The sequence below is a fragment of the Rhinoderma darwinii genome, unplaced genomic scaffold, assembly GCF_050947455.1.
Source record: "Rhinoderma darwinii isolate aRhiDar2 unplaced genomic scaffold, aRhiDar2.hap1 Scaffold_3320, whole genome shotgun sequence".
Lineage (NCBI taxonomy): Eukaryota > Metazoa > Chordata > Amphibia > Anura > Rhinodermatidae > Rhinoderma > Rhinoderma darwinii.
This window is the reverse complement of record NW_027463400.1, coordinates 1958-74046: the sequence shown is the minus strand read 5'-3', so window position 1 is coordinate 74046 and position 72089 is coordinate 1958. Positions and strand designations below refer to the sequence as shown.

At 46.6% G+C, this 72089-nt stretch overlaps 1 pseudogene; it reads right to left on the bottom strand.

Moving 5' to 3' along the window:
• Positions 1-25362: 25362 nt before the first annotated feature.
• On the bottom strand, positions 25363-62353 carry LOC142704461 (uncharacterized; annotated as a pseudogene).
• Positions 62354-72089: the final 9736 nt, after the last annotated feature.

The following is a 72089-nucleotide window of genomic DNA, read 5'->3' as shown; positions in this document are numbered from 1 at the left end:
TTTACGGCATTCACTGCGCTGGATAAATAACATAATATATTTATAGTTTAGGTCATTACGGTCGCAGCGATACCAAATATGTATGGTTTATTTATTTTTTTCAATAATAAATGACTTGATAAGGGAAAAAGGGGGAGATTGTGTTTTATTTTATTACTTGAAACTTTTATTGTATTTTTTACAACTTTTATTTTTACTTTTTTTTGTTACACTTTTCTTTAGTCCCACTAGGGGACTTGAAGGTCCAACTGTTTGTTTGATGTTCTAATACATTGCACTACCTATGTAGTGCAATGTATTGGAACTGTCAGTTGTTCACTGACAGCAAGCCAATCAGGCTCCGCCTCTGGGCGGGGCCTAATCAGCTTCCGTAATGGTAGACAGGAGGCCATTGTTACGGCTCCTGTTGCCATAGTAGCAGTCGCCAGCCTTGCGATCGCATGGCAAGGCTGCCGATTTGTTACAAATCCCTAGGATGCAACGATCACAATGGATTGCTGCATCGAAGGGGTTAATGCCAGGAATCGGAGCTATCTCTAAGGGTCTAAGAGTATTCAGCCTGAATATCCATTCGAGTTCCCTTTTTTTTTTAAAAAAAAGCCACTTTGTCACCACCTCAACCTAGGGGTGGGATGTGGTCAATTATCCTGAATTTTAACTGTTTCTCCGTATGGTTCATTTCAGCGAAGTGCTTGGAAACAGGTAAGTCTAACTGTCACGAAGGGTTTGTGAACCCACTCGGCCGTACCGCCTTGGCAGTAAGGCAGCTGGCCAACAGAGAGCAGGTGAGAGTCTATAGGTCTATAGGTACCTGTGGCAGCTCAAACAGCAGCAGGGCAGGCTTGGCTGGGACTTAGGTAGCAGGCAGACGTCAGGCAAGGTGGAGCAGGTCAGACGTGGATGTAGCGCAGCACGACTTTGGCACGGCTCGGTGCTAAACCAGGAATGTATGGATTGCTAGGTACAGGAACTGGAAACAAGTATAGATACAGGGACTGTTTAAGAGCGGGCACGAGCGTGCGCGCGCACCCTACGGGGTTCGGCAGATGTGAGTGGATGCGAGCACTGGCGTCTCCTGAGGAGGCTGGGGCCAGCACTTGCCGACTCGTGGCTGCGGCTGTCAAGGGGATGTTGGAGCTGACAGCCCACAGCCACGGACATAACAGTATCCCCCCTCTTATTGGGACCAGAGCGAGAGAGAAACTTCAGAAGAGTAGGGGCATTGAGGTTCTCCTCTGGCTCCCAGGACCTCTCTTCAGGACCAAACCCCCTCCAATCCACCAAATAAAAAGGGGAGTCTTGGAATAGCGGTTCAGGATCACAGGTTTCAGGAGGGAGATATGGAAGGAGTTGGGAATCCTGAGGGTAGGAGGCAGCCGGAGCTTGTAGGCGACAGGATTGATCTGCTGCAGAACCTCGAATGGTCCGAGGAACCTGGGGCAAATTTACATGACGGCACCCTCAGTCGGATATTCCTGGATGACAGCCAGACCTTAGTGCCAGGAAGAAACCGAGGAGGCTCTCTTCGCCTTGTGTCAGCCTTCTGTTTCATGCGGTTCCACTGCCATTAGGATGGAGGATCGAGTCTGCTGCCAGATCTTCAAAAAGTCTCTAAACGTGGAATCAGCTGCAGGTACCTTGGAAGTATCAGGCACCGAGAGAGGAAATCGTGGGTGTTGGTCGTAGACAATGCAGAACGGTGTATTCCTAGTAGACTCGCTGGTGTGGTTATTGTAGGAGAACTCCGCCCACGGGAGCAGCTGCACCCAGTCATCATGCTACTTGGAGATGAAGTGGTGTATGTAGTTCTCCAAAATCTGGTTGATCCTCTCGACCTGACAATTAGACTGAGGATGGTAGGCAGAAGAAAAGTCCAACTTCACGCCAAGAAGTCCGCAGAGGGCTCTCCAGAACCTCGAGATGAACTGAACCCCCCGATCAGACACAATATGCTGCGGCAAGCCGTGCAGGCGGAAGATGTGTTGGATAAATAACTTGGCCAACTGAGGAGCAGAAGGAAGACCGGTAAGAGGAACGAAGTGGGCCATCTTCGAAAATCGGTCCACCACCAGCAGAGAGAGGCAGGTCCGTGATAAAGTCCATCGCTATATGCTGCCAGGGAGCATTGGGCACGGGCAATGGCTGGAGCAGGCCAGCAGCTCTGGAGTGGGTGGCCTTGTTGGCTGCACATACAGCACAGGAAGAAACGAAGTCCACAATATCCTTGGGCAGAGTGGACCACCAGAAATGACGAGCAATCAAATCCCGGGTCTTACGTAACCCCGCGTGACCTGCCAGTCTAGAGTGACCCCAGCGGAGGATTCTTCCACGATTAGCCAGGTGCACAAAAGTCCTCCTAGGAGGAATGTCCCCAATTTGCAGGGGGTTGACCGAGACAATGCAAGATGGATCGATAATGTTCTGTGGACTCTCAATGGTGTCTTCTGTCTCGAAAGACCTGGACAAGGCATCGGCCATCACATTATTGTCGGCCGGGCGATAATGAAGCTCAAACTGGAACCTTGCAAAGAACAGTGACCACCTGGCCTGACGAGGGTTCAACCGTTGGGCCGTCTGGAGGTAGGTCAGATTCTTGTGGTCCGTAAAAATCAAGATTGGATGAGCTGTGCCCTCTAGTAGATGTCTCCACTCCTCCAGGGCCAAATTGATGCGAGTAGTTGCGTTCTGCGGAAGAGAAGAGCTTGGAAAAGTAACCACATACCATTTACTTGCCCTTGGGACCTCTCTGGAACAGGAGTGCACCAGCGCCTCTGCAATATGAGCAGTGTCTGAAACCATTCCCCCTGTCTCTTTTTAATCTTTGGGATAAAAGTCTTCGCTTGTTGTTTGCGAATTAAGGCCGTCATCATTTTATTCCCCTTGTCACCATGAGCATATTGCTTATATTTTGAAATTTGGATGAGGTGGGCGGATTTAACATTAAGAATGTCTTTCACCTTATCTCTAAGACTAGTCAATTCCGCTAATGAAGAGATGGCTACTGTCTTCTTGTGTACTCCCTCCAAAAGGGCAATCTGAGAAAATAAAGAATTTAGTACAGCATTGGTCTTTTTCTTTACATGCGTTCCCAGGGAAATAAGCTCACCTCTGATCACCGATTTATGAGCCTCCCACACAATCGGATTCGAAATAGAATCTGAAACATTATGAGTGAAATATTGAGATAAATGGTTCTCAATAATCTGGGCATTAGTCTTATCCACTCTAAGAGTGTCATTAAGTCTCCAACACCAATCTCCCTTAGGAATACCTACTAAACTTATAGACACTAAAATCGGGGCAAGGTCTCATAATAAAATATGGCCTATATCCGCAGAACGGACTAGTGAAGTATACTGCTGCGAAAGAAAAATATAATCTAATCTGTGATATGTATTGTGGGTGGGTGAGAAATAAGAATAATCCTTATCTAACGGATGCAGCAGTCTCCAGACATCTGTCAAGTGCAGGGAATTCAAAGCCTTGTTCAAGTGTGCTAGCGTCTTATACAAGGCATGCTGTGATCCCGTGGTGTCTAAAATCAGATTAAGGGGTAAATTCAGGTCTCCCCCACCACCAAAATCCCTTCAGAAAAATCACGTAACATGTTCAGAGTCCGAATAAGCCAACATTAGGAGAATATAGATTAGCGAAGGTATACATCACTGTATTTTAACGATATATATTGTGCTCCCACAAATATGAACATTTGAAAATTCACTGAAGTGATAAATGAGTAAAATGTATAATTGCGGACTTGGCGGATCAGATAACACAATGGCCTTCAGTCACGTTCCGTAGAGGTAAAAACATCAGGGATAGGGTGATGCAGAGTTGTTTTGATCCAATAATCCAAAAGGGTACTTGGTTAGACAGGCAGATACCGGGTACAGACAGATGTGGTAGTTGTAGAGCCTGTGATTTCATTCAAAGTGGAAAAAAATTCAAAAGTGTTACCACCAAGGTTGAGTATGATATCCGAGATTTTGTGAACTGCAAAACGGCTGGAGTTGTCTATTTAATCACATGTCCATGACCACTGAATTACGTGGGCAAGACAATACGGCAGTTTCGGCGCCGGATTAGGGAACATGTTGGAGATGTCACAAATGAAAGAGATACTTCCATATCAAAACATGTGCATGCAAAACATCAAGGCAGGGCAGAATGATTAAAATTTCAGGCAATTGAATTGGTACGTCCTCCTAAACGGGGAGGGGATTGGGATAACCTCATTCTGCGTAAAGAGGCCCAATGGATCTACAGACTGGCTTGCGTACATCCTGAAGGTTTAAACGAGCAAACAAATTATACCTGTTTTATTTAATACACAATCCATATCAAGTCATAGGGCTTTTTTGGTCCTCTGGGTGGGGGTATGGTAATGCATTCCTAGTCCCAGTGTAGTCACTTGAAATATATCAATCAATAAGTAGCAGGTATGGCAATTGAGTCCAGGAGTGTGTCAAATGTTTTAAGTGAGGTTTACAATTACGTCGTTCTTCTATCCATATATTATGTATTTTCAGGGTAGGTGCTCCTATCGTGGTAGTCCAATTGTGGCCCTGAGCTGATCCGCAACATATATCCAACCTTATAGTGTTATACTCCATCCTTGAATAGCATGAGGCTTTGTGTAGTAAATAGATACTTCTACAGCCTCCCATTGAGTCCGCATGCTCTGTGTTGTTTACATTGTTACTTCCGGGTATGTCAGCTGACAGCCGGGAGTCACATGGTTGAGCATCATGGATGTGCTGGGCGAGTGTGATTGGCTGTTTGATGTATGCTGCTGGAGCCAGGCGGCGGAGCATTCAGTTCATAGTGACTCAAAGTCCCAGAGTGAAGCATGCCGCTGACATCTATGCGTGCATGCTTCCGTGTTGTGCAGTAGAATATCTGCAGCTGAAGATATATCGCTGGCATCCTGGCCAGACTGACAGACCCCTGATGATAAGTATAGAAACGCGTAGGGTCGGGTGAAGTGAGGGAATTTTGCGTAGGGGGCAGTGGCATTGTTGTGCATCTGTACATTGGGAGAATCTGGTGCGGTTAACGCAGGCTCCTGTGTGAACGAGGGTCCAAACCACTGCTTTACCAATGTTATACGCTGATTCCATATTTTGATATCTCTGTTTACATACCCAGTCATTAAGGGTTCGCAAACGAACTAGGACTGGGAGTATTCTGTTTAATACGTTTTTAAATACACGGTTGGGCTTTTCACAGTGGTGATTGTACCCCTGTTTTTAGATAGCTATGAAATAAAAATTATACGAAGGTATACATCATTACATATTTTCCCTTTTATAAATAAGTATCTAACATCCGAGTCTTCCAATTGCGTTAACAACGAAAATGGAATGCATTTATGTATAGCTATGCTAACACCTCGAGCTGCAGACTGATAAGGGCAATGGAACCATAAATTAAAATCTCTGGTAGAAAGAGTAGGGAGTTTTGTACGATTGAAATGGGTTTCTTGTAAGGGGACCACGTGTGCAGTCTGCTTTTTCAACATTCTAATAACTTGACTATGCTTCTGTGTATAACGGTTCTCACCTGTTTGTTCGTGGATCCTCTGTGTCGTCTGGGAGATGGTGCTTGGAACCCAGGCAACACTTGGCACAGCGGGTAGAGGCGGATGGATAGGCAGAAGTCAGGACAGGCAGCAGACGTCATAACGGGTATGGCAGCAATAGGTCAAGGCAGGCGTCGTAACACGTATGGAGAGCAATAGGTCAAGGCAGGCGGCAGACAAGGATGGTGAAGTTCAGGCAGAGGTCAGTAACGGGAAATCCAGACAAAAAGGCAGAAGGGACGGAAACAGGGAACCAGGGCACAGGGAAAATCATGGGGAACTTCGTTCAACAAGCATGGATTCAGGGAAGGAGGAACCTTAAATAGGAAGTCTTAGGAATTAAGGCGCGCGCTGGCCCTTTAAGACAGGACGAGTCAGCGCGCGCGCCCTCTAGTGACTGCAGCCGCTCATTGAGGGTGACTGCAGCCGCTCATTTAGGATGACGGCCGCAGAGGGAGGTAAGGGATGCACTTACCTGACGCCATCCAGAGCCAGCAGAGCGTTTGGATCGGGTAAGTGGAGCTCGGGATGAGCATGTGGTAATGGAGGACGCCGGAGCAGAGGCCGTTGGGAAGGTGGGGAACGGTGCGGCAGCCGTTACAGTACCCCCCATTTACGCCCCCTCTTTTTAGGCTTGCTTGGAAACCTTCGCTCAAAGACCTTGATAAGAGCTTGGGCGTTGATATTCTCCACGGGCTCCCATGACCTCTCCTCAGGGCCATAATCTTTCCAGTGCACTAGGTACCATAATCTCCCCCGTGAACTTTTGACATCCAGGATCTCTTGAATTTCAAATTTGGCATTATCCTGATGGACAGGAATTTTCTTTGAAAAATGGTTGAGTATAGTGGGTTTCAGCAGAGAAATATGGAAGGAATTAGGGATTTTCAGAGACTGAGGAAGGCGAAGTCTGAAAGTTACTGGATTGATTTGTTTTGTTATTTCATAGGGGCCCAGAAACCGAGGAGCTAGATTGTAACAAGGGGTCTTCAGACGTATGTACCGGGTGGACAGCCAGACTTTATCCCCAGGAAGGAGCTGCGTCGGTATCCTGCGTCTTTTATCCGTGTCTCTCTAAAACCTGGCTACGGCTTTGTGGATGGAGTCCTTGGCCTTTTGCCATATACGTACAAAGTCGCGGTGGACCGTGTTAGCAGCTGGAACCTCAGAAGGCGCAGAGACTGGTAGGGGAATTCCTGGATGCTGGCCAAACACCAAGAAGAAGGGAGAAGAGCGGATAGATTCCCCCGTATGGTTGTTGTAGGCAAATTCGGCCCATGGAAGCAGACTTGCCCAGTCGTCTTGTCGCGGAAACACGAAATTCCTGAGGAAACGTTCAAGTATTTGGTTTATCTGCTCTACTTGACCATTGGATTGAGGATGGTACGCGGAAGAGAAGTCTAGTTTGACCTCCAGCAGTTTTCACAAGGCTATCCAGAACTTTGATGTGAACTGAACTCCTCTGGCAGAAACAATATGCTTAGGAAGACCATGCAGGCGAAAGATGTGCTTGATAAACAGCGTTGCCAGTCGGGAAGATGACGGAAGGCCTGAGAGAGGTACGAAGTACGCCATCTTAGAAAAGCGATCCACTACAAACCAGATCACTGTACACCCAGCAGAACTAGGCAGATCAGTGATGAAGTCCATGGCAATGTGCGACCAGGGAGAGTCAGGCACGGGCAGAGGGTGCAAAAGGCCAGCAGGTCTTGAATGGGAGACTTTATTTTGAGAGCAGGTGGAGCAGGCTGAAACAAAGTCTTTAGTGTCTTGGGACATGGAAGGCCACCAGTACTGACGGCCAATCAAATTGAGGCATGACCCCAATGAAGAACACAATCCCTTTGTTTAGGGGGTACGTAGGTCTTTAATCGAGGAATGTGTACCACTTCAGCTGGAGCAGCATTCACAATACGTTTAGGATCTATAATAAACTGTGGGCTGGGCTATTGGTCTGTGGGGTCAAAACATCGAGATAAAGCGTCAGCCTTGGTATTCTTTCCAGCGGGTCTGTAGTGAAGCTGAAAATCGAATCTAGAGAAGAATAATGCCAACCAAGCTTGACGAGAGTTTAGGCGTTGAGCAGTCTGTAAGTATAGGAGGTTCTTATGATCTGTGTAAATGATGATGGGATGCCGTGCACCCTCAAGCAAATGTCTCCATTCCTCCAGGGCCAATTTAATAGCTAAAAGTTCTTTATCTCCAATTCCATAATTTTTTTCAGCGGATGTGAACGATTTGGAGAAAAACGCAGGCCACCAGTCTCCCTCTACAAGTCTTTTGTGAAAGGATAGCTCCGACTCCCACAGATGAAGCATCGACCTTTAGAACAAAGGGTTTGGTGGAATCCGGTCTATGTAGGACTGAAGCAGAAGAGAAGGCAACTTTAAGAGCTTGGAATGCAGATTTAGCCTCCGTGGTCCAGTCTTTAGCATTAACCCCTTTTTTGGTCAGAGCAGAAATAGGAGCTATCATAGAGGAGAAATGAGGAATAATCTGGTGGGGTAATAATTTGCAAATCCCAGCAGGCGTTGGACCGCTTTGAGTCCTTGTGGACGAGGCCAGTTGAGAATAGAAGATAGCTTGGCTGGATCCATTTGAAGTCCCTGGTCAGAAATGACATACCCCAAGAAAGGCAGGCTGGTTCTCTCGAAGAGGCATTTCTCTAGCTTGGCAAACAGAGTGTTCTCACGCAGCCGCTGTAACACTTGGCGCACATGCACACGATAAGTTTGAATATTGGGAGAAAATATTAAAATGTCATCTAGGTATACCACCACACAGCTGTACAACAGATCTCGAAATATGTCATTAACAAAAGCCTGGAAAACTACAGGAGCATTACAAAGTCCAAAGGGCATGACAAGGTATTCAAAATGCCCATCACAAGTGTTGAAGGCGGTTTTCCATTCGTCTCCCTCGCGGATGCGGATGAGGTTATAAGCTCCACAAAGGTCTAGTTTGGTGAAGATTTTCGCCCTCTGTAGGCGGTCAAAGAGTGCAGAGATCAATGGTAACGGGTACTTGTTCTTCAACGTGATATTATTCAATCCTCGGTAATCAATACAAGGACGCAAGGAGCCGTCTTTTTTTCCCTCAAAGGAAAACCCTGCGCCAGCAGGAGAGGAGGACTTACGGATGAATCCTCTCTCCAGATTTTCTTGGATATACCGAGACATGGTCTCCGTCTCGGGCAAAGACAGAGGGTGGACTCTGCCTCTGGGAGGCGTCGCGTTGGGGACCAGGTATATGGCCTGTGAGGAGGCAGCGATTTAGCTTGTTGTTTACAGAAAACATCCGAGAAGCTTTTGTATGGAGTAGGAAGTCCTGCTGAGTTAGGTTCTGTAGACTGAGGCATGGGTGGGCGAATAGATTGTAGACAATGTTGGTGATAGAAGTCACTCCAGCGGGTAATTTGACCTCCAGTCCAGTCAATAACAGGAGAGTGCTTCTGCAACCACGGTAGACCTAGTAGCAAAGAGTTCAGAGAGTTCTTTAAAACATAGAAGGAGATACGTTCCTGGTGCAGTGCCCCAGTTAACAGGAGAATGGGCTCGGTGACGAGATAGTTTCCTGTAGAAGCCTCCCATCTACAGAAGCAATGGACAACGGTTTTGTTAGTTTTTGCACTGGGATTTGGTAGCGATTTACCAAGGACTGGCACAGAAAATTCCCAGCGGATCCGGAATCTAGGAAGGCTTGAATGCAGAAAGTGGTTTCTGCAAAGGACCGCTTCGCTGGTATGGTCATCTTCTGAGAGGAAGGTTTTCCACCTAGTGTAGCCTCTCCTACTTGCCCTAGGCATTGGAGTTTTCCGGCCTCACTGGACAGTCTCTAAGGAAGTGCGTTTTACCACCACAATACAAACATAAATTCAACTTGCGTCTATTCTGACGCTCCTCATGCTTGAGTCTTGTTCTCTCCACCTGCATGGGTTTGTCCGACCGATATGAAGATGAGGCCAGAAAAGGTCTTTGGAAGGTTGGTGCCAACCGTGATGTCCGATTGCTTCGAGCAGATTCTTGTTGTCTCTCACGGAAACGTATATCTATACGATTGGCAAGAGTAATCAAGTCATCCAAGGACAGTGGAAGGTCTCGGCCAGCAAGTTCATCCTCGATTCGGCCCGCCAGACCCTCCCAGAAGGTAGATACCAAAGCCTCATTATTCCACTGGAGTTCAGTAGCCAGGGTGCGAAACTGAATGGTGTATTAGCCTACAGTGGAGGTTCCTTGCCGGAGCTTGAGTAGAGAGGAAGCTGCAGAAGAGGCTCGACCTGGTTCTTCAAACACCCTTTTAAACGTGGAGAGAAAGTTCTGAATGTTGTACATGATGGGGTCGTTTCTCTCCCACAAGGGAAATGCCCAAGCCAGCGCTTCACCTTACAGCAGGGACAGGATGTAGGCCACCTTAGCCTGGTCTGAGGAAAAATGATGCGCCATGACTTCAAAGTGGATGGTGCACTGGTTAAAAAATCCCCTGCAGGTCTTAGGGTCTCCCTCATAGCGGGCAGGCGTAGGTAAATGTAGTCCCGGACTGTAGACAGTAGCTTGCGGTGGTGGTATCGGAGGCGCTAGTTCGTTCAAGCAGTAGCTGAAACAGCTGATCTTGGCGGACTCGTTGTCTGGAAAGCTCCTGAGCCATATCAGCCGTGTCAATCAGGGCTGTGTCAAGGGGATCCATGGCTTGTTCAACCTATAGCGGTTCTCACCGGGTTGTTCGTGGATCCTCGGTGTCGCCTGGGAGATGGTGCTTGGAACCCAGGCAACACTTGACACAGTGGGTAGAGGCGGTCGGATGGATAGGCAGAAGTTAGGACAGGCAGCAGACGTCGTAACGGGTATGGCAGCAATAGGTCAAGGCAGGCAGCAGACGTCGTAACGGGTATGGAAGCAATAGGTCAAGGCAGGCGGCAGGCATCGTAACCGGTATGGATAGCAATAGGTCAAGGCAGGCGGCAGACAAGGATGGTCAAGTTCAGGCAGAGGTCAGTAACGGGAAATCCAGACAAAAGGCAGAAGGGATGGAAACAGGGAACCAGGGCACAGGGAAACTCACGGGGAACTTGGTTGAACAAGCATGGATGCAGGGAAGGAGGAACCTTAAATAGGAAGTCTTATCAATTAAGGCGCGCGCTGAACCTTTATGACAGGACGAGTCAGCGCGCGCGCCCTCTAGTGACTGCAGCCGCACATCGAGGATGACGGCCGCGGAGGGAGGTAAGGGATGCACTTACCTGACGCTGTCCAGAGCCAGCAGAGCGTCCGGATCGGGTAAGTGGAGCTCGGGATGAGCATGTGGTAATCGAGGACGCCGGAACCGGAGCAGAGGCCGTGGGGAAGGCGGGGAACGGCTCAGCTGCCGTTACACTGTGGCACATTCAGACCCCTCACATTATGCGATACAATCTTAAGTTCCGCCATAGCCCCCAAAAATCCACCTCAATATCTTTTCAGACCACATGACATTACAAAAATAACAAAAAAGTAATAGAATAGTAAATAACCGTATTCCATAAAGGAATAAAACAAAAGCTATGGAAAAGGGTGTAATTCCAGCATCTAGAGGAACAAGCAGCATCACCCTAAAGAAAGGAGAAATACACATACAAGTTGGGGGGTCACTATAGAATACATGAGATTAACCTCAAGGCATAACAACCCAAACCCCACCCAAGCAGCTTTTTATATTTCAAGTGTAATACCAATAAGACACTTCAAGTACACTTATAATACATTATACAATCAAATGTGAGGACCATAAAACAATCAGTAGTCAACTTATAACAATGCAGTTATGACTATAAATCTCCCCAAAGCCCATACAGGAGTAAGGAAACTGAACGGGAAGTCATCAATTAGTGCAAGGAGTTATGCAGATATATATTTACTACGGAGCGACCAAGAGTCCTCAGGTCGAATCCACTCTTTGGGTCATGGGAGTGCTTTTCTTTCCTCACGGCGAGCGATGTCCAGACACCCTTGTCCAGGGATCAGTCTCACGTAGAGCAGGTATCCTCAGAGGTTGAGCTAAAGGAAGCCACGATGGAATGTCTATAGGTTGTAATCCAAGTAAATGCCAAGCAGCACGAAGATCCTCTGGTTTCCTAATCACAATTTGCTTATCCTGCTTAATGTTTGCCACTCCAAAAGGATACAGCCAATGTACGGGATGTTGTTAGCCCGCAACATATCTAACAGCGGCTTCAATATGCTACGTTTGGCAAGAGTTGAGGACACCAAATCTTGGAAAAGAAGAATAGGGGTTCCCTCATAACGAACTCCTTCTGAAGCCCTTGCTTGCTTCAGAAGTGCAGCTGTATCCACATAGCTAAGTAGACCACAGATTACATCTCGAGGTGGATCTTGCAAACGTGGTTTAGCTCTCAAGGCCCGATGTATATGTTCAATGTGAATTGACGCAGCTCTATCCTCTCCCAATATAGAAACAAAAATCTCCCGAGCAACTTTAGGCAAAACCTCATGTGAAATGGATTCCGGAAGGCCGCGAATCCTAATATTCTTGCGGCAACTTCTGTTTTCCCGATCTTCAGCTTGCAATAAAGCAAAGAAAACCATGTTAATGTGGTCATGTTGTATATGTATAAGTCTTTTGTACAGCCTCTCCAAATTTGACCTCCTCCGTATGTGTGGACTCAAGCATGTGCACCCTGTCCCCTATATGTCGCAAGACTGCTTTTATATCTGCCAAATCTAAGGCTAAGGGGCCGAGGGCTTTAAAAATAACTCTTTTAATGAATCCTCTTGACACAGGGACATAAGTAGACTCACCCCCAGCCTCCGATTGATGTCCTGTGCTTCCGGCGCCATCTTGGATGTACGCGTCGGAGAGCGCTCTAGAGTTTTCTTCAAAAACTTGTCTAAATTGGCTTGGTTTTTCCCCGGTTTCGGGGTGATTGAGGGGTCTTTGCCCTTATCTTTGATGGTCCTCACCATACGGCCGTGTCCTATCTCGCTATGAGCTCGGGTGAGTCGGGTTGCAGCGGTAGCTCCAGATCAAGCCACCTTCTCTGCTCACTGTCAAGCTCTGCCCCCTTTTCTTTAAATAAGTGTAACCACCCTACCATCAGCACGTTTTTTAACCCTACAATTGTTTTTGTGTCTTGTACTAAACAATATTTTTTTATTAGGTATCTGATGTACCATCTCTCTTCAGTCTGAGTGCCTGTATATAGGAAATATGAGCTTTGGACCCAGATGAACCCCTATAATACGGACTGAGAAAATGCCAATAAATGTCGTGTACAGTGACGTAGCTCAATATTGATACCCTGCTATTTCTTCCTCTTTTTTTAGTTTCCTTTTGAGAAGTGTTTTATGTCACATGTTGTTGTTTTTTATGAAATGACCCTAACTGTGGTCTCTTTTGCATATTTCTTTGCCGTGGGATATATGTGTGATGTGTAATCACATCCACATCTATATTCCCCTAAATTTTACACAGTGACCTCACTAATTAGTGTAACAAAACTTGTCTCACGAGGTCTAATATAATTAATGTTGTATTATGTTCACTATATTTTCCCACTAGTCATCGAGTTGTATATAAGCATTCTCTGGGAGATTATTTCTCTCCCCCTCTTTTGAATGTCAACATTCACGCATCTATCACAATCCTTGGCAATACACGCAATACTCATTGGCTATCATTTGGTCCTTGGGGATATATTGAATGGGTGGGGTTTGCTACGTCATTAGTTTAGCAACATGTTACTTGCGATTCTCCTTGTCCCAGTTGTCCTATGAGGTGCGTACTCCAAGTGCACGTGACCGGGTGTGTTGCTTGATCCGTTTCCACCTCCCATAGCGCAATGTGCATGTCTGGTATTCCTGGTACACGTCAGGAACCCGGATGTGCGCTACGGCGCTGGAGGCCGGAAGTGGGGCATGCCTCACTTCCGGTTGCGTCGGTGGACATGCGCCGCTATTCTATGGACGCTGAATAAACAGAAAACACCTGGGCATTGCACTATTTAAAGCCAAGACTGCAACAAGACACTATACATCCCCTGAGGAAGCAGACATCGCGAAACGCGTGTTGGGTTTAATACTTGCTATCCAGCCTTCCAGGAATACTGACATGGGTAAGGTTCTCCATACCTATTTATGATATTCAAGCTCTCCCTTCTGAAAAACTGCCCCTAGGACTATTATGTATATTACTTTATGGGTGTTCACATGAGGGATTAGCTGTTTATAGGACAACACACCTCCCATCTCATATATCCTCAGTGTAAGGAATACAGTGCAATATTTATTGCTATATACACGTGGATAGCCTGTTTACTTGTATTATACAATATTATAGAGTCTCTCCATTTCATTATGTACCTTTTTAAATGTTTGTTTTATATGTGTAAATAATACAATTTGTTATATTTTATATATACCTGGCTTCGTACTCTGATTTTTCTATATATAAATATCTATTATGGAGTTGCCTTTGCATTAAAAGTGGGAGGGTGTCCCATAGTGACATTACCTAGCCCATTGCTATCATGCATTAGGAGTTTATAGAATTACAATCTTATAACGCGCTTGAAATTTTGAGAAACTGTTGGGGCATCCTCGGCTTAGACCCAGATGTCAGTGAAAAAGTTATGAAATATCCTTCTGTCACATATCGTCGGGGGATGGATTTTAAGGGACAGGCTAGTTAAAAGTCATCTTTCAACACCTGCCGCATCAAACACATGGCTGGGTAAAACTAACATTCTTGGGTCTTTTAAATGTGGAGGATGTAAAGCCTGCGAGTATCTCCACCCTAGCAAAAACTTCAATGGTGCAACCACAGTAACCTCATATGCGAATAGACTTTATTAATTGTATTGTATTAATATGGTATTGTATATGGCTGTCCTTGTCCTCTCAATTACGTAGGTAAGAACATACGCCAGTTTCGAAGACGAATTTCGTAACATGTGGGAAATGTTTTGAGGGAGGAGGATACCCCAGTAGCTAAACATGTCCTACAACAACATGGAGGTGATCCGAAATGATTAAGATTTCAAGGGGTTGAGATAGTACGTCCTAGTATCAGAAGGGGAGATTTTGATAACAAACTATTACAGGAAGAATCTCAATGGATATTTAGGCTTAAATCTACAAAACCTGGAGGTCTGAATGATTCGATATCCCTTGTGCCGTTTATTTAATTATTTCGCACTTTTTAGTGTGTAATAGGTTAATTCTCCATAGGTCAGGAGATAATGAGAATATATATCTGCAGCAGCGGCCATGCAGGGGAGCAGGTTATTGTGACGGAGTAGTGTTATGGCCGCGGTCACGGACTGCAACCTCCTCTTACCTCACGCCCGCAGACCTCCCTCTTTGCGTGCTGGTTCTCAGCCTTAAAGGACTAGCGCGCGCATATGTAATTAATTAATCTCCAGATCACTTGAACTATAAAAAGGGCCCTGCTCTTCCGTTCCATGCCTGAGCGTTTTTGTAGTCTTCCCATGTCTGTATCACAAATGGTTCCTTAGTGTTATCCTGTTCCCATGCTCTGCTACCTGCATCCTGTGATGTATTTTGTTCCTGAGCCTGTCTAGTGTTGGATTCGTGTCATGCCGCCTGCTGTCCTCAACCACGTCTGGCGTAACCTGCTACACCTGTCATCCGCCACGTCTGGCGCAACCTGCTACACCTACTGCTATACGCCACGTCTGGTGTCATCTGCTAGTCCTGGTATCATCCGCCACGTGTGGCGCAACCTGTCACATCCAGCCCCATCCATGCTAAAGCCTCTGCCATTATCTGAACTATCTCAGGTACCCTTCTGCTACGAACTCCTTGTATAGACTTTTGCATTGACTGTGACTTGGCCAGCTGCCTCTCCCCTACGGCGGAGCGGCCTAGCAGGTCCACATAGCCCTAGCTAGTGGCAAAATCCATATGCATCTTCAGAAGTGATTTTATGGATGTTATCGTTACTTTACATGGAAAATAGTATATAGGGGGCAAGGTATATAAGAGCAGAAGGATATATAGGCGACAGCAGGATATATAGGGGCAGGATATATATATAGGCAGCAGGGTATATAGGGGCAGCAGGGCATATATGGGGCAGCACAGATATGTTCAATTCATCTGTTCTACTTTAATATTGAACACACTTTTACAAAGAGAAAAACATGCACACACACACACACACACACACACACACTAACATATACACATACAAACACAGTAACACATACTGCATACAGAGACATACTGTATACACAAAGGCACATACTGTATACACACAGAGACACACTGTAACATATACACATACAAACTGTGTATACAGTATGTGTCTCTGAGACACATACTATATACACACAGAGACACACATTGTATATACACACATAGATACTCACCATCTCTCCTTGCTGACAGGATCACAGGCTTCGGACAGGATGGGCTCTGGGCGGAGCATCCTCTGCTTCTTGGCTCTTATTTACGTGTATGTAACTAAGAGCAGAGCACAGAGTAGAGGCAGAGCCCAGTGGCACCCCCTACATGCTGGGAGGGTGCAGCGCCCTGTGCGCTCGCACATCCCTAAGGCCGGCCCTGCCTGCTGCCTATAGTATACATTTGTATGTGCGTCCTGAGGACGCACATACAAGTGAATGTGTCTGTCACTAGCACCGGTGCCCCCTCCGGTGCTCGCAATGTCACTGCATCGGCCCACCACCCGTGAGGCGGGCTTTAAAGTTTAGTGAGCGTGCAGATTGTGGAATGTGGGCAGCCGCGCACCTTATAGGGAACACTGGACCTGAGTCATCTGACCTCGTGTCACTGTGAGGTCAGGTGACTGGAGCGGTCCACTCCCGGGCCATCACAGACCACAGAACGGTGCCGCAGGAACTCCTAGCTCTTCCTAATGCTGATCGCTGCTGCAGGTGTGAGACATACAGGGCACATATCAAAGCAATTTCTCCAGAGTACGGAAATACCCCATATGTGGTCTTAAACTGCTTTTTGGACACAGGGCGGGGCTCAGAAAGGCAGGAGCGCTATTTGGCATGCAGATTTTTGCTGGATTGGTTTTTGGGTGCCATGCTGCATTTGCAAAACCCTAAGGTACCAGAGTACAGTGGAAGCCCCCAAGAAGTGACCCCATTTTGGAAACTACACCCCTCAAGGCATTAAACATTTGCCTGGACATATGACAGAGCTCAGAAGTGAAGAGCAACATGCGCATTTGAGGTCCATTGTGGTGATTTTCACAGCATTGGCCCACAATTGCAGGGCTCTGAGGTCAAATAGTAAAACAAACGCCCAAGTAGTGACCCATATTTTGGAAACTGCACCCTTTAAGGCATTTTAAGGGGTGTAGTGAGCATTTTGCCCCCACAGGTGTTTTTCCATTAGTAATTAATGTGCAGCGGATGGTGCAAAGTGAAAATTGCAATTTTCCGCTGATATGCCATTTTAGTGAACAATATGTTGTGCCCAGTTTGTGCCACAGAAGACACACATCTCATAAACTGCTAAGCTGGTTACCCCGGGTATGGCGATGCCATATATGGCATGGGGCCTAAGTGGAACGTGCTTATGCGGCCGCAATGCCCCCGAAAATCCACGGGAGTCTTGCGGCACCATTAATTTCTATGGGCCCGTGCACATGACCGTGTTTTCCACGGTCCGTGCATGGCCCAGGAGACTGGACCGCAGAACACGGCTGTAATAAGACATGTCCGTTCTTTCTGCGGTCCAGGCTCCATGTCTTATTACAGCCGTGTTCTGCGGTCGAGGGTCATAGAAAATAATGGACGCCACCACGTACATGGCCACGATTTCCGGGCGGCTCGCGGGTGACAATATGCGGCCCAACGACCCGAAAATCATGGCCGTGCAAATGGCTACGGGCGTGTGCATAAGGGCCTTAGTCGAGGATGATAAAAATAAGCAGATGAGCAGGCCCGAGGGGAACTTTCCTTCTAATATTTGGGAACCAGGAAGAGAAGGGCCCAAACATATCTGCTGGAAGTGAGGTCGCCCGTATTATACCAGGACAACACTTTCCCAGCAAAATTCCCCAAACTACAGAGGTGCAGAGTGTGGACCAAAAGGGTGATCAGAAAGGACATTATTTATTAGTGTAAAACTGGCCTTTTCAGAAAGGATTGTTTTACAGCATAACACACATGTATGGATATGTATTATTTACCCCATTATTATACCCTCTTATTATACTACCCTGATGTACTCCGCACAGATTACATGTACCCTAATGTACTCCGCACAGATTACATATACCCTAATGTTCTCCGCACAGTTTACATATACCCTGATGTACTCCTCACAGATTATATATATCCTGATGTACTCCTCACAGATTACATATATCCTGATGTTTCCTCACACATTACATATACCCTAATGTACTCCTCACAGATTACCTATACCCTGATGTACTCCTCACAGATTACATATATCCTGATGTACTCCTCACAGATTACATATACCCTGATGTACTCCTCACATATTACACATACCCTGATGTACTACTCACATATTACATATACCCTGATGTACTCCTCACAGATTACATATATCCTGATGTACTCCTCACATATTTCATATACCCTGATGTACTCCTCACAGAATACATATATCCTGATGTACTCCTCACAGATTACATATACCCTGATGTACTGCTCACATATTACATATACCCTGATGTACTCCGCACATTTTACATATACCCTGATGTACTCCTCACATATTACATATACCCTGATATACTCCTCAGATTACATATACCATGATGTACTACTCACATATTACATATACCCTGATGTACGCCTCACAGATTACATATATCCTGATGTACTCCTCACATATTACATATACCCTGATGTACTCCTCACAGATTACATATACCCTGATGTACTCCTCACATATTACATATATCCTGATGTACTCCTCACATATTTCATATACCCTGATGTACTCCTCACAGAATACATATATCCTGATGTACTCCTCACAGATTACATATACCCTGATGTACTCCTCACATATTACATATACCCTGATGTACTCCGCACATTTTACATATACCCTGATGTACTCCTCACATATTACATATACCCTGATGTACTCCTCAGATTACATATACCCTGATGTACTACTCACATATTACATATACCCTGATGTACGCCTCACAGATTACATATATCCTGATGTACTCCTCACAGATTACATATATCCTGATGTACTCCTCACAGATTACATATACCCTGATGTACTCCTCACATATTACATATACCCTGATGTACTCCGCACATTTTACATATACCCTGATGTATTCCTCACATTTTACATATACCCTGATGTACTCCTCACAGATTACATATACCCTGATGTACCCCTCACATATTACATATACCCTGATGTACTCCTCTCAGAATACATATATCCTGATGTACTCCTCACAGATTACATATACCCTGATGTACTCCTCACATATTACATATACCCTGATGTACTCCGCACATTTTACATATACCCTGATGTACTCCTCACATATTACATATACCCTGATGTACTCCTCAGATTACATATACCCTGATGTACTACTCACAGATTACATATATCCTGATGTACTACTCACAGATTACATATACCCTGATGTACTCCTCACATATTACATATACCCTGATGTACTCCTCACATATTACATATACCCTGATGTACTCCTCACAGATTACATATATCCTGATGTACTCCTCACAGATTACATATACCCTGATGTACTCCTCACATTTTACATATACCCTGATGTACTCCTCACAGATTACATATATCCTGATGTACTCCTCACATATTACATATACCCTGATGTACTCTTCACAGATTACATATATCCTGATGTAATCCTCACATATTACATATACCCTGATGTACTCCTCACAGATTACATATATCCTGATGTACTCCTCACATCTTACATATACCCTGATGTACTCCTCACATCTTACATATACCCTGATGTACTCCTCACATATTACATATACCCTGATGTACTCCTCAGATTACATATACCCTGATGTACTCCTCACATATTACATATACCCTGATGTACTCCTCACAGATTACATATACCCTGATGTACTCCTCACAGATTACATATACCCTGATGTTCTCCGCACAGATTACATATACCCTGATGTACTCCTCACAGATTACATATACCCTGATGTACTCCTCACATATTACATATACCCTGATGTACTCCTCACAGATTACATATACCCTGATGTACTCCTCACATATTACGTATACCCTGATGTACTCCTCACATATTACACATACCCTGATGTACTCTTCACAGATTACATATACCCTGATGTACTCCTCACATATTACATATAACCTTATGTACTCCTCACATATTACATATACCCTGATGTACTCCTCACAGATTACATATACCCTGATGTACTCCTCACAGTTTACATATACCCTGATGTACTCCTCACAGATTACATATACCCTGATGTACTCTTCACAGATTACATATATCCTGATGTACTCCTCACATATTACATATAACCTTATGTACTCCTCACATATTACATATACCCTGATGTACTCCTCACAGATTACATATACCCTGATGTACTCTTCACAGATTACATATATCCTGATGTACTCCTCACAGATTATATATATCCTGATGTACTCCTCACAGATTACATATATCCTGATGTTTCCTCACACATTACATATACCCTGATGTACTCCTCACAGATTACATATACCCTGATGTACTCCTCAGATTACATATACCCTGATATACTCCTCACAGATTACATATATCCTGATGTACTCCTCACATCTTACATATACCCTGATGTACTCCTCACATATTACATATACCCGGATGTACTCCTCACATATTACATATACCCTGATGTACTCCTCACAGATTACATATATCCTGATGTACTCCTCACATATTACATATACCCTGATGTACTCCTCACAGATTACATATACCCTGATGTACTCCTCATCTTACATATACCCTGATGTACTCCTCATCTTACATATACCCTGATATACTCCTCACAGATTACATATATCCTGATGTACTCCTCACAGATTACATATATCCTGATATACTCCTACATATTACATATACCCTGATGTACTCTTCACTGTGTAATAAAAATGGTTGCAATTCCTAAACGTTTCACAGGATATTTTTGTTCAACCCCTTGAATTAAACCTGAAAGTCTACAGTTCAATTGCATCTCAGTTGTTTCATTTCAAATCCAATGTGGTGGCATATAGAGCCCAAATTATGAGGATTGTGTCACTGGCCAAATAATTCTGGACCTAACTGTATGTCATCTGGGCCAAGGTAAAATCAGTTCTTCTCATTTGTCCATCTAAAAGGATCAGAAAACATGGTTGCAGACTTCCTCAGATGGAAACATCCAGATTTGAGTATCTGAGGATCTAGTATATGCCCATGCACAGCCACTTCTCCAATAATTCTCCGCCATGATGCAGCAGTCGACTCATCAGGCAGGTCAGGGGACCCCTATTTTCCACATAGGTGCGGGTACCACCTCCATCTACCAGCAATTTATGGCACATCCTGCGTTGGAAATACTCCTTTATTCTGCTCTATTCGCACATTGCAGCTTCCTGCTTCCCTATGATTATGAGGCGTGATGGCACCATGTCTTGTCTCCAAGGCAGCCAATCTTCACCATGTGATGTGACATCATTGCTTTGTAAACAGAGACAGACAGACAACCCTTTTTAGGTACATTGATGAAACCTAATTCAACAAACACGGAGAATAAAACAAGCACTTTATTAAAAAAAAAAAATTCTAACAACACGTTACACATAAGGTTTAGTGTAAAATGATGGGAGATCATTGCGGCTGTGTCAGAATAGGAACGGTAGTTCATGTAAAAACCTGCTCTGTGGATGGTAACACAACTACAAAGTTTTTTCAAGTGTAAGGTAAAACGCTAATGTCGTTTTGGGCTTACTCACAATCATCATACCCTTCAAAAGTACACGTGTACGGAGCCTGCAGTGTCTCCGACTTCAGTCACGTAAGGACACCCCATGTAATCTTTTTTTCTTTACATATTTTGACATGTGCATCATGACATGTGTTCATTCATACAGTATAAAAAGATTTAAAAAAATACCTCACAGATATGCCACTTCCTTCTATGGCTCAATTACCTGGTTCTGCCCCTTTATAAGGCCTCATTCACACTGTATTTTGGATACCATTTGGCATCAGTATTTGTAAGCCAAAACTGGGGACGGAACTTAAGCAGAGAAAAGTATAATGGAAAGATTTGCATGTCTTCCATGCTTTGGACCTAGTACTAGTTATGCCTTACAAATACTGATGCAAAATACTGACCAAAATATGCAAATGAGGCTTTACGGTTTAGTAGTCTCTTATATGGGAGATTTTGTTTCCTACTCTTTCATGGGGAGCATGCAAAACTAGTTTTCACCCCCCCAGCATCTTGCTAACATTTAGAACTAGGCATTCACTTGGCCATTCAAGAATCCTCCATTTCTTTTTTTTTTTTTTTTGGCCATTCCTTGGTGGGTTTACTTGTATTGCCATGATCCAAAGCCTACTTTAAAGGGTAACTAAACGTTCAACAAACTTCTGACATGTCATAAGTTTTGATAGGGGGGTCCGAGCACTTAGACCCCCACCAATCGCTAAAATGAAGTGGCAGAAGCGCTCGTGTGAGCGCTCAGCCGCTGCATTTCTGTTCCTCTTTTTCCGGAAAACAATGTATCTGAGTACGGGCTCAATAGAAAGTCTATGAGCTCGTACTCCGATACATCAGCTTTCCGGAAAAAGCCAAACAGAAACGAAGCAGCTGAGCGCTCACACGAGCACTTCTGCCGCTTCGTTTTAAAGATTGGTAGGGGTCTCTATGCTCGGACCCCCACCAATAAAAACTTATGACATGTCATTATGACATGTTATAGGTTAAGTATCTGCATTTGACCGGATACGTGGTTCAACAGTGTTCACTAAGCTCGATCTGCGAGGCGCTTACAATCTCATCCGCATCAAGCCTGGCGATGAATGGAAGATGGCCTTTAACACCAGGAATGGCCATTACGAGTACTTAGTCATGCCCTTCGGCCTGAGTAATGCACCCGCAGTGTTCCAGAGTTTAATAAATAAGATTTTCTGTGACATGCTGTACCACTTCATTGTCCTTTATCTGGACGACATCTTGATCTTTTCCCGTTCACTTTCGGATCACCGCAACCACGTTTGCCATGTCCTAACCCAACTGAGAGACAATCCGCTTTATTGTAAACTGGAGAAGTGTCTCTTCGAGCAATCCTCTGTTCCATTTCTGGGATACATTTAGTCGGGCACCAGACTCAAGATGGATCCAGTCAAGGTAGAGGCTATTCAAGACTGGCCGCAACCCAGTAGGCTAAAGGCCGTTCAGAGGTTGGCCAACTATTACCGGCAATTTATTCAGGGATTCTCCTCCTTGATAGCCCCGATTGCAGCCCTCACCCGTAAGTCGGCCGATCCCAAACTGTGGACTCCAGAGGCCAATCAAGGATTAAATCAGTTGACAGCAGAGTTCCTCTCTGCTCCAATCCTCAACCAGCCTGATTTGTCTCTTCCCTTCTTCCTGGAAGTGGATGCCTCCTCCTTCGCTGTGGGAGGTGTTCTGTCCCAACGGCAGGTCTCGGAAAGAATGCACTCCTGTGGGTTCTTTTCCAGAAGTTTCTCTCCCACGGAGAAGAATTATGGGATCGGGAACAAAGAACTCCTAGCCATCAAGCTTGTTTTAGAGGAATGGAGGCACCTACTGGAAGGAGCCTCACATCCTGTTACGAATTATACCGATCATAAGCATCTCCTGTACCTACACTCTAATCGACATCTGAACCCTCGTCAAGCCAGATGGTCGTGGTTATTCTCACAGTTCAATCTACCCATCACTTATTGCGCAGGTTCCAAGAACGTCAATGGATGTACATTATGAGCCGGAGTTTATAGTTGACCCCAAAAGGATTGTCCTGGCAGCTACATCAGGGATGCTGCCAAATCCTCCTCCTGGTAATGCCATGGTGCCTTCTAAGCCCAGACTTTTCTCTTGGGCCCGCAGTTCCCAATTCATGACGCCTAACTATAGGACAGCCCATATATGCCTCTCTCTGAGCACCAACAGGTGCCAGAGTATCAGGTCATTTCTACCTAGCTCCAGCATTGTACTATACCTGATCTAACTTCCTGTGTTACGACTCTGCTTGTATCTCTGACCTCTGCATCTGTACCTGTGATCCTGACCACGCTATTATATCCTGATCATGAGCTGCATCTGTGGTAACATCTGCACGATTCAAGGCTACTTCTTTTAAGGCACCCAATTTGCAGATTCCCCGCAGAGAAGTCCAAACAGCCTTGCGTCGGTCCCTGATGAAAACCGGGGGGTCTGTTAGTATCGACGCCTCGGTGCTTTTAAGCGCTACTAGAAGCTGACAAAATGGAATCCCATCCTCCCAGCCAGGTTCGTGGCACTTTGCCAATGTAGAATTCATAGTGGATTCTAGGATGAGGAGCTGCCCAGGTCCTGATACGGTTAAGCAGTCCCAAACCATAAAAAGTTGTATGTTATTTTGTTATTTTTCTGGTGAAATGCGGTCTATAATTTATGCCAAACATGTCTTCTGATACAGGGGACAAATACATTTTTGATTCTTCTTTCCATAGCAGACAGTTGCATGCTTTTTTCCAAGGGGTTCATGAGCAAACTTCACTCTTTCCCTGATGTTTTTTTCTGGATAGCTAAGGTTTTCTTTTGGCACACCCACATGTAGTTTTGATTTTTGCAATTGTAGACATCAAGAGTGGCAAAATCTTCATGTAGATCTTTAAAGAAATTATGGGGTTCTCAGAAACTTATTTCAGCATCTTGTGTTCTGCTCTCAGGCTGATCTTACGGAGACAGACTGGCCTGGACCAATTGGCAGTTGTCTGAAATCTCCACATGTAGATGGTTTTCTGGACAGTGGAATGATTGACATCTAATATTTTGGCCATCTTCCCGTTCCTGAATTATAGACATCCATAACCTTTCTGAAGGCCTCAGAGCATTCTGGCATGGTGATACCACACATTTCAATAACAAAGGGCAAACCAAATGTCAAAGGTTTAAATGAGACACATTCCTCCTAGATCCTCTCTAAGGCTGGAATCACACTTGCAGCTTTTTTAGCCAAATCCAAGAGTGTATTAAAAAGACATGTAAAATATAAATGAAGGAATGAGTCAAACTCCAGGTCACAAATAGCAGTGTTTCAGAAATGTCTGCTGCTGTCCCATTTATTTGAATGGGGCTTTCTAGTATCCATGTGCATGCTGCAGAAACAACCCTGTATGGAATGGTTTTCAGTTTCACAAATTTCTGCTACAAAGCTTTCCCAGAAGTGAATCTTACCTGAGGGTAAGAACAAATGAAATCGCCAGCCGCAACATTACTTACATAAGTGACGAATGTGTACACGATGTAGCAGGTAAATACTGTGGTATTACCAGAAAAATCATGTATCCATTCGCCACCGCATATGTGCGTGATTTCGTGCTCCACACCTGATTCTAATTGTAGGTGTTTAAGGTAGTGATAATACACTTCTGATATTTACAAAAAAAATAAAAAATCTTTTGCATTTTTTTTTTCTAACTGCAAAGTTAATTTGTTAGTGTTTTTTTGTTAAATTCCATCACCTATATCTTGTTATACTGTTTTAATGAAAGTCAAATATAAAAATGTCCATTTATTTTAAAAACAAAAACTCACATTGTCCTTACTGTCACTCTGGATTCTCCTGAACATCAAAACGACTTTTCCACTGTGTGACTTCTCTGATGAGCCCCAAGTTTGCCTATACTATTAAAACATTTCCCACATTCTGAACATGAACATGGCTTTTCCCCATGTGACTTCTCTCATGTTTAACAAGACGTGATTTATCTATAAAACATTTCCTGCATTCTGAACATGAATACGGTTTCTCTCCTGTGTGAATTCTCTCATGAATAACAAGACTTGATTTATCTGTATAACATTTCCCACATTCTGAACATGAATAAGGCTTCTCTCCTGTGTGAGTTCTCTGATGATCCCTAAGTTTGTCTTTAGTAGCAAAACATTTTCCACATTCTGAACATGAATGTGGCTTCTCTCCTGTGTGAATTCTTCCATGTCTAACAAGACTTGAACTATCTTTAAAACATTTCCCACATTCTGAACATGAATATGGCTTCTCTCCTGTGTGAATTCTCACATGTTTAGCAAGACTTGATTTTTGTGTAAAACATTTCCCACATTCTGAACATGAGTATGGCTTCTCCCCTGTGTGAATTCTCTCATGTCTAACAAGATCTGATATTTGTGAAAAACATTTCTCACATAGTGGACATGAATACGGCTTCTCTCCTGTGTGACTTCTCCCATGTAAAACAAGATGTGATTTATCTGTAAAAATTTTCCCACATTCTGAACATGAATACAGCTTACCTCCCGCGTTAATTCTTCTGTTTGTAAAATGACGAGAACATTTTGTGAACGGTTTACAACATTGAAACCTTTTACCCACTCTTTGACCTGTACTTGTTGCAACTATCTGTGGTTGGTCAGGAGAAGATTCCTCATGATTAGTGGAATTATGTAACAGATCTGTACTTTGAAGTCCTGGCTGTACATTAAGGGTAATGAGGTTTTCTCCTGAAGACTGCTGCATGATCTCTTCATCTTCTACTTTATAATTAATCGATAACATGAAGTTTCCCTCAGAATTCGTACTGGGAATTTCTGTAAGGATTAAAAATGTATTGTGTGATTTTGTTACAAAACACAAAAGTTGACACAAAGTTGACACATGTATGACGTTCATATTAGGCTGGAAACACACATGCATTCTTTTGAGCCAAAGCCAGAAGTGGATCAAGCAGGAGGGAGAAGTTTAAGCAAAGACCTTTGAATCAATACCTGGCTTCAGTTAAAAAATCTGCCTCAAAAGCTATATGTGTTGTGATGATGCATTTTGTGTGGTTTATTGTGAGCCCTCAGGGATGCATTTTGTAATCAGGTACCACAGGTCGCGCAGCCATAAGACATAAAGTGTCCTCATTGTCCAGTCCCCACAGGGGATCATCAGGAGGCACCACCATCACTCAGCTAGTGTGCAGAGCAGCAAACCCAGCAGATCCAATTACCTCCCCGACCTGTGTTCTCATCCTTTCTGTGGCAGACAATAGTTGGACAATACACATAATAGTACAAAAGACCACAACTCACATACAGACAGTAGAAATACAAACTAAAGTCATTATAACAAATGATGGTGACTAGAAACTGCCAAGATGTTCCTCCCCCTGAGGGGTATATAAGGGCTTGACGTGGGGAAGAGAGGGATCTCCTGGATGTAGACTTTAATGAGAGCTGAAGCTGAGGCCAGCGCTCTGAGGAGTTTCCTGTATTTACCTGATATTGTGGACTGTGTGCTGTCCCTGCGTGGAGGGCGACCTGGTCTGTCAGCATTGGATACAATAAATACTGTTGGAGTTGCCCTGTCTTCACTGGCTCTGTTGATCGTATATTAACCTAACGAACCCCATGACAACTGGTGTCAGAAGCGGGATCAACAGAGCGCAGCCCCATGGAGAACCACCCAGCGAATGAGTTCCGTAACTGGACCGTCCTTAGTCTCCAAGAACGAGCCCGAGAACTTGGACTGAACTACCAGTGACTATCTAAAAAGCCATTAATTGATCTACTGGTGAGTGCTAGCCAGATCACCTCCTCCCAGGTGGCTAATGGACATGCTCCAGAGACAGGGGCTCTTACCACTAAGAGCCAATGGTTGGTGTGGTAAGAGGAGGAAATGGCAGATCTGGGACCAGTCGTTACTCCGGAGTATCAGTTGGAAGCTGCTCGCATGGCAAAAAACAGAGACAAGCTGCAATGGAGGCTGAAAGAGGCTAGAATATTACCTGGGGTGAGAACCAGAGAATCCAGGAACCTTTACGGGTCATCCAGAAGTACTTCAAGACATTTTATGAGGTAACTGGGGATGTGGAAGGGTTTTTCTAGGACTTTGAACATCAGAGCGCCCTGCTGGATGTACCCACCTCTGATTGGATGCGTTTTTTAGTGGGGCTCCTTGAAGGTGGAGCCGCAGAAGCATACCGGACCCTAGACGCACAGTGGAACCGGGACTAAAACATTGTGAAACAAACTATTTTGTATTACTATGTAGTCATGCCAGACTCACATCGGGCCCAATTCTGAGACCTTCCCTGTACTACTGGAGGATCTTTTAGGATGTATGCCCATAAAATGTCCCAGGCGTGTCGGAGATGGCTGGAAGTGGATTCACTGTGGAAGATATTCTGCATGGGTTCCAGTTTTAAGCCAAGTGCCCCCAGGAAATACGGAAATGGTTCCGGGAATGTGAGCCATCAACATTGAATAGAGCTGCAGCCCTGGCTGATGAGGCACTAACCATCAAACCTCAGTGGAGGAGTCTGCTGGACAATAAACCTCAGCCGAACCCAGCCCCCCGGGCACCTCCTGTCATATATGCCCCTCAACCCATCCGCAGGCCGATGACAACCAGGCCAAACAATCCGGGGACCCCACAATTCTGACCACGATATGGAAGGTTCTCAGAAAGGAAATGTTATAGGTGGGGTCAGCCGGGCCCTTTACAGTCCAGGTGCCCCTCAAGAAATCGAAGGGAGCTCCGATCTTTTCCCCCTCGCCCTCGGCATCTTGTGCACTCCATCCTGCCTGAGGAAGAGTTACCACCACCCCCACCAGAGTGGACTGCTGAACCCTGAACCATGGAGACACCCTCTGGCATGTATAGCATTCAACCCCTTACGCAAAGTTACCCAGAGCAAAGGCAGCGCCATCTGCAGGATGACACTGGGGCATTCCTGACCATTGCTGACCCCCGTGTTGTTCGGCCAGAGGCAATCGATCAAGGCCCAGGAATACCCATCGAACTTGTAGGGTGTACTCGCAAATATATCCAGAAGGCTGCTGTACATTTGAATTATGGTTACGGGGAAAGACTCTGGATTGGTGTTATGGGGGGACTCCTTGTGGATGTTCTCCTTGGGAATGACATTGGGGAATTACAGTGCCATTTTGTGGGAGTCGTCACCCGACACCAAGCTGCCCAAGCACAGAGAGTTTCGGAATTGACTGTGGAGCAGCCTCCAGGACCCCCAACCGAACTGGTAAGAGCTGCATCAACTGATTCTACATTGGGGGACTTTTGGGACCGAGAAGAGTTTAGGCAAGAAATAGAAGATGATCCGACCTTGGCAGCTATTAAACTAAGGGCAGAAACTGGGCAGGAGGGAAAGAATGGGGATAGGATCACCAGAGATAAGGGATTGTATTATCGTTTAGTAGAGGCCCGGGGTGGGATCATCCCTGAAGTGACTACCAAGCAACTCATTGTCCCTCAAAAGTATAGGCTGCAACTACTCCAACTGGCTCATGACATCCCCTTATTTAGACATAAAGGTAGGAAACGGACAGAGAAAAGACTCACCCACAACTTTTACTGGCCTGGCATTTCGCAATCGATAGTTCAATACTGCCGTACCTGTGATTTGTGCCAATGGATGCGACATCCAGGCGCCCGTCACAAGGTACCCATGCAACCCCTGCCAATCATTGAGGAGCCATTTCAGCTTTTAGCTGTAGATATAATAGGAACTCTAGTGCACCCCAGCAGAACAGGGAAACAGTATATCCTGACGGTGGTGGATTATGCCACCGGTATCCTGAGGCCGTGGCTCTGTCCAGCATTACAGCCATAAAGGTAGCAGAGGCTCTTGTTACGTCTTCACCCGAGTAGGATTTCCCAGTGAAATACTATCAGATCAAGGGATCCAGTTCACGTCAGACTTGGTCCAGTTCCTGCGGCGTCCGAGCCATTCGCACCACCCCATACCACCCCGAACCAATGGACTGTGTGACCATTTTAATGGAACCCTAAAAATTTGCTACGTGCCTTTGCAGACACTGAACGGAACTGGGAGCAATACCTGCCACATCTCCTGTTTGCCTACCCAAGAGTCAACCGGATTTTCGCCTTTCGAACTGCTCTATGGTCGAAGGGTCCGTGGGGTCCTCACCCTTCTAAAGGAATACTGGGAGATATCACCGACACTGGAGTACCTGTCATTCCTTATGTTCTGGAATTTCGAGAACGCCTTACCCGACTAGTGACCTTGGCTAAAGAACGCCTGCAAGGGGCCCAGTATAGCCAGAAGACCTGGTATGATCGGAAAGCAAGGACCCGTGAATTTATTGAAGGGCAACAAGTGCTCATGATTATCGCTGCCCCTGCCAACAAGCTTCAAGCAACATGGGATGGCCCTTACCGAGTTATCCGAAAATGTAATGACACTAATTACGTCATTGCCATGAACCCTAGTGGCCGGCGACAAGAGACTGTCCACATCAACATGCTGAAAGATTACCACGACCGGTCCCTACCTGTTTTGGCCATTTGCTATCCCCCTAGTGATAAGGAAGGAGACAACTCCCTCCCGGACTTTCTACATCTGGCTCGAGCTGGGGGTACTCTGGACCAAGTGCCCCTGGGACCCCATCTGTTGAATATCCAAAAGGGTGATATTCTCGGCTTGCTGGGACCGAGGGCTTCCGTGTTTTCCTCAGCGCCGGACGGACAACACTCACCACCACGTGGAAACTCCAGGACAACGCCCGATCCAGCAGGCCCGCTACCGAGTTCCTGAGGCCGTTCGGGACATGATCAAGAATGAACTGGCGGACATGAAACAACTTGGGATTATTAGGCCATCTCAGAGCCCCTGGGCCTCCCCTCTGATACTGGTGCCCAAAAAGGATGGCACAACGCGATTCTGCGTAGATTACCGGAGCCTAAATGATGCCATCAAATGTGACGAGTACCCTATGCCCCAGATTGATGATCTGTTGGATCGGCTGGCCAGTGTTTAATTTGTAACTACATAAGACTTGAGCAAGGGGTACTGGCAGATACCCCTAAAAGAGGACACCCGGAAGCGATCTGCATTTATTACCCCCTTTGGACTCTTGAGTTCCTGGGAATGCCCTTTGGGATGAAAAATGCCCCAGCAACCTTCCAAAGATCGGTAGACCGGCTGTTAGAACAATGTCAGGACTTTGCCTGTGCATACTTGGATGATATTGCCATTTTCAGCACATCATGGGAGGAACATCTTAAACACTTAGGCATAGTGTTAGACCATATTCTTGCAGCAGGACTGACAATTCGTCCTGATAAATGCCAGTTGGGTATGGCTGAGGTGCAATATCTGGGGCACAGAGTAGGAGGGGAACCTAAGACCTGAGCCTGCCAAGGTGGAAGCCATTAGCAACTGGCCTACCTCTAAAAATAAGAAACAAGTACTGGCCTTTTTGAGGACCGCCAGTTACTACCGAAAATGAGTTTCCGATTTCAGTTCCCTGGCAAAGCCCCTAAATGACCTGACCCGCAAAAACATGCCTAGTATGGTGAAGTGGACACCTGCCTGTGAGGAAGCCTTTATAGCATTAAAGACGGCTCTCACCACTGCCCCTGTCTTGGCCGCACCAGACTACAAGCACAGGTTCCTTGTGCAGACAGATGCATCCACCTACGGTATTGGAGCAGTTCTTAGCCAGATAAACGCGGCTGGGCTTGAACATCCAGTTGCTTTCATCAGTCGTAAACTACTAGATCGGGAAGTTGCCTGTGCCACTATTGAAAGACAGTGCCCTGCCATCGTATGGGCTCTCAAAATTACAGCCATACCTTTATGACAGAGACTTTACAATTGTAACGGATCACAATCCCCTCACATGGCTGAACCGAGGGTCAGGGGACAATGGACGATTACTGCGGTGGAGCCTGTCCTTACAACCTTACAGCTTCTCCATCCAATACAAACGGGGAAGCCAACACCAAAATGCTGATGGACTGTCCCTACAAGAAGAGCCATAGACCGCCCCCCCCCCCGTGCTGATCGAGGAACCCGGCAACTGTTGGGAATTATTTTGCAGTCATACAATGAACTATCAAAAGTAGATCAGTGTGCACTACGAAAAAAACACCCCGATCACCTAATTATATATATACATACGTATATATATATATATATATATATATATATATATATATATATATACATATATATATACAAACGAGGAAATAGACGCAGCACTCCAAAAGTAGTTGCAAAGATAGTGGTTTATTCACCCATGTACAGAAATAGCTATGTTTCAGTCCTCTCAGCAGGACCTTTGTCAAGCTTGACAAAGGTCCTGCTGAGAGGACTGAAACGTAGCTATTTCTGTACATGGGTGAATAAACCACTATCTTTGCAACTACTTTTGGAGTGCTGCGTCTATTTCCTTGTTTGTGTATCCAATTCAGGACCGTGTGGATGACGGTCAAGGACGCATAGCACCGTGATACTTGAACTCTCTGAAGTGCAACTTTTTTCTACCTAATATATATATTTTTATATATATATATATATATATATATATATATATATATATTATATAATAGATTAAGGTTAGGATTTAGGGCTGTAATAGCAGTACTATCTGTAAGGCTAGATCAGGGCTTCATTAGGGTTAGGGCTTTATTTTATTTTTACGTCTGTTATAAAAAACAAAAACGAAACAAGCAAAACAAAAAAAAAAGAAAAAAAAAAGTTTTAAGCTGGGTACCCACAGGGGCGGATACGCTACGTAAAAATCACGCAGCGTGTCCAACCTAGAACCCGCAGTATATTTCGTCCCAAAATCGCACTACATTGTGGTGCAGTTTTTCTAATGCAATATTCGCTGCGGAAAAAAGCCGTTCATACTTACACCCTCCCTCCTCTGATGTCCGCTCCAGCCTCCCTGGATGACATTGCAAGAACTGTGATGCTGCAGCCTGTGATTGGCTGCAGGGGTCATATGGGACGCAACGTCATCCCAGGAGGAAGGAGGGCATTTTGGGTAAGTATGTTTTTGGTTTTTTTTCCGGAAGTGCGATCTTTACAATTACGCCGCAAAACTTGGCTTTCTGTTGCGGGTTTTGAATCCTCATTGAATTGAATGTGAATACTCGCAATGGAAAATCAACAATAACTCAGCATAATTTGACATGCTGCGGAATTAAATTCTGCACCGCAGGTAAATTTATTGACGTTTACACTGCAGGTTTTTTTCCGCAGCGTGGGCATGAGATTTGGTAAATCTCACCTACTTTGCTGCTACTGAAAATGCTGCGGAATTTCCGCTACGTGTAGGAACTCGGCCTTAGTGTTATTCTTAGGCTTACTTTAGGTTATATTAGGACGTATAGAGCTTGTGTATGTACCCACACATAATGTCTCAGAGAATGTACCGTGCGGAGCAAGCCTCACTATGCTTCGACAGTTCTGAGAGACCGACACCGCTTCAGAAGCGGAACCTTTTTCCGACAGTGGCGATTCCAATTCTACCACTGGACCCCATAGCCCTATGGTGGTAGATACAGCCGTCGCTGTCGAGGTGTCAAGTGCAGGGCCGAGTGTTGCAGTCCCTCCTGCAATGTGGGATCCCGCACTATAGTTTTCTCCCCAAGTACCCCAAATGGAAGCGACTCCAGGAATTAATGTCGATGTTGCAAATATTACAGCCTATGATTTTTTTTATTTATACGTATGTGATACAGTCCTACAATTAATTGTCCAGCAGACTAATCTTTATGCTATTTAATTTGTTCTGCAAAAGTCTGCATCTATGTACTTAAGAATGTGGAATGGCACAAGTGTCCCAGAAATTAAAATATTTTTAGGCATTACTCTCAATTTGGGTTTGGTTAAAAAAACAAAAACATCTGTCCGGTCCTACTGGACTTCTAGTGCTGTCCACGCTATCCCTATATTTGTAGCAGTGATGTCCAGAAACCGCTATGAAGCCCTAATGCGGTTCATGTATTTTACCAATAATTCCCAAGTCCCCCCAAGAAGTGACCCAGGCTGTGATTGGCTTAATAAATTAATGCCATTAATCGCCCTTCTAAGGGATTTATCTGTAGATGAATCACTTATGAGCTTTAAAGGCCGTATTTCTTTTTGTCAATTCATCCCCTCCAAACGAGCCAGATATGGGGTAAAAATGAAACAAATTTATTGGGGGTGTAGATCTTTCAGACCAGGTGCTTCAACCTTACCCGGTGAAGAAAAAATATGCCTAGTACAAAAAGGTGCCAATCTCCTTAATTCAGATTACTACGTATAACAGTTTTGTTCTTTTTAAAAAGGCCTAAGTAACGCTCACTTTTTTTCAGTACCAGGAGCAGGAGTTTTGATTCCACTATACCTGCGAGTCTGAATATGTGCGCAGACTTTCAGAGCGCCACTTTTTACACCCCGTCCCTTTCACCGAGACCCAAAAATATCTCCAAAAAAGGTGCCGGGTATGTAGTAAGCAGGGAAGGAGTAGGGATACCCGCTTTTACTCCCCATGTGTCTATCAAAACCAGGCCTTTGAAACTACCCCTCTTTCAAAACCTATCACACAGATTACAATTACTAATATTAACACAAAAAAAAAAAAAGGGGGTGTGGGTCTTTTTAGGGAGTCGATTTATTTATATTTTCTTTTTAGTTTGTGGGATTTCCAAGTAGGGAGGATTTCTTTTGGGAAAGGTCATAGAGCATATTTTTTCAGACCGTGAAACTAATTTTACTCTTTATGATTTTATTTATTTGTGGGTGATCAAGTCCTGGAATTACATTTTCCAGTACAAAATCCCACTGCTATCAATTACAGATAATGGACCCCCAATGTCCCTGAACTAAATTTTTTTGGGGGAATTACATTATTAACCCCTTAAGGACGCATTTTTGAAATCTGACATATTTCACTTTATGTGGTAATAACGTCGGAATGCTTAAACCTATCCAAGCGATTCTGAGATTGTTTTCTCGTGACACATTGGGCTTTATGTTATTGGCAAAATTTGGACGATATATTCAGTGTTTATTGGTGAAAAATTGCAAAATGTAGAGAAAATTTATAAAAAATAGCATTTTTCAAAATATAAATGCATCTGCTTGTAAAACAGACAGTTATACCACCCAAAATAGTTACTAGCTCACATTTCCCATATGTCTACTTTAGATTGGCATAGTTTTTTGAACATTCTTTTATTTTTCTTGGACGTTACAAGGCTTAGAACATAAACAGCAATTTTTCATATTTTTAAGAAAATTTCAAAAGCCCTTTTTTAAGGTACCTGTTCAGTTCCGAAGTGGCTTTGAGAGGCCTATGTATTAGAAACCCCCATAAAACACCCCATTTTGAAAACTAGACCCATCAAAGTATTCAAAACAGCATTTAGAAAGTTTATTTAACCCTTCAGGCATTTCACAGAAATTCAAGAAAAGTAGACGTGAAATTTGCAAATTTAATTTTTCTTGCTGAATTTCAATTGTATAAAAAAAAATTCTGTAACACAGAAGGTTTTACCAGAAAAACAATACTAAATATGTATTGTCCAGATTCTGCAGTTTTTAGAAATGTCCCACATGTGTCTCTAGTGCGCTCGTGGACTGAAACACAAGCCCCAGAAGCAAAGAAGCGCCTAGTGCATTTTGAGGCCTCTTTTTTATTAGAATATATTTTAGGCAGCATGCCAGGTGTGAAGAGGTGTTGAGGTGCCAAAACAGTAGGAATCCCCAAAAAGTGACCCCATTTCGGAAACTAAACCCCTCAAGGAATTCATTTGTGGTTGTTGTTACCATTTTGACCCCACAGTTTTTACACAGCACGTATTTGAATTGGGCTATGAAATTAAAAAAATGAAATTTTTTCCAATAAGATGTCATTTTTTATCAAAATGTCTTATTTTCACAGGTAACAAAATACCCCATTTTGTTGCCCAATTTGTCCTGAGTGCGGCAATACCCCATTTGTGGTGATAAATTGCCGTTTGGGCCCATTGGAGGGCTCAGAAGGAAAGGAGAGCTATGTGTTTGTTGGAGTCCAGATTTTGCTGGATTGGTTTTCGGGTGCCATGTCGCATTTGCAGAGCCCCAGAGATATCAAAGCAATGAAAACCCACCAGAAGTGACCCCATTTCGGAAACTACACCCCTCAAGGAATTAATTTATGGTTGTTGTTACCATTTTGACCCCACAGTTTTTCCACAGCACGTATTTGAATTGGGCTGTGAAATGAAAAAAAAATACATTTTTTCCAATAAGATGTCATTTTTCATCAACATTTCTTATTTTCACAGGGAACAAAATACCCCATTTTGTTGCCCAATTTGTCCTGAGTGCAGCAATAACCCATTTGTGGTGATAAACTGCCGTTTGGGCCCATGGGTGGCCTCAGAAGGGAAGGAGCGCTGTGTGTTCTTTGGAGTGCAGATTTTGCTGGATTGGTTTTCGGGTGCCATGTCGCTTTTGCAGAGCCCCAGAGGTATCAAAGCAATGGAAACCCACCAGAAGTGACCCCATTTTGGAAACTACACCCCTCAAGGAATTAATTGATGGGTATTGTGACCATTAAGACCCCATAGTTTCTTCACAGAACTTATTTGAATTGGGCTGGGAATTTAAAAAAAATATATATTTTCCAATAATATGTAGTTTTAGCTAAAAATTTCTTATTTTCACAAGAAATAAAACACTCCATTTTGTTGCCCAATTTGTCCTGAGTGCAGCAATACCCCATTTGTGGTGCTAAACTGCCGTTTGGGCCCATAGGGGGGCTTAGAAGGAAAGGAGCACTATTTGTTCTTTGGAGTCCAGATTTTGCTGGATTGGTTTTCGGGTGCCATGTCGCATTTGCAGAGCCCCAGAGATATCAAAGCAATGAAAACCCACCAGAAGTGACCCCATTTCGGAAACTACACCCCTCAAGGAATTAATTTATGGTTGTTGTTACCATTTTGACCCCACAGTTTTTACACAGCACGTATTTGAATTGGGCTGTGAAATGAAAAAAAAATACATTTTTTCCAATAAGATGTCATTTTTCATCAACATTTCTTATTTTCACAAGGAACAAAATACCCCATTTTGTTGCCCAATTTGTCCTGAGTGCAGCAATAACCCATTTGTGGTGATAAACTGCCGTTTGGGCCCATGGGTGGCCTCAGAAGGGAAGGAGTGCTGTGTGTTCTTTGGAGTGCAGATTTTGCTGGATTGGTTTTCGGGTGCAATGTCGCATTTGCAGAGCCCCAGAGGTATCAAAGCAATGGAAACCCACCAGAAGTGACCCCATTTTGGAAACTACACCCCTCAAGGAATTAATTGATGGGTAATGTGACCATTTAGACCCCATAGTTTCTTCACAGAACTTATTTGAATTGGGCTGGGAATTTAAAAAAAATATATATTTTCCAATAATATGTAGTTTTAGCTAAAAATTTCTTATTTTCACAAGAAATAAAACACTCCATTTTGTTGCCCAATTTGTCCTGAGTGCAGCAATACCCCATTTGTGGTGCTAAACTGCCGTTTGGGCCCATAGGGGGGCTTAGAAGGAAAGGAGCACTATTTGTTCTTTGGAGTCCAGATTTTGCTGGATTGGTTTTCGGGTGCCATGTCGCATTTGCAGAGCCCCAGAGGTATCAAAGCAATGGAAACCCACCAGAAGTGACCCCATTTTGGAAACTACCCCCTCAAGGAATTCATTTATTGGGGTTGTGACCATTTTGACCCCATAGTTTTTTCACATAACTTATTTGAATTGGGCTGGGAATTCAAACAAAATGTATTTTTTCCAATAATATGTAGTTTTGGCTGAAAATTTCTTATTTTCACAAGAAATAAAATACCCCATTTTGTTGCCCAATTTGTCCTGAGTGCGGCAATGCCCAATTTGTGGTGATAAACTGACGTTTGGGACCATGGGAGGGCTCAGAAGGAAAGGACCACCATTTGGCCTACTGGGGATTTTCTGGTGCGAAGTCATGTATGCAGAAGCCCCTGAGGTAACAGTACAGTTGAAACCTCCAAGAAGTGACCCCATTTTAAAAACTACACCCCTTAAGGCATTCATTTAGAGGTGTAGTGAGCATTTTGACCGGAGACACACACCCTATAAACTGTAATGTATGTTCCCACGGGTATGGCAATACCCTACATGTGGCTGTTATCAGCTGCCTGGGCATGCAGCAGGGCTCAGAGGGGAAAGGGGGGATAAGCTGTGCGGAGTGCATCAGGGTAAGTAAAACTGGGGTAGATTAAAAATCAAGGGATGTGTAATGACAAGGTAGGGAGACAGACAGGTGAGCCCTAATCTACCCGCCACTCAGTCCCTGCCTACTTGCAACGACCCGTCCTAAGCGACAGGGTACAACTGGGCGACGGTCCCTACGCTCAGTAAGTGCAAGACAGACAAAACAGACAGGGGTACACAGAAGATAGGGAAACGGGGCAGCTGCCCACGGAGACACCGTGAGCAACAAGAGTGGTGAACGAGCCGAGTCAAACAAGGAGTGAGCGAGGTACAAAACGCTGAGCAGGAGAGTTGTCAGAAAGCCAAGGTCAATAACAAGCAGAGGATCAGTAGTACAAGCAGCAGCAGCAGCAAGCCAGGAAACAAGCATAGAAGAATCACAGGCAAAGGAGGAACAGGAAAGGCAGCTATAAATAGACAGTGGGCGGGAACTAGCTCCGTCTGGCCAGGCTGTGATAGGCTCTCCCACTCCTAAGCCTGACATCCTGAGTGGTGGAAGATGGAGTCAGTCTCACAGACATAGGAGCAGGTGCAGACTGATTGCCCACGGGCGTCGACACAGAACCTGTGTCTGGCAAATCCTTTACAGGATGTATGATAAATTTTGAAGCACTCTTTCATATGGAGCCTTAGTTTTTCGGGACACGTGTCACATTGATATATTGTGTCCTTCCTTATCCCCCTCTTATAGCAGACTTTGTACCTATTTTCACTTTTTCCTTTCTTGCCAGTTTGGGGAACTTCTCCTGGAAAGTGTTGCCCTGGTATGATGCATGTGGCCATGCTTCCAGAAGTACTGGGTGCCCCCCCCCTTCTTGGTCCCTAAAAATTAGTTTCTTGATAACCACCTCTTGAAATTTCAGGAAAGTTCCCCTCTGGCCTGTACATCGACGTAACACGTACACATTGTACAATGCCATCTGTATGATGTGCACGGCCAGCTTCTTATACCACACCGCATGGCGCTGTAGGGCTTCAGGGCTTGATCTAACAAGTCCACCCCTCCCATGTACCTACTGTAGTCCAGGATGCAGTCTGGTTTAGGGGTCTTTGTACTGGTACCTCGTACAGGTACATGGGTACTGGTGTGACATCTCTCTTGTCCTTGTACTTGACACACAATATGTTGCTGCTAGATTGTGCCCTGCTCTCACCCCCTCTGAGTGTTTGCCCAAGCAGAGTCTTAGGGAGGCCTCTCAGATTTCTTCTAGCGGTGCCGCATGACTTCTGGAAGCGAGGCAGTTGAAGAGAGGGACGCTGGTATAAAAATTATCCAGGTAGAGGTGGTAACCCTGGTCTAGCAGTGGGTGCACCAAATCCCACACAATTTTTGCATTAACTCCCAGTAAGGGGGGGGAGGGCATTCTGGGGGCTGAATACTGGTGTCCTTCCCTTCATATATCCTAAATTTGTAGGTATACCCTGATGCACTCTCGCACCGCTTATACATCTTCACGCCATACCTTGCCCTCTTACTCGGCAGGTACTCGCGGAATTGAAGCCTCCCTTTAAAATGTACCAAGGACTCCTCAATAGAAATAAACGTCTCGGTGGTGTATGCTTGGGAAAACCGGACACTGACACGGTCTAATAGGGGTCTCCGTTTATACAAACGGGCAAAACTGGGTTACATATATCCTGATGTACTCCTCCTCGCGGTGTGAGGGGTTTATATTTCCAGTGATTGCGCGGTGTGAGGGGTTTATATTTCCGGTGATTGTGCGGTGTGAGGGGTTTATATTTCCGGTGATTGCGCGGTGTGGGGTGGTTATATTTCCGGTGATTGCGCGGTGTGAGGGGTTTTATATTTCCGGTGATTGCGCGGTGTGAGGGGTTTTATATTTCCGGTGATTGCGCGGTGAGAGGGGTTTTATATTTCCGGTGATTGCGCGGTATGAGGGAATTATATTTCCGGTGATTGCGCGGTGTTAGAGGTTTATATTTCCGGTGATTGCGCGGTGTGAGGGGTTTATATTTCCGGTGATTGCGCGGTGTGAGGGGTTTTATATTTCCGGTGATTGCGCGGTGTGAGGGGTTTTATATTTCCGGTGATTGCGCGGTGTGAGGGGTTTTATATTTCCGGTGATTGCGCGGTGTGAGGGGTTTATATTTCCGGTGATTGCGCGGTGTGGGGGGGTTTTATATTTCCGGTGATTGCGCGGTGTGAGGGGTTTATATTTCCGGTGATTGCGCGGTGTGAGGGGTTATATTTCCGGTGATTGCGCGGTGTGAGGGGTTTTATATTTCCGGTGATTGCGCGGTGTGAGGTGTTTATATTTCCAGTGATTGCGCGGTGTGAGGGGTTTTATATTTCCGGTGATTGCGCGGTGTGGGGGGTTGTATATTTCCGGTGATTGCGCGGTGTGAGGCGTTTTATATTTCCGGTGATTGCGCGGTGTGAGGGGTTTTATATTTCCGGTGATTGCGCGGTGTGAGGGGTTTTATATTTCCGGTGATTGCGCGGTGTGGGGGGTTTTATATTTCCGGTGATTGCGCGGTGTGAGGGGTTTATATTTCCGGTGATTGCGCGGTGTGTAATGTTTTATATTTCCGGTGATTGTGCGGTGTGGGGGGCTTATATTTCCGGTAATTGCGAGGTGTGAGGGGTTTATATTTCCTGTGATTGCGCGGTGTGAGGGGTTTTATATTTCCGGTGATTGCGCGGTGTGAGGTGTTTTTTATTTCCGGTGATTGCGCGGTGTGAGGGGTTTTATATTTCCGGTGATTGCACGGTGTGAGGGGTTTTATATTTCCGTTGATTGGGCGGTGTGAGGGGTTTTATATTTCCGCTGATTAAGCGGTGTTAGGGGTTTTATATTTCTGGTGTGAGGGGGTTTATATTTCCGGTGATTGCGCGGTGTGAGGGGTTTATATTTCCGGTGATTGCGCGGTGTGAGGGGTTTTATATTTCCGGTGATTGCGCAGTGTGAGGGGGTTTATATTTCGGGTGATTGCGCGGTGTGAGGGGTTTTAGATTTCCGGTGATTGCGCGGTGTGAGGGGTTTATATTTCCGGTGATTGCGCGGTGTGAGGGGGTTTATATTTTTGGTGATTGCGCGGTGTGAGGGGTTTTATAATTCCGGTGATTGCGCGGTGTGAGGGGTTTTATATTTCCGGTGATTGCGCGGTGTCAGGGGTTTTATATTTCCGGTGATTGCGCGGTGTGAGGGGTTTTATATTTCCGGTGTGAGGGGGTTTATATTTCCGGTGATTGCGCGGTGTGAGGGGTTTATATTCCCGGTGATTGCGCGGTGTGAGGGGTTTTATATTTCCGGTGATTGCGCAGTGTGAGGGGTTTTATATTTCCGGTGATTGCGCGGTGTGAGGGGTTTTATATTTCCGGTGTGAGGGGGTTCATATTTCCGGTGATTGCGCGGTGTGAGGGGTTTATATTTCCGGTGATTGCGCGGTGTGGGTTATATTTCCGGTGATTGCGCGGTGTGTGGAGGGTTATATTTCCGAAGATTGCGCTGTGTGAGGGGTTTATATTTCCCGTGATTGCGCATTGTGAGAGGTTTTATATTTCCGGTGATTGCGCGGTGTGGGGGGTTTTATATTTCCGGTGATTGCGTGGTGTGAGAGGTTTTATATTTCCGGTGATTGCGCGGTGTGAGGGGTATTATATTTCCGGTGATTGCGCGGTATGAGAGGTTTATATTTCCGGTGATTGTGCGGTGTGAGGGCTTTATATTTCCGGTGATTGCGCGGTGTGAGGGGTTTTATATTTCCGGTGATTGCGCGGTGTGGTGGGGTTTTATATTTCCGGTGATTGCGCGGTGTGAGGGGTTTTATATTTCCGGTGATTGCGCGGTGTGAGGGGTTTATATTTCCGGTGATTGCGTGGTGTGAGGGGTTTATATTTCCGGTGATTGCGCGGTGTGAGGGGGTTTATATTTCCGGTGATTGCGCGGTGTGAGGGGTTTTATATTTCCGGTGATTGCGCGGTGTGAGGGGTTTATATTTCCGGTGATTGCGCAGTGTGGGGGGGTTTTATATTTCCGGTAATTGCGCGGTGTGAGGGGTTTATATTTCCGGTGATTGCGCGGTGTGAGGGTTTTATATTTCCGGTGATTGCGCGGTGTGAGGGGTTTATATTTCCGGTGATTGCGCGGTGTGGGGGATTATATTTCCGGTGATTGCGTGGTGTGAGGGGTTTATATTTCCGGTGATTGCGCGGTGTGTGGGGTTTTATATTTCCGGTGATTGCGCGGTGTGAGGGTTTTATATTTCCGGTGATTGCGCGGTGTAAGGGGTTTATATTTACGGTGTGAGGGGGTTTATATTTCCGGTGATTGCGCGGTGTGAGGGGTTTGTATTTCCGGTGATTGCGCGGTGTGAGGGGTTTTATATTTCCGGTGATTGCGCGGTGTGAGGGGTTTATATTTCCGGTGATTGCGCGGTGTGAGGGGGTTTATATTTTTGGTGATTGCGCGGTGTGAGGGGTTTTATATTTCCGGTGATTGCGCGGTGTCAGGGGTTTTATATTTCCGGTGATTGCGCGGTGTGAGGGGTTTTATATTTCCGGTGTGAGGGGGTTTATATTTCCGGTGATTGCGCGGTGTGAGGGGTTTATATTCCCGGTGATTGCGCGGTGTGAGGGGTTTTATATTTCCGGTGATTGCGCGGTGTGAGGGGTTTTATATTTCCGGTGATTGCGCGGTGTGAGGGGTTTTATATTTCCGGTGTGAGGGGGTTCATATTTCCGGTGATTGCGCGGTGTGAGGGGTTTATATTTCCGGTGATTGCGCGGTGTGTGGAGGGTTATATTTCCGAAGATTGCGCGGTGTGAGGGGTTTATATTTCCCGTGATTGCGCGGTGGGAGAGGTTTTATATTTCCCGTGATTGCGCGGTGTGAGGGGTTTTATATTTCCGGTCATTGCGCGGTGTGGGGGGTTTTATATTTCCGGTGATTGCGTGGTGTGAGAGGTTTTATATTTCCGGTGATTGCGCGGTGTGAGGGGTTTTATATTTCCGGTGATTGTGCGGTGTGAGGGGTTTATATTTCCGGTGATTGCGCGGTGTGAGGGGTTTTATATTTCCGGTGATTGCGCGGTGTGGGGGGGTTTTATATTTCCGGTGATTGCGCGGTGTGAGGGATTTTATATTTCCGGTGATTGCGCGGTGTGAGGGGTTTTATATTTCCGGTGATTGCGCGGTGTGGGGGGTTTATATTTCCGGTGATTGCGCGGTGTGAGGGGTTTATATTTCCGGTGATTGCGCGGTGTGGGGGATTATATTTCCGGTGATTGCGTGGTGTGAGGGGGTTTATATTTCCGGTGATTGCGCGGTGTGTGGGGTTTTATATTTCCGGTGATTGCGCGGTGTGAGGGTTTTATATTTCCGGTGATTGCGCGGTGTGAGGGGCTTATATTTCCGGTGTGAGGGGGTTTATATTTCCGGTGATTGCGTGGTGTGAGGGGTTTATATTTCCGGTGATTGCGCGGTGTGAGGGGGTTTATATTTCCGGTGATTGCGCGGTGTGAGGGGGTTTATATTTCCGGTGATTGCGCGGTGTGAGGGGTTTATATTTCCGGTGATTGCGCGGTGTGGGGGGGTTTTATATTTCCGGTGATTGCGCGGTGTGAGGGGTTTTATATTTCCGGTGATTGCGCGGTGTGGGGGGTTTATATTTCCGGTGATTGCGCGGTGTGAGGGGTTTATATTTCCGGTGATTGCGCGGTGTGGGGGATTATATTTCCGGTGATTGCGTGGTGTGAGGGGGTTTATATTTCCGGTGATTGCGCGGTGTGTGGGGTTTTATATTTCCGGTGATTGCGCGGTGTGAGGGGCTTATATTTCCGGTGTGAGGGGGTTTATATTTCCGGTGATTGCGCGGTGTGAGGGGTTTATATTTCCGGTGATTGCGCGGTGTGAGGGTTTTATATTTCCGGTGATTGCGCGGTGTGAGGGGTTTATATTTCCGGTGATTGCGCGGTGTGGGGGATTATATTTCCGGTGATTGCGTGGTGTGAGGGGTTTATATTTCCGGTGATTGCGCGGTGTGTGGGGTTTTATATTTCCGGTGATTGCGCGGTGTGAGGGTTTTATATTTGCGGTGATTGCGCGGTGTAAGGGGTTTATATTTACGGTGTGAGGGGGTTTATATTTCCGGTGATTGCGCGGTGTGAGGGGTTTGTATTTCCGGTGATTGCGCGGTGTGAGGGGTTTTATATTTCCGGTGATTGCGCGGTGTGAGGGGTTTATATTTCCGGTGATTGCGCGGTGTGAGGGGGTTTATATTTTTGGTGATTGCGCGGTGTGAGGGGTTTTATATTTCCGGTGATTGCGCGGTGTCAGGGGTTTTATATTTCCGGTGATTGCGCGGTGTGAGGGGTTTTATATTTCCGGTGTGAGGGGGTTTATATTTCCGGTGATTGCGCGGTGTGAGGGGTTTATATTCCCGGTGATTGCGCGGTGTGAGGGGTTTTATATTTCCGGTGATTGCGCGGTGTGAGGGGTTTTATATTTCCGGTGATTGCGCGGTGTGAGGGGTTTTATATTTCCGGTGTGAGGGGGTTCATATTTCCGGTGATTGCGCGGTGTGAGGGGTTTATATTTCCGGTGATTGCGCGGTGTGTGGAGGGTTATATTTCCGAAGATTGCGCGGTGTGAGGGGTTTATATTTCCCGTGATTGCGCGGTGGGAGAGGTTTTATATTTCCCGTGATTGCGCGGTGTGAGGGGTTTTATATTTCCGGTCATTGCGCGGTGTGGGGGGTTTTATATTTCCGGTGATTGCGTGGTGTGAGAGGTTTTATATTTCCGGTGATTGCGCGGTGTGAGGGGTTTTATATTTCCGGTGATTGTGCGGTGTGAGGGGTTTATATTTCCGGTGATTGCGCGGTGTGAGGGGTTTTATATTTCCGGTGATTGCGCGGTGTGGGGGGGTTTTATATTTCCGGTGATTGCGCGGTGTGAGGGATTTTATATTTCCGGTGATTGCGCGGTGTGAGGGGTTTTATATTTCCGGTGATTGCGCGGTGTGGGGGGTTTATATTTCCGGTGATTGCGCGGTGTGAGGGGTTTATATTTCCGGTGATTGCGCGGTGTGGGGGATTATATTTCCGGTGATTGCGTGGTGTGAGGGGGTTTATATTTCCGGTGATTGCGCGGTGTGTGGGGTTTTATATTTCCGGTGATTGCGCGGTGTGAGGGTTTTATATTTCCGGTGATTGCGCGGTGTGAGGGGCTTATATTTCCGGTGTGAGGGGGTTTATATTTCCGGTGATTGCGTGGTGTGAGGGGTTTATATTTCCGGTGATTGCGCGGTGTGAGGGGGTTTATATTTCCGGTGATTGCGCGGTGTGAGGGGGTTTATATTTCCGGTGATTGCGCGGTGTGAGGGGTTTATATTTCCGGTGATTGCGCGGTGTGGGGGGGTTTTATATTTCCGGTGATTGCGCGGTGTGAGGGGTTTTATATTTCCGGTGATTGCGCGGTGTGGGGGGTTTATATTTCCGGTGATTGCGCGGTGTGAGGGGTTTATATTTCCGGTGATTGCGCGGTGTGGGGGATTATATTTCCGGTGATTGCGTGGTGTGAGGGGGTTTATATTTCCGGTGATTGCGCGGTGTGTGGGGTTTTATATTTCCGGTGATTGCGCGGTGTGAGGGTTTTATATTTCCGGTGATTGCGCGGTGTGAGGGGCTTATATTTCCGGTGTGAGGGGGTTTATATTTCCGGTGATTGCGCGGTGTGAGGGGTTTGTATTTCCGGCGATTGCGCGGTGTGAGGGGTTTTATATTTCCGGTGATTGCGCGGTGTGGGGGGTTCATATTTCCGGTGATGGTGTGGGGTGGGGGGTTTATATTTCCGCTGATTTCGCGGTGTGAGGGGTTTTATATTTCCGGTGATTGCGCGGTGTGGGGGGTTTTATATTTCCGGTGATTGTGCGGTGTGGGGGGGTTTATATTTCCGGTGATTGCGCGGTGTGAGGTGTTTTATATTTCCGGTGATTGCGCGGTGTGAGGGGTTTTATATTTCCGGTGATTGCACGGTGTGAGGGGGTTTATATTTTTGGTGATTGCGCGGTGTGAGGGGTTTTATATTTCCGGTGATTGCGCGGTGTGAGGGGTTTTATATTTCCGGTGTGAGGGGGTTTATATTTCCGGTGATTGCGCGGTGTGAGGGGTTTATATTCCCGGTGATTGCGCGGTGTGAGGGGTTTTATATTTCCGGTGATTGCGCGGTGTGAGGGGTTTTATATTTCCGGTGATTGCGCGGTGTGAGGGGTTTTATATTTCCGGTGTGAGGGGGTTCATATCTCCGGTGATTGCGCGGTGTGAGGGGTTTATATTTCCGGTGATTGCGCGGTGTGGGGGGGGGGTTATATTTCCGGTGATTGCGCGGTGTGAGGGGGGGTTATATTTCCGAAGATTGCGCGGTGTGAGGGGTTTATATTTCCCGTGATTGCGCGGTGTGAGAGGTTTTATATTTCCCGTGATTGCGCGGTGTGAGGGGTTTTATATTTCCGGTGATTGCGCGGTGTGAGGGGTTTATATTTCCGGTGATTGCGCGGTGTGGGGGGTTTTATATTACCGGTGATTGCGCGGTGTGAGAGGTTTTATATTTCCGGTGATTGCGCGGTGTGAGGGGTTTATATTTCCGGTGATTGCGCGGTGTGAGGGGTTTATATTTCCGGTGATTGCGCGGTGTGAGGGGTTTATATTTCCGGTGATTGCGCGGTGTGGGGGGGTTATATTTCCGGTGATTGCGCGGTGTGAGGGGTTTTATATTTCCGGTGATTGCGCGGTGTGAGGGGTTTTATATTTCCGGTGATTGCGCGGTATGAGGGGATTATATTTCCGGTGATTGCGAGGTGTGAGGGGTTTATATTTCCGGTGATTGCGCGGTGTGAGGGGGTTTATATTTCCGGTGATTGCGCGGTGTGAGGGGTTTATATTTCCGGTGATTGCGCAGTGTGGGGGGGGGGTTTATATTTCCGGTGATTGCGCGGTGTGAGGGGTTTATATTTCCGGTGATTGCGCGGTGTGAGGGGTTTATATTTCCGGTGATTGCGCGGTGTGGGGGATTATATTTCCGGTGATTGCGTTGTGTGTGGGGGTTTATATTTCCGGTGATTGCGCGGTGTGTGGGGTTTTATATTTCCGGTGATTGCGCGGTGTGAGGGTTTTATATTTCCGGTGATTGCGCGGTGTAAGAGGTTTATATTTCCGGTGTGAGGGGGTTTATATTTCCGGTGATTGCGCGGTGTGAGGGGTTTGTATTTCCGGTGATTGCGCGGTGTGAGGGGTTTTATATTTCCGGTGATTGCGCGGTGTGAGGGGTTTTATATTTCCGGTGATTGCGCGGTGTGGGGGGTTCATATTTCCGGTGATTGCGCGGTGTGGGGCGGGGGGTTTATATTTCCGCTGATTTCGCGGTGTGAGGGGTTTTATATTTCCGGTGATTGCGCGGTGTGGGGGGTTTTATATTTCCGGTGATTGCGCGGTGTGAGGGGTTTATATTTCCGGTGATTGCGCGGTGTGTAATATTTTATATTTCCGGTGATTGTGCGGTGTGGGGGGCTTATATTTCCGGTAATTGCGAGGTGTGAGGGGTTTATATTTCCTGTGATTGCGCGGTGTGAGGGGTTTTATATTTCCGGTGATTGCGCGGTGTGAGGGGTTTATTTTTCCGGTGATTGCGCGGTGTGAGGGGTTTTATATTTCCGGTGATTGCGCGGTGTGAGGTGTTTTTTATTTCCGGTGATTGCGCGGTGTGAGGGGTTTATATTTCCGGTGATTGCGCGGTGTGAGGGGTTTTATATTTCCGGTGATTGCGCGGTGTGAGGGGTTTTATATTTCCGGTGTGAGGGGGTTTATATTTCCGGTGATTGCGCGGTGTGAGGGGTTTATATTCCCGGTGATTGCGCGGTGTGAGGGGTTTTATATTTCCGGTGATTGCGCGGTGTGAGGGGTTTTATATTTCCGGTGATTGCGCGGTGTGAGGGGTTTTATATTTCCGGTGTGAGGGGGTTTATATTTCCGGTGATTGCGCGGTGTGAGGGGTTTATATTCCCGGTGATTGCGCGGTGTGAGGGGTTTTATATTTCCGGTGATTGCGCGGTGTGAGGGGTTTTATATTTCCGGTGATTGCGCGGTGTGAGGGGTTTTATATTTCCGGTGTGAGGGGGTTTATATTTCCGGTGATTGCGCGGTGTGAGGGGTTTATATTTCCGGTGATTGCGCGGTGTGGGGGGGGGGGGTTATATTTCCGGTGATTGCGCGGTGTGGGGGGGGTTATATTTCCGAAGATTGCGCGGTGTGAGGGGTTTATATTTCCCGTGATTGCGCGGTGTGAGAGGTTTTATATTTCCCGTGATTGCGCGGTGTGAGGGGTTTTATATTTCCGGTGATTGCGCGGTGTGAGGGGTTTATATTTCCGGTGATTGCGCGGTGTGAGGGGTTTATATTTCCGGTGATTGCGCGGTGTGAGGGGTTTATATTTCCGGTGATTGCGCGGTGTGAGGGGTTTATATTTCCGGTGATTGCGCGGTGTGAGGGTTTTATATTTCCGGTGATTGCGCGGTGTGGGGGGTTTATATTTCCGGTGATTGCGCGGTGTGAGGGGTTTATATTTCCGGTGATTGCGCGGTGTGGGGGATTATATTTCCGGTGATTGCGTGGTGTGAGGGGGTTTATATTTCCGGTGATTGCGCGGTGTGTGGGGTTTTATATTTCCGGTGATTGCGCGGTGTGAGGGTTTTATATTTCCGGTGATTGCGCGGTGTGAGGGGTTTATATTTCCGGTGTGAGAGGGTTTATTTTTCCGGTGATTGCGCGGTGTGAGGGGTTTGTATTTCCGGCGATTGCGCGGTGTGAGGGGTTTTATATTTCCGGTGATTGCGCGGTGTGAGGCGGGGGGTTTATATTTCCGCTGATTTCGCGGTGTGAGGGGTTTTATATTTCCGGTGATTGCGCGGTGTGGGGGGTTTTATATTTCCGGTGATTGCGCGGTGTGAGGGGTTTATATTTCCGGTGATTGCGCGGTGTGTAATGTTTTATATTTCCGGTGATTGTGCGGTGTGGGGGGCTTATATTTCCGGTAATTGCGAGGTGTGAGGGGTTTATATTTCCTGTGATTGCGCGGTGTGAGGGGTTTTATATTTCCGGTGATTGCGCGGTGTGAGGGGTTTATTTTTCCGGTGATTGCGCGGTGTGAGGGGTTTTATATTTCCGGTGATTGCGCGGTGTGAGGTGTTTTTTATTTCCGGTGATTGCGCGGTGTGAGGGGTTTTATATTTCCGGTGATTGCACGGTGTGAGGGGGTTTATATTTTTGGTGATGGCGCGGTGTCAGGGGTTTTATATTTCCGGAGATTGCGCGGTGTGAGGGGTTTTATATTTCCGGTGTGAGGGGGTTTATATTTCCGGTGATTGCGCGGTGTGAGGGGTTTATATTCCCGGTGATTGCGCGGTGTGAGGGGTTTTATATTTCCGGTGATTGCGCGGTGTGAGGGGTTTTATATTTCCGGTGATTGCGCGGTGTGAGGGGTTTTATATTTCCGGTGTGAGGGGGTTCATATTTCCGGTGATTGCGCGGTGTGAGGGGTTTATATTTCCGGTGATTGCGCGGTGTGGGGGGGGGTTATATTTCCGGTGATTGCGCGGTGTGGGGGGGGTTATATTTCCGAAGATTGCGCGGTGTGAGGGGTTTATATTTTCCGTGATTGCGCGGTGTGAGAGGTTTTATATTTCCCGTGATTGCGCGGTGTGAGGGGTTTTATATTTCCGGTGATTGCGCGGTGTGGGGGGTTTTATATTTCCGGTGATTGCGCGGTGTGAGAGGTTTTATATTTCCGGTGATTGCGCGGTGTGAGGGGTTTATATTTCCGGTGATTGCGCGGTGTGAGGGGTTTATATTTCCGGTGATTGCGCGGTGTGAGGGGTTTATATTTCCGGTGATTGCGCGGTGTGAGGGGTTTATATTTCCGGTGATTGCGCGGTGTGGGGGGGTTATATTTCCGGTGATTGCGCGGTGTGAGGGGTTTTATATTTCCGGTGATTGCGCGGTGTGAGGGGTTTTATATTTCCGGTGATTGCGCGGTATGAGGGGATTATATTTCCGGTGATTGCGCGGTGTGAGAGGTTTATATTTCCGGTGATTGCGCGGTGTGAGGGGTTTTATATTTCCGGTGATTGCGCGGTGTGGGGGGGTTTTATATTTCCGGTGATTGCGCGGTGTGAGGGGTTTTATATTTCCGGTGATTGCGCGGTGTGAGGGGTTTATATTTCCGGTGATTGCGCGGTGTGAGGGGTTTATATTTCCGGTGATTGCGCGGTGTGAGGGGTTTATATTTCCGGTGATTGCGCGGTGTGAGGGGTTTATATTTCCGGTGATTGCGCGGTGTGAGGGTTTTATATTTCCGGTGATTGCGCGGTGTGGGGGGTTTATATTTCCGGTGATTGCGCGGTGTGAGGGGTTTATATTTCCGGTGATTGCGCGGTGTGGGGGATTATATTTCCGGTGATTGCGTGGTGTGAGGGGGTTTATATTTCCGGTGATTGCGCGGTGTGTGGGGTTTTATATTTCCGGTGATTGCGCGGTGTGAGGGTTTTATATTTCCGGTGATTGCGCGGTGTGAGGGGTTTATATTTCCGGTGTGAGAGGGTTTATATTTCCGGTGATTGCGCGGTGTGAGGGGTTTGTATTTCCGGCGATTGCGCGGTGTGAGGGGTTTTATATTTCCGGTGATTGCGCGGTGTGAGGCGGGGGGTTTATATTTCCGCTGATTTCGCGGTGTGAGGGGTTTTATATTTCCGGTGATTGCGCGGTGTGGGGGGTTTTATATTTCCGGTGATTGCGCGGTGTGAGGGGTTTATATTTCCGGTGATTGCGCGGTGTGTAATGTTTTATATTTCCGGTGATTGTGCGGTGTGGGGGGCTTATATTTCCGGTAATTGCGAGGTGTGAGGGGTTTATATTTCCTGTGATTGCGCGGTGTGAGGGGTTTTATATTTCCGGTGATTGCGCGGTGTGAGGGGTTTATTTTTCCGGTGATTGCGCGGTGTGAGGGGTTTTATATTTCCGGTGATTGCGCGGTGTGAGGTGTTTTTTATTTCCGGTGATTGCGCGGTGTGAGGGGTTTATATTTCCGGTGATTGCGCGGTGTGAGGGGTTTATATTTCCGGTGATTGCGCGGTGTGAGGGGGTTTATATTTCCGGTGATTGCACGGTGTGAGGGGGTTTATATTTTTGGTGATGGCGCGGTGTCAGGGGTTTTATATTTCCGGAGATTGCGCGGTGTGAGGGGTTTTATATTTCCGGTGTGAGGGGGTTTATATTTCCGGTGATTGCGCGGTGTGAGGGGTTTATATTCCCGGTGATTGCGCGGTGTGAGGGGTTTTATATTTCCGGTGATTGCGCGGTGTGAGGGGTTTTATATTTCCGGTGATTGCGCGGTGTGAGGGGTTTTATATTTCCGGTGTGAGGGGGTTCATATTTCCGGTGATTGCGCGGTGTGAGGGGTTTATATTTCCGGTGATTGCGCGGTGTGGGGGGGGTTATATTTCCGGTGATTGCGCGGTGTGGGGGGGGTTATATTTCCGAAGATTGCGCGGTGTGAGGGGTTTATATTTTCCGTGATTGCGCGGTGTGAGAGGTTTTATATTTCCCGTGATTGCGCGGTGTGAGGGGTTTTATATTTCCGGTGATTGCGCGGTGTGGGGGGTTTTATATTTCCGGTGATTGCGCGGTGTGAGAGGTTTTATATTTCCGGTGATTGCGCGGTGTGAGGGGTTTATATTTCCGGTGATTGCGCGGTGTGAGGGGTTTATATTTCCGGTGATTGCGCGGTGTGAGGGGTTTATATTTCCGGTGATTGCGCGGTGTGAGGGGTTTATATTTCCGGTGATTGCGCGGTGTGGGGGGGTTATATTTCCGGTGATTGCGCGGTGTGAGGGGTTTTATATTTCCGGTGATTGCGCGGTGTGAGGGGTTTTATATTTCCGGTGATTGCGCGGTATGAGGGGATTATATTTCCGGTGATTGCGCGGTGTGAGAGGTTTATATTTCCGGTGATTGCGCGGTGTGAGGGGTTTTATATTTCCGGTGATTGCGCGGTGTGGGGGGGTTTTATATTTCCGGTGATTGCGCGGTGTGAGGGGTTTTATATTTCCGGTGATTGCGCGGTGTGAGGGGTTTATATTTCCGGTGATTGCGAGGTGTGAGGGGTTTATATTTCCGGTGATTGCGCGGTGTGAGGGGTTTATATTTCCGGTGATTGCGCGGTGTGGGGGGGTTTTATATTTCCGGTGATTGCGCGGTGTGAGGGGTTTATATTTCCGGTGATTGCGCGGTGTGGGGGGTTTATATTTCCGGTGATTGCGCGGTGTGAGGGGTTTATATTTCCGGTGATTGCGCGGTGTGGGGGATTATATTTCCGGTGATTGCGCGGTGTGGGGGTGTATATTTCTGGAGATTACACACCACTTCTCTCAAAGGCTATCATGGTGCACAGCAAGACGGCAATGGAGGATGGAATGGAGGTCTAGTAGTCTCTTATAAATGGTGGATCCTGTGTTATCTATATATAGGGGTTACCTGTCAGTGTAATCCTGCCTGAGATGATAATGAGGTGACTTCTGAGAAGCGATTTCTACAATAGGGTTGTCACAATACCAGAATTTGGACTTCAATACCGATACTTCATGTAGAATTACAATTTGAGATACCAAAACGATACTTTGCTAACAATAATAATAACTAAAAAAAACGCACAAAAATAAAAAGTCCTTCCACTTTCTGATTTGAGCCTCATGGTCTTATGAATTTTGAACCTCCATTAATAGTAATTAATCCCATTATGTAGCTCACAGTCATAATGGGCAACATTGAGTTAATGTGCGAGAGAAGGTGTATGGGCAGCACAGTAGAACAAAAACCTCCAGGGCATAAGGGTGCCGGCCTCCAGGGATCCGACTTGTAAATCCCCAATGGTATACAAATGTAAGGAGAAAGAGGCAGCCTAGAGTGCTGCCTCTTTCTCCTTACATGAGTTAATGTGTGAGGTACATGATGGGATTAATTACTACTAATATGAGGCACGTCGAGGTTCAAAATTCATAAGACTCTGTGCCTCACATTAATAATTCCCCCCTTCATTTTCCGCACATAACGGCAACATTGGGGTTAAAAATGTTTTCCTCTTTATGTAATCCTGCCTGTGATGACTGCTGAGAAGTGATCTCTACAGAACTGCAAGTGTCAGTCTATTGTGAATGGTGTATCCTGTGCAGGGCCGATCTTAGGGGTGCGCGAGCACACAGGGTGCTGCCCCCTCCAAGCATGTAGGGGGCGCCACTGGGCTCTGCCTCTACTCTGTGCTCTTCTCTTAGTTACACACACGGAGTAAATAGAGCCGAGGAGCAAGAGAAAAGGAGGAAGCTCCGCCCACAGCCTGTCCTGCAAGAAACCTGTGATCCTGTCAGCAAGGAGAGATGGTGAGAATCTATGTGTCTCTGTGTGTGTGTATATGTTACAGTGTGTGTGTGTGTGTGTGTGTGTGTGTGTGTATACAGTATGTGTATATGTTACAGTGTGTGTGCATGTGTGTGTGTGTCTCTGTGTGTGTGTATACAGTATGTGTATATGTTACAGTGTGTGTGTGTGTGTGTGTGTGTGTGTGTATATACAGTATGTGTATATGTTACAGTGTGTGTGTGTGTGTCTCTGTGTGTGTGTATACAGTATGTGTATATGTTACAGTGTGTGTGTGTGTGTGTGTGTGTGTGTCTCTGTATACAGTATGTGTATATGTTACAGTGTGTGTGTGTGTGTGTGTGTATATGTTACAGTGTGTGTGTGTGTGTGTGTGTGTATGTGTGTATACAGTATGTGTATATGTTACAGTGTGTGTGTGTGTGTGTGTGTGTAGGTGTGTGTGTGTGTATACAGTATGTGTATATGTTACAGTGTGTGTGCATGTGTGTGCGTGCGCCTGTATGTGTTTATGTCTCTTTGTAAAAGTGTGTGTTTAATATTAAAGTAGAACAGATAAAATGAAGATATCTGTGCTGCCACCTATATACCCTGCAGCCCCCTATATACCCTGCAGCCCCCTATATACCCTGCTGCCCCTTATATACTCTGCTGCCCCTATATACCCTGCTTCCCCTTATATAACCTGCTTACCCTTATATAACCTGCTTCCCCTTGTATACTCAGCTGCCCCTTATATATATGCCTCTGTGTGTACAGATAATGTAGTGGATGTTATCACTGTATTATCTGTTGTGTTACATAGGACTGCATGCGAAATCTGCTACATTATCTGTACTGGGTATATATGGGTCTGTTTGTGAATGTGTCTTTGTGCCTTTTATGTATTTGTATATGTTCCGGTCTGTGTATGTGTGTGTGTCTGTACGTCTACATATTTACCTGTATGCATATATTCCAGATGTGTGTATGTATAATTGCCTGTATGTCTAAATATCTGTCTCTATGTATGCACAGTATATATGTTCCAGTATGTGCGTGTCTATATATGTGGTTCATATTTGGTTTGTGTAGGGGGCAGCAACAGGGAGTCCCGCACAGGGCGCCATCCAACCTAAGACCAGTCCTGATCATGTGATATCTATATATAGGTGTTACCTGTCAGTGTAATCCTGCATGTAATGTTAATGAGATGTCTGCTGAGAATTGATCTCTACAGAACAGGAAGGATCAGTCTACTATAAGACTCAGTGGCCAGAGGGAAAAATGCAAGATTTTAGGATTATTTTTAAATAAAGATTACTTTAAAAAAAAAGAAATCGTAAAAATATTTTTAACATAAAAACTTTAAACAATAGGTCATTTTCTGATGACACACGCCCTATAAGTGGTTAAACGGAGTTTCCTCAGATCCCGGCTGTTAATCGCAGCTGGTGCCTCCAAAATCTGACACTAAGCCTAGTGCATGACCGGATCCATAGATCACCTTGTAGAGAACTTCTATGTGCAGTCACAGCTCCCTCAGGTCCTGCACTATGTATAACACATTGTCTGACGTGTTACTGTAATGTAGAACTAAGGAGGAACCCCACCTTAACAAACCTCCCAATTCACTTTCTAAATTCATTATTACTGACCTCTGGTAACACCTCCTGGAATTTCCTCCTCCACTTCACTCTTACACCGTTGATCGCCCCTCACCCGCTCTTCTTCTTCATCCTCCACTTTAATATCAGTCAGATCTTCCCCCTGATTTCACACATGTAACAATTCAGTACAATACAGCAGAGAGTGCGAAGAATCTAACAGATCAACATAAGAAACCACCAAAATCTATGTCCACATCTATGACCGGAGGACCAAAAAGCTCCGCACCCCCCTATATAGATCTGGTATACGGCTCAGCTTCATCTACCTGATGATTCTCTGGGACATTGTGATTTTCCTCTGGACAGTCCTGGGAATACAGAGGACTGGGACATCTCTCTGGTGGATTTCTCCTACTGGATCCATCTGTAGGAAACACACAGTGACTGAATACATGACTACTGTATATCTGTCTATATATCAGACACTTCTCTCTACACTTCTATGTTTACTGATCAGAGCCGGAATTACAATGTTGAGGTCCTCACTACCGGTGTCGATGTTCCTGCACCTTGTAAGCCGCAGGCCTAAAGGAGACTGTGCCCTACCAGAGCGAACGGCGGGGCGTAACTGGCTCCCTGCTCCGCCATAGTATTTACCTGTATCTGCCTTCTGTGGACGCGGATACACATGAAAGTGGCGGGACACAGGGGCCTCTATTTTGAGAGTGCCCTGCAACCCAAAAAATTGTCAGTGTGTCAAATGCTTATTAGCCTCTTACAGGCTGTGTACACCTTTATAGACAATATTTTCTACACGCTTTTATTAACCCCTCCATACGGCAATATTCTTTCAAACCGCTGATGCCCCGGGCAGTTGTCATATAAATAAACATTGGCAGAATGGAAAGGGGTTTAATGTGTGCAGCACTGCACTTTCCTGTCCGCCGGCTCTCTCCACAAGTGCCGGCACATCTCCCCCTTAGTTTAATCAAACTTACATGCCAAACCCCTGCAGATAGCACCTCAGCACCTGTAGATAGCGCCACTGAAGCTCCCACTAGGAGCAGAATGCTTTGCCAGAGCGTTGCCGTCAACTTGGCTGGGAATTGTGATCCTAGAGGGAGCCCCTGACGTCTCTGTCCATATATGGACAGTCACGACAGGGACTCCTCTGGGAGTGGAATCCATGGCCTATTTTTGACCTGTTTAAGACAGATCCATTGCTCAAATCTGACGTGTCACTTTAAGGGTATGTGCACACGGGGCTGATAAGATGTAGATTTTCTGTTCTCCACATAGAGGTGGGACCCCCATATATCAGACATTTATAGCATATCTCTCAGATGAGAAGAGTAAAATGAAGACATTCCCCCCCCAGACAATGAAGACCTGACTCCTGACAACCTGACACATGGCGGATACTGGGGAGACATTGCTGACATCGCACAAGACGTGGTGCACACTATGCAGTCAGTGTTTTGATATGAACTGTGAGGTTCTGCAGCAGCTGAGGTGACATTATATATAAAGGAAACATGCAGTGTGATCTCTTATCATCATGTTATAGCGCAGGTGGAGCGGAGCAGAGTGATACATTGTTTTGTGGGATAAGATTCAGTATAAACTTGTATTTTACTCATTTAACCCCTTCCTGAACAGGACATTTACCGACATAGGGAACACCTGACACCCTGGGCTGGAAACCTGCAAAGGCTGGAAACCTGAGAGAACTGTGATTAAGGCCATTTATATACTTAGATTCTGTGGTCAACAGCGACTGCAGAAACTAAGCTGTAAGAAAGACGGGGGTCCTCCCTGACAGCTCATCGTCCCCACGCGACACGATGGACGGTTGTCATGGCAGCATGGGGGGCAATGAAGGTCCGCCATCTTTCTGCTCCTATAAACCCCTTAATATTAATCACGATATATTGCGATACATTAGTATTACAGTGATTTGTACCGGAGATCTAATCATCACTAGTTCAAGTCCCCCAGAACAGGAATACATTTTTTTAGAAAAAACAGTAAAATAAAAAAACACTAGCAGCTCTAAAAATATAAATAAAAAATATTATAAAATGATCAAAAACTGCAGCTCGTCCCACAAAAAATAAGCCCTCACTCCGCTACATCCACAGAAAAATAAAAAAAAGGTTCTGGTTCTGATTATACATAGTTGTCAACTTTTTACATTTCTTTCCAAGGACAATTAGGGTGTGGCTTCTTTGGGGGGTGTCTTATGGGGCGTGGTTTATCTCATGGGTGTGGCTAATGGGGCATGGTTTTCTTCCCAGAATTTCTGCATCCAAATAAACAAACAAAACCGTCTGCACTAGTTTGGCTGACAACCACTATGGTGGCCGGTATCTCTCTGGTTATCTGGTTGTTTACAGGCAGGTGATGTCTCACTTTATCACTAGGGCGAGGTGATATGTGCTGACCACTACTGGCAGCGTAAATACCAGCGCAGATAGTGTCACACTGTAGATGGTGTGCTCCTTTTAGATGGTGCTCCACACTGCCCCCTGTAGATAGGGCCACATACAGCCCCCCAGTAGATAGGGACACACAGCCCCCCTTGATAGGGACACACACAGCCTACTTGTAGATAGGGCCACACACAGCCCCCCTGTAGATAGCGCCACACACAGCCCCCGTGTAGATAGCGCCACACTCAGTGCCCCTTGTAGATGGCACTCCACACTGCCCCCTGCAGATAGCGCCACACACAGCCCCCTGTAGATCGCGCCACAAACAGCCCCCTTGTAGAGAGAGCCACACACAGCCCCCTTGTAGAAAGCACCATACCCCCTTGTAGATTGCGCCACACACAGCCCTCCTGTAGATTGCGCCGCACACAGCCCCCCTGTAGATTGCGCCGCACACAGCCCTCCTGTAGATTGCGCCGCACACAGCCCTCCAGTAGATTGCGCCACATACAGCCCTCCAGTAGATTGCGCCACACACAGCCCCCTTGTAGAGAGAGCCACACACGTCACCTTGTGGATAATGCCACACACATCCCCTTGTAGATAATGCCACAAACCCCCCTTGTAGAGAACGCCACAAACCCCCCTTGTAGATAGTGCCACAAACATCCCCTTGAAGAGAACGCCACAAACCCCCCTTGTACATAGTGCCACAAAGGGACGGCCAGAATGGTGTGCCATTGCACTGGGTGCATCACTCCAGCAGGTGGAAGGGGGCGCTGCGCTGGCTACCTTTCCCCTGCTCGTTTCAGAAGCGCCCGGGCCCGGCGACTCAGCATCCGCCTTTCCGCCCGTAGCAGCAATAGCGGCTACATCGGGCATGGGGACGCCCATGCTGCCAGTCGGGATGGGCCCCCCATGGCCGGCGGCACTGCTAGCAGCTGCTACAGCTGTAGCAAAGCCACATTCAATAGTGTCTGCGTCATTAGTACACAGGTACTATTGAATACTATAGCAAAGCAGGAAGGTATCTCCCAGCTCTGCTATCTGCTAGCGCCACTGTGTGGCTGGGGATTCCGCTCCTGGATTGAGCGCTTGATGTCTCTGTCCATATATGGACAGTGACAACTCCTGAAGCGGAATCCCCGTCCACAGCGTTGCTGATGCGGTGACCGGGGATTCCACTTCAGTAGAGGCCCTTGACGTCACTGTCCATAAATAGACGGTCATCAAGCGCTCCGTCCAGGAGCGGAATCTCCGGCCACAGGGGGATTCCGCTCTTTCAGGGAGCTACAGTAGCGCTATGTACAGGAAGGGGGGGGGGGTTCTATCATCTACAAGGGGGCTCTGTGGCACTACAATGGGGCTGTGTGGCACTATCTACAGGAGAATCTGTGAGTGGTGGGCTGATGGTCATTTAAGTGAGAGTGGCGGGCTGATGGTCATTTTACTGTGAGTGGGGGGCTAATGGTCATTTTACTGTGAGTGGGGGGCTGATGGTCTTCAAGTGGTTTTCACCTCTGACCTCCAATTAAAGTTAATAGGAGGCAGAAAATACCTGTGGCGTTCGTTTGGAGCTTTTTTTGCCTACGTCTTTTCCGTTAGCTTCAACGGCTTAAAGAATCACGCAAAAAAAAAAAAAAATAAAGTCAAACAACGCTGTCAATTCAAAATCTGCCTTAAAATTCCTGAAGGAATTTAGAGGAAGATATTTTCTGCTTTACAAAAAACGCTGTGTGAACATATTCTCAGTGGAGTGCTTGTTTTTAGCTGTTTTCGGTCTTTCTCAAAACAATTTTTGGTAGGGGTGCCCTGAGGAAATTTTATTTTTCCAGTGGTGCCTCGAGTCCGAAAAGGTTGGGAAACTCTGCACTAGGCTACAGGATCACGCCGGCCTACGCAAGGATCCCGTCGCGGAGCAGCTCAGTTCGTCTTGGGAACGGGGCCTAGAGGATTACAATTTTTTGGTGTTTGGGGCACTGTCTACAAGGAGCAGGTGGGGGTGCGGGAGTATGGTACTGTCTACATGGGGAGGTGGGGGGGCTGTATGGCACTGTCTACAAGGGGGAGGTGAAGGGCTGTATGGCACTGCCTACAAGGGGGAGGTGGGGGGCTATATGGCATGATCTACAAGGGGGAGTTGCGGCTCTGTATGGCGCTGTCTACATGGGGGAGGTGGGGGGGGGTTGTATGCCACGATCTACAAGGGGGAGGTGGGGGAATGAACAGCACTGTCTACAAGGGGGAGGTGGTGGGCTGTATGACACTGTCTACAAGGAGGGGTGGGGTATTATGGCACAGTCTACAGGGAGGCTGTATGGCACAGTCTACAGGGGGCACTATCTACAAGGGGGGCTGTGTGTGTGCCAGCCAGGGGAGGGGGGCATTATACTGTGTGAAGGCCACTAAGCGGACATTATTCTGTGTAAGGGCACTACAGGGGGAAATCTACTGTGTATGGCACTTAGGGCGCAAAACACTGTGTGGGCAAAATTAGAGGATAAAATACTGTGTCCTTAAAGGGGTAATAATATATGATATTATTAAATATTATTATTATTTTTGGGGCGTGGCCAGCAAGCAGCATGGATAGTCGTATCTGAGCTGAGCTCCCGGGGACCGTAACCTCTCCTGCTGATTATCCTGTCATCCTGGCTGGTAAATCTTTTTACTGGGACCAGACAAACTCTGGGCATACCTCTCCCCCTCGCAGGCTACCCGGGGACATTCTTCGGTGACTTCGTCGGCCCTGCGGACGGAAACAGTGCACGACGGCCTGGTGTTCTGCTGCAGCCTGCACTCGACGCACTTCCACTTGATATTAACCCAGCCTAGGAGACAACGAAGGACTTGCATCCACTTGCATCGGAGGTACACTGTTTATGCCCGACATCTCTTGCTTCTCCCAGGTGTCTTTTGGTCCTCTCTGTCAGACTCCGTGGTCCTGGTTGCATGGGCTTCTGTTCCTCGTGGCGGCTGGTGGTTAATGGCGGCCTGTCTGTGTCTGCAAGGCACGCATGGTGAAACATTCTTTATCTGTCTCCCCTGACAGCCGGTGAAGGTACAGACCTCAGGCTCAGTTGGGGACGACAGTTTTGATTTCTCTCAGGGCAGACCCTGAGATTCCATTGTTCCCAGTATCTGGGTGGTGAGTTGCGGCCTAACGGAGCCATTTTGCATATATGCCTGTTATACATCTATGTCACTGATTTGGCTCACCTGCTCACTATACATTCTGGGACTGCCTGCCTACCCGGTTCTTTGTCTATAGAGCTTACTTACCATATATAACTTCCTACCAGTGTGCCATACTCTGTTAAAAGGAGACTGTATCTGCTGCCTTACTTTTCCTGCTACACTATTGGTGGGGTGCGACCTACCTATTTCAGCTATACAGTGCACCATGCGTAAATCTAAACCTCAGTCTGCAGTGGATAAGCTAAAAGATTTTGCTCGTACTGATCAGGACGAAGATAATTCCTCTCCACGTAAAACGAGATCTACTCACCTCAAAAATAAAGAGGACGATGCCCGACCGAGTGGCGGCATGGATTCCGACACTGAGCCTAAACCTACGTTACGTCAGGTTTCATTGCAACTTCTATCGGCCATTGATGCTTGCAAAACTTCTTTAACAGGCCAGATTGATGAGATAAACCTTGATGTCAGTTTGCTCCATCACAACATGCAGAACCTGAGAGGCTGTATGGGAGAGATGGAGGGGCGACTTTCTCAAGTAGAGGACAGGATTGGTCCTCTTGCTACTACCCTGGCTGCTACTACACGGAAGGCGGATGCTTGTCAATCCAAAACTGATGACCTTGAAAATAGACTGCGTCGTAATAATTTACGTATAATTGGCTTACCGGAAAAATCTGAGGGCAAAACTCCTGAACCGTTTATTGAACAATGGCTCAAGAGTAACTTAGAGGCGTCAGCCTTTTCCCCTTGCTTTGTGGTTGAGAGGGCACATCGTGTTCCGGCTAAGCCGCTGCCTCAAGGTGCAGCCCCTCGGCAATTCCTGGTTGGGATTCTAAATTACAGAGATCGAGACACGTCTTTGCGTCAGTCCAGGTTGAAAGCTCCATTCAAATTCAACAATTCCACTATTTCCATATTTCCTGACTTTTCTGCAGACCTCCAGAAGCAGCGCGCCACCTTTATGGAGCTCAAAAGAAAGTTTAAGGAGTGAAACATTCCATACTCAATGGCATACCCTGCTCGTCTCCGAATTGCCTATGATGACAAAGTGGTCTTCTTGCATAGCCCGGCGAGAGAGTGGCTCCAGATGCATCCTCCGGTGGCTTGAGTGACTCTTCAGCATTCACCTGTGGGCCCTTCGAGAATGCTCCGTTGATCAGCCTGACATTCTTCACATGATGAACGTTACTGGGTGATATGTTGTATATTTTATGATGTTGTACCGTACCTTATGTCGCTATATCTACCATTGGCTATTCAGGTCAGTTGATCCAGAGGGGGATCTCTCTCCTTTCTATATATTGTTCTCATCTGATTCACTGGTAAAAAACAAACAAAAAGACCCAGAACATTTTTCTTATATGCTTACTGATGCCAGGATGGATGCCTGACCAAGACGTAGTCGAGTATTCCCCAATCTAATTTTTCTACCCCAAATGTCTGCCCTACCTATGGTTCTTGGTGGGGACATTTCTGGGTTCTTTTCCTCGGTTACTTTGTTATGTTTGATTGTTGTTCATGTGTATGTCTATGCCACTGACTCTGATAACTCTGTCCATACCTTTTTCTGCTCATCCATTGTATGCTGCTGTACTGCCCAGGACTGGCAATTGATCCTTGATGACGGGCCTCGGTGTTCCCTCATATTAGGCGATCCCGTCCCCACCTAATCTGTTTACAGGAGACTCACCTCATTAGTGAAAGATCTAGTTACCTTAGGAAACCTTGGATACAATGGGCGTGCCACTCCTTTCACACTTTTTATTCTAGAGGGGTTTCCCTGCTGATACATCGCACTGTACGATGGAATCCAATACAGACGCGAATAGACCCAGCTGGAGGTTTCGTTTTTGTTTATGCTGAAATAGACACGAAGCCATATGTTATTCTGTGTATATATAATCCACCACAGGCTAACACCTCCGTCCTTCAGGCAGCTATTGCTTTTGTACATCAAATTAGGTAATGTCTCCGGCTATAGACCGTTTCTCACAAGATCCCGCCCATAATTCAACACCCACTACTCCTTTGTGTCAGCTGATAGAAGGTTTGGCCTGGATTGATCTATGAAGACATTGTCACCCACAGGTTCTGGAATACACTTGTCATTCTCCTGGGAGACAGGCTCTCTCCAGGATTGATCTATGAAGACATTGTCACCCACAGGTTCTGGAATACACTTGTCATTCTCCTGGGAGACAGGCTCTCTCCAGGATTGATCTTTGAAGATATTGTCACCCACAGGTTCTGGAATACACTTGTCATTCTCCTGGGAGACAGGCTCTCTCCAGGATTGATCTATGAAGACATTGTCACCCACAGGTTCTGGAATACACTTGTCATTCTCCTGGGAGACAGGCTCTCTCCAGGATTGATCTATGAAGACATTGTCACCCACAGGTTCTGGAATACACTTGTCATTCTCCTGGGAGACAGGCTCTCTCCAGGATTGGTCTATGAAGACATTGTCACCCACAGGTTCTGGAATACACTTGTCATTCTCCTGGGAGACAGGCTCTCTCCAGGATTGATCTATGAAGACATTGTCACCCACAGGTTCTGGAATACACTTGTCATTCTCCTGGGAGACAGGCTCTCTCCAGGATTGATCTATGAAGACATTGTCACCCACAGGTTCTGGAATACACTTGTCATTCTCCTGGGAGACAGGCTCTCTCCAGGATTGATCTATGAAGACATTGTCACCCACAGGTTCTGGAATACACTTGTCATTCTCCTGGGAGACAGGCTCTCTCCAGGATTGATCTATGAAGACATTGTCACCCACAGGTTCTGGAATACACTTGTCATTCTCCTGGGAGACAGGCTCTCTCCAGGATTGATCTATGAAGACATTGTCACCCACAGGTTCTGGAATACACTTGTCATTCTCCTGGGAGACAGGCTCTCTCCAGGATTGGTCTATGAAGACATTGTCACCCACAGGTTCTGGAATACACTTGTCATTCTCCTGGGAGACAGGCTCTCTCCAGGATTGATCTATGAAGACATTGTCACCCACAGGTTCTGGAATACACTTGTCATTCTCCTGGGAGACAGACTCTCTCCAGGATTGATCTATGAAGACATTGTCACCCACAGGTTCTGGAATACACTTGTCATTCTCCTGGGAGACAGGCTCTCTCCAGGATTGATCTATGAAGACATTGTCACCCACAGGTTCTGGAATACACTTGTCATTCTCCTGGGAGACAGACTCTCTCCAGGATTATCTATGAAGACATTGTCACCCACAGGTTCTGGAATACACTTGTCATTCTCCTGGGAGACAGGCTCTCTCCAGGATTGATCTATGAAGACATTGTCACCCACAGGTTCTGGAATACACTTGTCATTCTCCTGGGAGACAGGCTCTCTCCAGGATTGATCTATGAAGACATTGTCACCCACAGGTTCTGGAATACACTTGTCATTCTCCTGGGAGACAGGCTCTCTCCAGGATTGATCTATGAAGACATTGTCACCCACAGGTTCTGGAATACACTTGTCATTCTCCCGGGAGACAGGCTCTCTCCAGGATTGATCTATGAAGACATTGTCACCCACAGGTTCTGGAATACACTTGTCATTCTCCTGGGAGACAGGCTCTCTCCAGGATTGGTCTATGAAGACATTGTCACCCACAGGTTCTGGAATACACTTGTCATTCTCCTGGGAGACAGGCTCTCTCCAGGATTGATCTATGAAGACATTGTCACCCACAGGTTCTGGAATACACTTGTCATTCTCCCGGGAGACAGGCTCTCTCCAGGATTGATCTATGAAGACATTGTCACCCACAGGTTCTGGAATACACTTGTCATTCTCCTGGAAGACAGGCTCTCTCCAGGATTGATCTATGAAGACATTGTCACCCACAGGTTCTGGAATACACTTGTCATTCTCCTGGGAGACAGGCTCTCTCCAGGATTGATCTATGAAGACATTGTCACCCACAGGTTCTGGAATACACTTGTCATTCTCCTGGGAGACAGGCTCTCTCCAGGATTGATCTATGAAGACATTGTCACCCACAGGTTCTGGAATACACTTGTCATTCTCCTGGGAGACAGGCTCTCTCCAGGATTGATTATGTTTTTGGTTCTCCTGCCTTATCTCTTTATGTGTCCTCCATATCACTCTCCCCCAGGGGGATTTCGGACCACAGTGCGATACTGGTCAGGTCGGAATTTCCTGGACAGCGATTGTTACCTACTTGGAAGTTGCATCCTTTCTGGTTGACACTTATTGGACCCTCTGATCGCATCCCTGACCAAATTATACAATGTTTACAAGTACATGATGCACCTATTTCTCATACCCTGAAGTGGGATACCTTTAAGGCGTACTTGCGTGGTTGTTTGCGATCTACAATTTCTTGTATTATAAAGTCCACGGCTCACTCTGAGAGGGAGGCGGGGGAATGTGTGGCCTCCGCAGAGTTGCTGTATATTTCTGATCCCACGGACGCACACAAGGCTAGTTGGTTACATTTCACTCGTTTATATAAACATGTGCTTCACCTTAAGACTAAGCGCAAATTGTTTTATTACACGTCAATATTATTTTGAGATGGAGAATCAATCCAGTCAGTTATTGGCCCACTTAATTAGACACAATAACTCCTCCAATTCAGGATAATGAGGGTGGTCTATTAACAGAGGGGGATGCCATTGCTACCAGATTTAGAAAGGACTATACCATTTTATATAGTTCCACCTCTAATCATACCATCGCAGACGTTGTAGTTTATCTGAGGGATCTGACTTTTCCTACTCTCTCTTCATCGCAGGTTACATTGCTTGACTCCCCTATGATGATGGCGGAACTTCAAGTGGCTATTCAGGAAATGTCTCTCCATAAATCCCCAGGTCCTGATGGGCTCCCTATTGAAGGTTATAGGAGGTATCGGGAACATATGGGCCCCATGTTGTTAGATACTCTTAACCAGGCTTTACTCAGCCACTCACTTCCCTCTACATTTGATGATGCTTCTATTATTGTGCTACTGAAGCCGGATAAAGACCCTGTTGATTGTGGTTCTTATAGACCAATTTCCCTAGTTAACGTGGACTATAAAATCCTACCTAAGATCCTGGCAAAGCGACTGAATCAAGTTGTTCTAACAATGATTCACCCTGACCAAACTGAATTCATGCGCGGTAAATCTACATCTATAAACATTACACGTGTACAGACACTTATGCAGATGGGTAGAATGCGGCATTTGCCTTGGGCTGTCGCTTCATTAGATACTATGAAGGCGTTCGACTCTGTTGAGTGCTCCTTCCTTCTGGCCGGCCTTCACAGCTTTGCTCCTACATTTATCTCATGGATCCAACTTCTCTATAAATCCCTTATGGCTATTGTGGTGGTCAATGGCATCCCCTCTGATTCTTCTCCTCTGGCACGGGGTACGCGGCAGGGATGTCCCCTCTCACCGCTTTTATTTGCTATTGCCATTGAAGCTATAGCTATTAGATTGAGATCCACCCCTATGGTAACTGGTGTGCAGTGGGAGGGAGGGTCTGCTGTGGTGGGCCTGTACGCTGACGAGAAGGTCCTTTTCCTGCGCAGCCCTCATGAGTCTTTTGGTCACGGTGTCCGCTTGTTAGATGCCTTTTTGCCATTTTCTGGGCTTAGGGTTAATTGGCAGAAGTGCCCCATTTCCTACATCAGGAGATCGGCGCTGTAATGTCGGTGACAGTAATGCTTTATATTTAGAAAAACGTTCTATATTTACCACGTTAGGAGCGATTTTACATTTATGCTAATGAGTTTCTTAATGCCCAAGTGGGCGTGTTTTTACTTTAGACCAAGTGGGCGTTGTACAGAGGAGTGTATGACGCTGACCAATCACTGACCAATCAGCATCATGCACTCCTCTCCATTCATTTAGTCAGTGCATAGTGACACTGCGTTGTTCACGATCTGCTGTCTTATACTGACACATTAACGTTACTGAAGTGTTTAGACAGTGAATAGACATTCCTTCCAGCCAGGACGCGATGTCTATTCACAATCCCGACACTTCGGTAACGTTTACAGCAGAGCAAAGCGTAATCTCCCTGTAACCGGTCATTTACAGCGAGATCTCGCGAGATTACACTTTGCTCTGCTGTAAGTACCACAGAAACGTTACCGAAGTGTCGGGATTGTGAATAGACATGGCGTCCTGGCTGGAAGGAATGTCTATTCACTGTCTAAACACTTCAGTAACGTTAATGTGTAAGTGACTGAGCCCAGGCTAAGTGTAGAATCCCCAGTCAGAGGGTTGCCGACGCTCTGGCCGGGTATTCCGCTCCCGGAGGAGTGAATGGCAGAGCAGGGAGCGGAGAGTTTCCTGCTCCGCCACAGTATTCAGTAGTACCTGCGTCCTGAGGATGCAAATACAATTGAAAATGGCCGGGACAGTTATTTGCCGGGACTGTCTCTGTAAATTTGGGACAGTCCCGGCAAATTCAGGACTGTTGGCAACTATGAGAATATGGCGACACTAAATAACATTGTTTTCTAACAAAAAGTTATTTCTATGTAAATATCGCACATCATGAAAAAAACCATAGAAATTTGGTATCGTCCGGCAGAATGTAATCCTCGCACCGCGGGACCGGCAGAAAAATAAACAAGAAATAGATCTGAGGGAACAACTAAACCCGTCCTGGTGATTAAGGGGTTAACCTGCGGTGCGGATTATAGACACGCAGGATATCGCATTTATACCGCGGATTCGCTGCGCATTTGTTGCAGAATTTCCCCATTAAGTGAAATGGAAAGTCAAGTTCCGCAACAACCGCCATTGTTCCCAGAATCCTCTGCGGCTCCACCGCGTGTTCACAGCAACGCTGCAGGTTACACATATATAAAAAAGAAGGCGTCATGTGACCCCTGCAGCCAATCACAGGCCGGAGAGGTCACATGTCATTATAGGGGTCACCTGGACACAGCCGGAAGAGCAGGGACGTGTTGCTATGGTAACGCTGGGAGAGGTGGGGATCGGCCTTGTTGTATTTCTGGAGTAGATATTCGGGGGGATTATACGTCCACCATTTGGGGTGAATATTCGGGGTGATTTCCTTGCGTGTTGTGGGTCGTATTCGCTACGTGTGAACATTCCCTTAAACCGCACGGTGAACGACATTAACAAGAAATGTATAAAAGTCAGTGAATAAGTTGTAAGTCCCGAATATTATGTCATTACAAAACACGACTCGTCCCACAAACCATCCGACCACTACAAAGACCAGAAATAACCACTTACCCCAAAGAGGCCGGCACTGGAGGGGTTAAATCCCGGCAAGGAGTCCAGTGGGCGGGGTCACTCAATGATTGACAACAGAGAGAACACCCGACCAGCGCTGCTCTTTACCTCATCACGTAACAGCGGAAGGACCTGTGATGACGTCACCACCAAGTGACAGGAAAAGGCGGAGCTTATTAGTGAAGAGAGGCGGAGGTGGAAGGACCTGGGATATCAAGGTCACGTGACCGCGGCATCAGGGGGGGGGGGGTTTAGAAGTGTGAGCGATGTATGAAGGACCTGCGTGATGATCAAGTGACATGAGGGGTCCTGAGCATCATATGAGCGATGAAGGAGTGATCGGTCATAACAGTGCAAAATATAATGTGTTGTGGTAAAAGGACCTGTGATGACATCACCACCACGTGACTGGGACGGGTGGAGCTTATCATTTGAGAAAAGTGGTGGAGGAAAGACCTATGAAGCTGATCACGTGACATGTGGGGGGCGGAGCTCTGTGAGTGGTCCGGTCTCCTGTGCTATGTTGAGAAGCGTTCATGATTACGTCACATGAGGGGGGGGGCTATGCCTCCTCTCCAGTTATAAGCTCCGCCTCTCTTCTCCCGGTCACATGGTGGTGACGTCATTACTGGTCCTTCAGCTGTTGCCGTGTATGATGTAGAGAGCAGCGCTGGTCGGGTGTACGTGACTTCCGGTCACCGCTGTTGTTTAGTGTTCTCTCTGTTATCAGTCAGGAGATTTCCCATGATGCAGTAGTAAGTTTACATGAGGTCATTTCTGTGCGGTTTTGGTGCGTTTTTGTCTGGCACAGTGTTGGTAATTATTATTATTTATTATTAGCGCTGTAAATATAAAATACAGGAGGGTTTAACCCCTTGGTGACATCAGATCTATAGTATTATGCTGTACGTGCGCCGTCACACTAGAAGGAGCGGAGCCTGCACCGTACACGACTACTGACAGCCGCCTGCAACCGCCAAGATCAGAGACCGCGCAATCCTGGCCGCTTAACCCCTCGTGATTAATAGTGATGGCGGCGTCTGATCAGTTAGAGATCGCGGCTTCCTCTGTCCTCCGAAGAGACTGCGCGATGCCGACCGGTTATATAAAACCCCCCCACACCGCGCAATTACCGGAAATATAAACCCCTCCCACCGCGCAATCACCAGAAATATAAACCCCCCCCCACACCGCGCAATCACCGGAAATATAAACCCCTCACACTGCGCAATCACCGGAAATATAAACCCCTCACACCGCGCAATCAGCGGAAATATAAACCCCCCACACCGCGCAATCACCGGAAATATAAAACCCCCCACACCGCGCAATCACCGGAAATATAAAACACCTCACACCGCGCAATCACCGGAAATATAAACCCCCTCACACCGCGCAATCACTGGAAATATAAATCCCTCACACCGCGCAATCACCGGAAATATAAACCCCTCACACCGCGCAATCACCGGAAATATAAACCCCTCACACCGCGCAATCACCGGAAATATAAAACCCCTCACACCGCGCAATCACCGAAAATATAAACCCCCTCACACCGCGCAATTACCGGAAATATAAACCCCCCACACCGCGCAATCACTGGAAATATAAAACCCCTCACACCGCGCAATCACCGGAAATATAAACCCCTCACACCGCGCAATCACCGGAAATATAAACCCCTCACACCGCGCAATCACCGGAAATATAAAACCCCTCACACCGCGCAATCACCGGAAATATAAACCCCTCACACCGCGCAATCACAGGAAATATAAACCCCCCTCACACCGCGCAATCACCGGAAATATAAACCCCTCACACCGCGCAATCACCGGAAATATAAACCCCCCCTCACACCGCGCACTCACAGGAAATATAAACCCCTCACACCGCGCAATCACCGGAAATATAACCCCCCACACCGCGCAATCACCGGAAATATAACCCCCCCACACCGCGCAATCACTGGAAATATAAACCCCTCACACCGCGCAATCACCGGAAATATAAACCCCTCACACCGCGCAATCACTGGAAATATAAACCCCTCACACCGCGCAATCACCGGAAATATAAACCCCTCACACCGCGCAATCACCGGAAATATAACCCCCCCCCACACCGCGCAATCACCGGAAATATAACCCCCCCACACCGCGCAATCACCGGAAATATAACCCCCCCACACCGCGCAATCACCGGAAATATAAACCCCCACACTGCGCAATCACCGGAAATATAAACCCCCACACCGCGCAATCACCGGAAATATAAACCCCCTCACACCGCGCAATCACCGGAAATATAAACCCCTCACACCACGCAATCACCGGAAATATAAACCCCCCCACACCGCGCAATCACCGGAAATATAAACCCCCACACTGCGCAATCACCGGAAATATAAACCCCTCACACCGCGCAATCACCGGAAATATAAACCCCTCACACACCGCGCAATCACCGGAAATATAAACCCCCTCACACCACGCAATCACCGGAAATATAAACCCCTCACACCGCGCAATCACGGAAATATAAACCCCTCACACCGCGCAATCACCGGAAATATAAACCCCCCCACACCGCGCAATCACCGGAAATATAAAACCCCCCACACCGCGCAATCACGGAAATATAAACCCCTCACACCGCGCAATCACCGGAAATATAAAACCCCCCACACCGCACAATCACCGGAAATATAAACCCCTCACACCGCGCAATCACCGGAAATATAAACCACTCACACCACGCAATCACCGGCAATATAAAACCCCTCACACCGCGCAATCACCGGAAATATAAAACACCTCACACCGCGCAATCACCGGAAATATAAAACCCCTCACACCGCGCAATCACCGGAAATATAAAACCCCTCACACCACGCAATCACCGGAAATATAAACCCCTCACACCGCGCAATCACCGGAAATATAAACCCCCCACACCGCGCAATCACTGGAAATATAAACCCCCACACTGCGCAATCACCGGAAATATAAACCCCCCCTCACACCGCGCAATCACTGGAAATATAAACCCCCTCACACCTCGCAATCACCGGAAATATAAAACCCCTCACACCGCGCAATCACCGGAAATATAAAACCCCCACACTGCGCAATCACCGGAAATATAAACCCCCCCTCACACCGCGCAATCACCGGAAATATAAAACCCCTCACACCGCGCAATCACCGGAAATATAAACCCCCTCACACCGCGCAATCACCGGAAATATAAAACCCCTCACACCGCGCAATCACCGGAAATATAAAACCCCTCCCACCGCGCAATCACCGGAAATATAAACCTCTCACACCGCGCAATCACCGGAAATATAAAACCCTCACACCGCGCAATCACCGGAAATATAAACCCCTCACACCGCGCAATCATCGGAAATATAAACCCCCTCACACCGCACAATCACCGGAAATATAAACCCCCTCACACCGCGCAATCACCGGAAATATAAACCCCTCACACCGCGCAATCACCGGAAATATAAAACCCCTCACACCGCGCAATCACCGGAAATATAAAACCCCTCACACCGCGCAATCACCGGAAATATAAACCCCCCACACCGCGCAATCACCGGAAATATAAACCCCTCACACCGCGCAATCACCGGAAATATAAAACCCCTCACACCGCGCAATCACCGGAAATATAAAACCCTTCACACCGCGCAATCACCGGAAATATAAACCCCCCACACCGCGCAATCACCGGAAATATAAACCCCTCACACCGCGCAATCACCGGAAATATAAACCCCCCACACCGCGCAATCACCGGAAATATAAAACCCCTCACACCGCGCAATCACCGGAAATATAAACCCCTCACACCGCGCACTCACAGGAAATATAAACCCCTCACACCGCGCAATCACCGGAAATATAAACCCCCCACACCGCGCAATCACCGGAAATATAAACCCCCTCACACCGCGCAATCACCGGAAATATAAACCCCCCACACCGCGCAATCACCGGAAATATAAAACCCCCTCACACCGCGCAATCACCGGAAATATAAACCCCTCACACCGCGCAATTACCGGAAATATAAACCCCTCACACCGCGCAATCACCGGAAATATAAAATCCCCCACACCGCGCAATCACTGGAAATATAAACCCCCCCCCACACCGCGTAATCACAGGAAATATAAACCCCTCACACCGCGCAATCACCGGAAATATAAACCCCTCACACCGCGCAATCACCGGGAATATAAACCCCTCACACCGCGCAATCACCGG